We start from the raw sequence: 72,089 nt of genomic DNA, 5'->3' as shown, positions 1-72,089 counted from the left end.
TCTTACGCTATGACTTCTGTTGTTTCATCGGTCTTTCGACTTATAAATTTTCCTCATAATGGAAAGATCATAACAATAAACCAACTAACTTATTTTTCATCCGACCCAGCCTCTTCTGAAAGTATCCAACATGTCGGTAAAACAACTATCCCTTACAAGGATGTTGGGGTAGGATTGATTAAAGATTCTGGTTTACTAGGAAATTTTTCCTTTCTTCCTCCTAACGTATCGCCTTCTACTGCAACCATTCAAATGATTTCATCAAACACTATTGCTTTTGATGATCCTTGGATCGTACCTTCCGAATCTGAAATGGATTCATTCGGTGATGTGATGCCTTTGAGTCCCTATGAAATTGCATATCAGGCTGTATAGTCATTTTCCAACCCTTTTTCAACCAAAATCAATCTAATGAATTTGGTCCGTGGAGAATCACTTTCAATATCAACCTCAGATTCAACAACATTTTCTGAGTCTATTCATACGGATGAGAAGATTTGTGAAATTTTGTCTATTGATGATTTACCATGGGAAGATCTTCATCATCGATCTTCGTTTTTACCTGAGCTTGATCATTTTGAAAATGATTTTTCATCTATTTTTACTACTGATTATGTCAAACAACCACAGAATCCATTACAACATCTTGATTTTGAGTTAAATTTGGGAAATATTTCTCAAACGGTTCCTATTGACATTTCAGTTAAACTGGGAATTGTTGAAAACATTCATATATGTGCTTCTTGTATGGACAATGAACTCCAAACTTATAAAGGCCTATTTCAAGAATTTCGTGACGTGTTTACCTGGTCCTATGAAGAAATGCTAGGAATCGATCCCTCAATTGTTGTTCATGAAATTAAAACTTACCTGAATGCTAAACTTGTCCATCAATGTTTGCGTCAGATACATCCATGAAAAGCTGTTGCTATTAAAGCTGAAGTTCAGAAATTACTTCGAGCAGGTTTCATTTATCCAATTCCCTTAACGGATTGGGTATCAAATATTGTTCCTGTTAACAAAAAGTAAGGAACGATAAGAATATGTATCGATTGTAGGGATATTAATCGAGCTTGTCCTAAAGACAATTATCCAACCCCCTATATGGATCAAGTCATTGATGATTGTACCAACAGTGAAATATTCTCCTTTATGGATGGTTTTTCTGGTTACAATCAAATCAACATACTCCCTGCTAATGAACCAAAAATGGCTTTCGTTTGTCCATGGGGGACATTTGCTTATTGCAAATTACCTTTTGGGTTGAAGAACGTTGGAGCAACTTTTCAAAGAGCTATGTCTTATGCATTTCATGACATCAAGCACATTGTGCAGCCTTATCTCGATGATTTACCTGCCCATTCATTACATAGAGCCAATCATCTCACTCATTTATGAGCAATCTTTATGAGATGTAGGCATTATCGAATTAGGTTGAATCCACACAAATGTGTTTTCTGTATAGAAATGGGTCGTTTATTGGGATTCATTGTTTCAAAAGCTGGCATTCGTGTGAATCCCTCGAAGGTTGAAGCTATTGTCAAATTTCCTCCTACTTTGACTCTTTGCCAACTCCAAAGTTTGCAAGGGAAAGCAAACTTTTTATGTCGTTTCATACCTAACTACACCAAGATAACAAAAGGTTTTACCAGGTTGTTGAAACAGAATACTCCATTCTTTTGGGATGAGATAGCTGAAAAATCTTTGATGCACTTAAAGACGTGTTGACCCATGCACCGTTATTGCATCCTCCCAACTACAACTAGGATTACTTCTTGTACCTTGCCGCTTCTCATTCCACCATTGGGATGGTTTTAGATCAGGAAGATGAATTCAACAGTGAACATGTGATTTACTATCTTATTCGAACTCTGAATCCGACTGAGCTTAAATATTCGCATGTGGAGAAATTGGCCTTGGCAGCTGTTCAAGATGTCCAAAGATTTCGTCATTATATCTTATTACACAAAACTACAGTAATTTCTAACTGTAACCCTATAATCTATATTTTGAGCAAACAATTGCTAGGGGGCAAGTATTCCAAATGGATTGTTATCATGCAGGAATTTGACTTGGAATTTGAAAAATCCAAGGCAAAGAATTCTTTGGTTTTTTCGGAATTTATGTGTGATTTCCTGCGTGCTGATATTGAAACTGCGGTGGAAGAGCCCATTGCGAACGAATCCTTGTTTCTTATCAGTACTCTTGATCCATGGTATGGATATATCATTTTTTATCTCCAAACCCAATCTTTTCGGCCTGAAATTTCACGATCTCAGGGATAGAAAATACGTTTCCAACCCCAACAATACAAAATTATTGGAGATACACTCTATTGTCGTGGGGTAGATTTTGTTTTCCGACATTGTTTAACTCATGAAGAAGCTGAAAAGGTTCTAAATGACTATCACTATAGAGCATGTGGCGGTCATATGTCTGGGTATGCCACAGCCCAAAAGATATTGTGCACTAGTTATTTCTAGCCATCTTTATTTAAAGATCGTATCTATGCAGTCCGAAAATGCCACAATTGTCAAATATTTGATCGGAAGATGCATGCTCCACCTGCTCCTCTCCACCCTATAATTTCCATTGGCCCTTTTGCAAAGTGGGGTATCGACTTTATTACATGTAACCCTCACTCGGCTGGCGGGCATGCGTATATCATCCTTGCGGTAGATTATTTTACTAAGTGGGCTGAGGCGATGCCTACATTTTCGGCAGATGAAAAAACTGCTGCAATTTTCATTTTCAATCATATAATTACTAGATTTGGTGTTCCTCAAGTGATTATTACCAATCATGGGAGCCATTTTTGAAACATCATGATGACTGAACTAATAGATCAACTTGGCCTGCAGCACGATAGTTATACTCCATATTACCCATAGGATAATGGTCTGGTTGAAGCTATCAACAAAGTTCTAGTCATTATGATCCAACGAATCATTGGTATTCATAGGTCGAATTGGCATAACATGTTATTTTCAGTGCTTTGGGCATATCGAACCTCAGTGAAAACATCAACTGGTTTCACTCCTTTTCAACTGGTTTACAGTTTGGAAGCTGTGTTACCCATTGAATGCGAAACTCCGTCATTACAAATAGCCATAGAATTAATCCTAGCCACTTCCGAAGAGGAGAAAAATTTGTTGTACTTAGCTCAGCTAGAGGAGAATCAACGTAATGTTGCATTATCAATTGAAACTCATACCAAATGGATTAAAGCTCAATACAATCAAAATGTTACACCTCGTAATTTTTTAGAAGGAGACCTTGTCTTATTATACGATCAAGAAAACGATAAGCTAGGGGCTAGAAAATTTGTACCTATGTGGCATGGTCCTTATGTTGTTAAGCGAAAGCTGGCAAAAGGGGCCTATGAATTGGTAGATTTTGACGGTGTCTCTTTGGGTAAACCCAGAAATGGTCTTTATCTGAAGAGATATTATGCTTAAATCTGGGTGTGGAGATTTTAGTTAGATTACTTTCTTTCTGGCTAGTGTGTTTTAGATTAGAAAAGTGTGCTTAGTTTAGAGAGTGCTTTTATTATTATTCCTGCTTATCTTGATTTTACTATTGATATTGCAGACGTCGACGTCTCTTCAAACATACATTGGTTTTGCTGACTGTGCTTGTCGTAATACATGGAACATTTCTTCGACAGTTTGGGTTATCTATTCACCCTCTGATGAGTTGGTATATATGCATGGGGTAAGCCTCGGTCAAACAATGAACAACATTGCAGAGTATAGTGCAGTGATTGAGTTATTATCTGAATCCATCTCATTCAATATTCAGAGTTTGATTGTTAGGTTAGATTCTGAACTCGTAGTATTGCAGCTTAATAGAGTTTATGCCATTAGAAATCCAGTGTTATTAAGATTATTTTTTAGAGTTCGTCTCTTCGAATGTGAATTCGACTATATTGAATATCAGCATATTCGAAGATATTTAAATACATTAGCAGATGCAATTGCTTCTCTAATGTTAAATAGACATTTGCAATAATCAAACAGTAAATTTAAAAACATTCCATAACATGTTATACAAGATAGCCAGTAATAGTAATATAGCATAGCATAGAAGTGTGTCAAATATACATCGTCTTCGATCATATGTTGGAAAACACCTTATGATTGACAAAGATGATAGTACAAAAAGCAAAAATGTCATATGAGTCTACAAAGGCGATCATCCTATCACTGGTGATGGTTATGATAAGAAACGACTGCTCGGGCCACCCTACAAAGGAACCTCCTAAAAGGTCTTGGGACCCCAATCAAATAGTGTTGTAACCTAAGTGGAATATCATTTATGCTAGTCTTTGGAATATCTGCTGTCAAACGCTCTAGATGATTTTCCAATTCGGTCAGAGTCTTTGTAGATTCGTCCTGTGGGGCCAGTACTGTTGCAGCTGGGTGTCTCCTCTCATAGGGCTAGAGAGTGGATGGTCGCTGTGGACCCATATCTACATTTGAAACTTTTACTATCAATTTTGGATGATTTAAAAAAAAAATTAGTTAAAACTTAGAAAATGTTGAGAATGATTTTACCTGAATCATCCCACTGCTCTCCTGGTGCAAGAGTCATGTCTGGGTCACGATGATAATCCATCCCTGCATAAGGAAAATCCCAAATCATGAAAATTTGGTTCTCCAACCAATGAAAATACTCAGGAAGAAATCAAACAACCTCTGAACCCTCCTCAGGATGACAGGCCATAACTGCAACCCAACGCATCAACTTAGGCTCTCAGGGAAGTCCAACTCCAACGGAAAGATGTTGTGGGACCAACATCGGGACCCTCTCTACACCAAAGCTCACAACTAGGAAACCATATCCAAAGATTTTTAGTTGTCCGTTCTTTTCTCTAATTAGTTTGCCTTTTACATTCACCAACGTAGCTTCGCACCAGTAGAAGATGGTGCCTTGATAACAGTCTACTGCCATTCGCATTTGGGATTTGGTAGCTACATGCAGTGCTGCGCTTCTGCAAAGTCTAGTGACAGTAAATGCAATCAATTTAAGTTGAGGATGGGAGATAGTTTTGATATCAATCCCTTTGTCCTTCGTTTCGTCATTACAAAACTCTAGCCGGAGACTATCGACAGACTGGCCACCTGGCCTAGTCCCGAATCGAGAAAATCATTCACCTCTCTTGGCCAAACCAGTCAGGAAATAAATTTCTTCTAGCTCGATTTCGAGCTAGTGGCCTCCAACAATGAAACACTGGTCCTGTATATTCCACCTGTCTACTAGCCATTGCAAAAAGTCTACTTGGGCCCTCATGTCAGGTATGGCCCAAAATTTAAATAGTTCGCATGTTTTTAATTCTTGTATTGAAGATGGATGAATTAATGTGGCAAGGTCCACATCTTCGTGCTCTCGTTCCTACCAAACGAGCATTTTGTATATCCTACATTGCAAAAACGACAAATTAGAACATTTTAGTTCAAAAAATTTCGGGCAGAAATGGAAAAATTGAAGTTTTAAAACCTATTTCATGGGGTTTGCACCCTCTAGTTAGGGAAAGTGCATAGGTCCGCACTCTTCCCAAGTAGCAAGTGTGGGACCCTAGCTCTTTCCTTTGTAAGAAAAGGTCGAGGTCCACAGGTTTTTCATGTTGCACCCATGGACCCCTGCGAGCGGTTTTTTAAACTAATTTTTCACTAAAAAATTCAAAATGGAAGCCTAAAAACGAAATTCAAATGGTTGAAATGCAAGATTAAGGTGATGTGGATTACCTGGAGCTAATGGTTTTCGATTCCAACGGATGGATTTTCCGCAATATTCACAGGAATTTTCTTACCCAAAAGCTACTTTTTCTCACTCTGAAGTCAAATGGTAGAAATGAATTTACAAAAGCCCTTTTTATAAGCTTTTTTGAATAAATGAGTTTTTAATTTGTTTCTTTTTCACTTTAAAAAGGTAACTTTTTGATGCATTTTTATTTATTTTAAACATGTATGAGTAATGTTTGAGTTTTTGTGGAGAAAATTGGATTTTTAGGGAAAATTGATCGTTGTCACAATAAACATTGGAGTCCTCTTTAAGCTCTTTTCTGACTCGTAAAATATGAAAATATTGTCGAGTTTTTCTTTTTAAGCTTGTTAAAATGGAATTAAAAGGATGGTCCACTTACAACTCTTTTCTTACCGTATAAACATGAAAAGATTGTTGGGCTTTTGTCGTTTCAAGTTTGATATTGGTTATAAAACAACGTGTCATTGATCGCTTTTTTACTTTTTCGGATTAGAGACATTAATTATGAAAAGTACTCCTTGATCGTAACAGTCAAGCGGTTCCCTCAAGTATTATTTTATACTTTTTTGGGCTTGGGAGACACAAATTTATGAAAAAGGACAACCATGGAGTTTTCTTAAGTTTTTCTTCTAACTCCCTAAAATTAAAAAACACCGAGTTTCTCCTATACTGGACACGTTAAAGTTTAACAGTAAAGGACCTGTTCAATTTTAAACAGGAACGAACCACTCCTTCTTAGGGTTTGAATTTTAAACTAAGTTGGACTCATCTGAAGGATGAGCTTATAACCAAGCGAATGTTATCCTCCTCAAGCTTGTCAAAAATAAAGAGGTACTTGCTAGAAATGGTGGGGGAAAAGATAGAAAAATGAACCTGTTTGTTATACATTGTGTCTTAGAAAAGCATTTAACCACTCTTGAACACGACACTTTTTGTTCACCTGTTGGGAAATCCTTTTCCTAACAGTTAATCATACCATATTGAAAGTCTTCAGCCGGTTTCAGGGTATTAGCTTTGGGTCAACTGCCACCAAACCATCTGTAGTGTCGTTATGTGTTCAAGAGGTCAGTTCAAATAAACCATTCATCTGCAAAGTATATGTCATCCATCTTGACAATCCCTGAGTTAGTCGTTGCCAAATATATTTCTTCAAACTTGATCTATGATTTCATGTTGTGGGCTTGCCTACGACGGATCACTTTCTATCGACTTCAGCTCATTATCTAGAAAGATGATCTAGAAATCGTCAGTACCTTGGAATTTGCATGCCTCAATGGCAGGTTTCTCGCCTTCGACAATAGGTTGCATCATTGACCTTAGATCAAAGGATTCTATGACATGTTTGACATCAGCTCATCTATTCACATTTCATAGATTGTACTGAGTACTTTGAGAGCCATTGATAGTATTGGTGGTTTCTCTCACACTTGTTAACAGTTCACATCATTGACTGGTAATCAAGTGGTTTCTACCATGTTCGACTTTGACACATTCATTCACATGGATGGAATCGTACTAGTTCAGGAAGCAGAAATCAAGACCCTGGATCTAGTTTCCACCATCCAGGCTGCGAGGAATTTTGTTATTCATTATACAATAGACTATTCATAAATAGATGGCTTCATCCATACTGTGTCTACATATGTCTATACTTGTGATGTATTACAAAATCAATCCTATATTAGAGCAGTTTAGTTAGTTTTCTAGTAAGTTTTGATCTGAGTATGGGAATGCCTACCTCAGCGATGATATGTTCACATATATATATTTTGTATTGAATGTTTTTATAGGTTCCAACCAGGCTGTCCACAGGATGATCCTTGAAATGATAAAGTTCTTCACTCTTCTTAGATGACAAATATTATCCTCATCTATTACAGACTTCGCACTTTAGGGGGCAATATGTTGCACAAAATATTGTCACCATGACATTTTGCAATCAATGTGAGTCTATCACCACTCATACTTTCCTCCTTTGCAAGTAATAAACCTCAGCTCTTCATGTCAAGCCTTGAAAAATAATATAAAGCCCTTAAAAATCTCTAAAACTCTAGTTCCGCACTTTCTCTTAGCATTACTTGCGGTCCCACACCTATTGGTCTGTCCCCTGTGTACCTGACCGCTCTGTTTCTATGTAATGGGACCGGACCCTTGTAAAAGTCAAAAAGGCACAAGTACATTCTTAAAATTCACTTTGGGTTATTTCTCGAAGCTTCTAGAGGGAATATTGAGGTGGCAAGTTTGCTCCTTTAAGGTTCATGCATCCCTTACCTTAAGGAGCTAACCCCTTGATGTGAGGAACTTATCCCTTTGAAGGAGGACTCTATCCCTTCATAGGTAGACCTGTAACTTCCTTCCTCTACACTATAAAATGAGGCATTGGGATGGTTACTGAGGAGGTTGAAAGACGAATATTTTTGAGGGAAAATGTTGTTGGAATTTAGTCTTCCTAATTGAACTTGAGAGGAGAGATTACATAGCTTTTTTGATCTCATTGGGAAGAGTGTGAGGCTTGTCGAAGTAGAGGAGATTATTGCTTGGACCCTGCGAGGAGCTTGTACAACATCAAGGCACCAAAGGTTGTAAAGTTATTCTATTTTCAATGTTAATACAATCAAGTTTATTTTTCTCAGTAAGCTATGTTTATGGTTTATTTCATGGATTCCTTGATCACCATGATGAATATGATTTATTATATTAGCTATGCAGGTGTTATATGATGTGTGCTTGTTTGTGATTGCAGGTTCTCAAAAGGAAACTCTTTCAGACGGTCGAAGCGTGGCTGCCACAAACTAGCGTTGGACTGAAGGTAGGGTCTAAAACACCTCTTGGTTTTTATTAATAAATCGTAATATATTTAGAGAGAAGTAGATTTGCTTGTCCTGCTTGTCACTAGATATCTTTTGATACTAGGGAGATCATTCTTGTCCGCAAGAACGATTTATCCAGCTGAGAATAATCCCCATCTCATTCAATTTAAGAGTTTCTTTTAGCTTCTGGGCTAGACCATGTCTAACGAAATTTCCAAATTTCAACTTCTGGGCCAATCCATGTATAAATGGTTTAATTGCAAAAATACAAAACTACATATATAGATAAAGGGAGAGCTATCATGTTGTTGCATTTATTTCTACATTCATAAAAAATATCAACAAAATGTTCCACTTCTTGAAATGTGAGAGGCATTATAAGTCATAATGAGAAAATTTGACTGTGCAAGGAGTTAGGAGACTTGCAAAAGTGAAAGAATCTGTGAGCTAAAAAGGTTGGAACAAGAATTGAAACCTGCATTGTAATATCACATGAAAGTTGCAAGATACAAAGGCCTACAAGCCCTCCTCGATCATATATTGTACATTCGTAAAAAAACTTGACAAAAATATACCCATAAACTTGAAATAAGAGAGGACTAATATATGTCAAAAATGAGATAATTTTACTTTTTCAAGTTCATATAATCTCACAGAACTAAAATAATCTCCAATTGGAAAGTTGTGAGGATTAAAGGACTCAAAGCCCTCCTTATGAAATCAGAAGAAATTTGCAACGAAAGGGCTACAAAGCCTCCTCCATTTCTGGGCAATGGGAAAGTTGTGGAATAAAGAGAATTGGAACACCCCCTTATGAAATTGCAAAAAAGTTGTGGTTGGTTGAGATTTTAACCACAAGACTATAAGATTTCAAGCATGAAGTTTTGCAGAGGTGAAATCCCAGAACCCCCAACACATGAAATGTGTACAAGAGAAAAAACCCCAAAGTTGCAAGGTTATAGACACAACAACATGGTCAAGAAAATTTGAGACCTGTAATCCTAGGTTCTCAAAACCTATCTTTAGGAGGTGAAAATAATTTTACGAGAATTTCAAGACTTGCAACACATACCAGAAAAAATCAGAGTTCCAGAACAATACGAATGCCACTAAACCACATACTTGAAATATAAGAAATAATAACAACACTATTTCAAGAAAGAATTAACAAGTCAACCCTAAAATTCCAAGTTCTTTGTCCTTCCAGATTCTAACATAACGAAAAACTGTTGAGTGTGCATATATGGATGTAAGTAATTGAAGGAGTTAGGAGAAAAGTTTTAAATTCATGGTTTTCTGTAATTAAAGTTGTTGGGAACAGGTCTGGTGGGGGTCAATTTTCGGGTTAAAAAGCCAAGTTTTGGGACAGAAGGCCCGAAATTTGTATAAAGAGATGTAAATTCACTGCATTTTGTGGTCGCAGAGCATGAAGGTATCTAAAGTCAAAAAGGGTTTTCTGCCCTTAGTCTAGATAGGTTGTGTCACTTTTGGAGATCTACCCTTGTTCTGAAGACCATGGGATTGTATAAAAAGGAGGTTAGTGGGGGGAAGTATAAGTATTGGAGGAGTCTGAAAAGAGCTAAGAGTGAGAGTCTTACCGTAGGAAGAAGCTTTGCAGCTAAATGCGCAGAGGCCTCTGGTAGAAGTTTGTAGCTGAGTCCGTGGACCCATGCAGCTGTGTGCGGAGGGCAAATAGAGTCTGTATTGAGAATTTGAATCATCAATAAAGAGAAGTATTCTAAAATTATTTTGTACTTTCCATCTATTTGTATGTTATTTTATTTTTTCTATGAATGATGTGCTTATGCTATGTTGAATACTAGGGTTATGAATTAATTCTTTATTATGCATGAATCTATGTATTTCACTTTGTCATATGAAAGCAAGTAAGGATATATGTTACGCAAAGATAACCGTAATGCATGTTAAATTTAACCAATACTAGAGCTAATCTTGGTAGACACAAAAGTAAGGATAATTGAAGAGGCGCGTAGGCACATGATCTATCTATTTAGGGTCTATGAAGGATGATTAGAGACTTCTGTGGAGCTCCAAGAACGAATAACAGAACTACATTGATAATCCCTAAAGGGCTTATTGATCTACTCGAAGGTAGAGAGAAGGTCTAAAAACCAACAAGAAAACCATCTCAGGGTGCGGAAACTTGGTTCCTACTATTATATAACAAAATGACCTCCTCATCAACTCACAAGAGAAAGGAATGATGGCTATTGCTTCAGCCCTCATGTATTTCTCCTCTAAGATGATGAGGAGGTCACTTTTTTGTATAACACCTGCATCCCCCCATACTGCTTGAGGTGATACTTTAGTCCGTGCTTTGCAGATTGATGCTGAAAGGGCCAGTAGTGCAGGGATTTGCTTAGTTGCTTAATGTTGAACTTGGGTCAGGGCCCATCAAGCTAACAAATGGTTATGTTTCCGGGACTGCAATCTGCATAATGAGATGTGCGATGTCGTATCATTGGAATCCAACTAAGAAAGAGATCGAAAACTGCTTGGATAGAAAGATCCACAAATTCACCATGCAAGAGAACAAGAATCTGCAATTGACAAAAGAATAGTGGTTGAACAAATATATGTACACAGAAATACACAAAATCTTCTTTTGTTTCTTCTCGGTTGAGTTATACGAGTGGATTGTGAAGTTGGCAGATGACCAAGGAAGGTGGAGGCTTAACAATCTGATTGTTTGGACACGGGAGGTAGTGTGAATATTGGAAGCCTGTGAAGATAAGATCGCATGTGTTGTAGACCATTGGATCGACCTCATCATAGAAGGATTTGTGATAGAGTTCATAGTCGATACTTCTGTCAGTTACAATGAAGCAGAGCACTGCTTCTTCAAAGGACCATGAGGTAAGTATTTGAAATCACTACTTGGATTAAGATGCTCTTGTGTGAAACGTGGGTCATGTAGCTACCTTGATGTTTGGAGCTACAGGAAGTGGAAGGTATTTCAAGGATGGAGGGAGGAAAGGTCCTGAGTATAGGCTGCTCATTGAACCTCCTTTGAGTGATGATGAAGGAGCAGTGTAGTATTCTCCACCGAGTGTAATTTAGCTCATAAGACAAGGGTTCCCGCAAATACCTACACTGCTAACATCCTTGTCCCATCCATCCACACTGCCTCCATCCTCAATTCCACCACTCACCCCATCACCCACACCACAGCCACCTCCACCAATATTCAGCATGCTGAACTCCGTAAAGCTTCTTGTATTCAAGGGCATAGGGACTAAAGATCCGAACCATTTTTGATTCAGCACAAAGGCTGTGTGGGAAGCTCAGGGTATCACAGATGACAAAATGAAGAAAGCCACACTAATTAGTGCTTTTTAGGACTGCACACTAACATGGTACATTAGAGTACTGATAACCTAATGTCCATGTTGGCAGATATCCAAGTTGCACTGAATAGAGAATTTAGTAGACCTGTCTCAAGCACAATCACTTAAGGGGTTCAAGGAGATCATGCTAAAGCCTAGGGAGATGCCCTAGGATTTGGATCAAATATTGAAGTGTATGATCTATGAAGCCAACATGAACCTAACTGATGGGTAACACTGTGAATGGTTCATGGACTCACTCCTGCCCCACCTAAGGGTTGCGCTATCACAACAGAAGATTGGAACCCATGTAGAAGCTTTGGAAATCATGATGAGACTATTTGAGACACCAATGCAGGATGGTAATCTAGGGGTTCAGTAGATTCATGTGTAGTTGCAGAACCTTTGCCTCGAAATGAAAAGTGTGAAGAAAGATAGAACAACTCAATCGGAGGCACACAAAGAAGTTTGGTGCCTAAAATGCAAAGGTCAGGGGCCTCACAAGGATCATTGTCCAGTCTTTGCAAAGTATGTTGCAGCAAGGGGACCAATGTCCCTATGGCCTGAAGCTATGGTGGGGCCAACAGCAGGGCCTATGCTATGGTGTGCCATATGCCAAATAGTTGGGAAACATGCGACCAACAATTGCCATTCGCTGTAGAAATTCGTGCAGACACCACAACAACTCTTCTACAAATTTTGTCAATCAGTAGGTCATGACGAGCGCAATTGTCATAGCTACGAATTAATGATGGACAAGACACTTGCATACAGAGTGCAAGTAGAAACGCGACCTCTGGACCAAGGCATTGGGGGAATGCAAGGTGAGTATCAAGGGCACGGTTGAGGCCAAGGTGGAGGGGGCCTGGTAGAGACCGAGGGTAGCTTATTTATTACAATTGTGGAGGACCACGACACTATGAAAGAGAATATATGAATCCAATGTGACTGTCACGCCACTATTGTACTCAGTTTGACCATGCAATTAAGGATTGCCCAATATTGTTGGCTAAGATTTGCGGAAATCAGGTGCAACCTCCGCACCTGAAAGTAAACCTCTAGATGATGAGGGTTGAGCGACACGAGGAAGAACCTAAGGTAAACATTATGCTACGGAGTGGAACGATGACTGCAGAAGATAAAGGGAAGCATCATGTAGAAGGTGAATGGCTCTGCAGAGCACCAGAAAAGGAGACTAGGTTTGATTTGGAGTGTGCGAAATCAACATTTATGGAAGCAAAGAAAAGCTTCACTGAGGCCTCTACCTCAGGAAGTCAGGAGAAACCAGTTGAAGAAATGGACCCATCCATGACTACCACGTTCTTGGAGACTTGCATGAAACTGCTCCATGATAGTAAGGCTGTGAAAGGCTTGTAGGAACTGATCAATCAGTGCACTAGAAAGGTAGGTGCTTCTGACGAACTGTGTGTAGTTAGAAACATTGGCAAGCATAAGGCAAGGACTAGACGTGAGATGAGACTCACCACACAGATAGGGGAATACGAAATGGACCAAGTTATCTTCAATCTGGGGTCTGATGCGAATGTTTTGCCAAAAAAAACATGGGAAAGAATGGGGAAACCTATGCTCTAGTGGTGTTCGATCTAGTTAAGGATGGCAAATCAATAGAAAATCATCCCAATGGTGAGGTTGCAGGGTGTAACCATTAACATTGAAGGTGTGAGTGCACTGGTAGATTTTGAAGTAATATAGATTGTGGATGATAGCAATCCCTACCCTGTGCTCCTTGGAATCGATTGTGCGACGAACATGAATGGGGTAGTCAACCTCAAGAAGTGAAAGATGATATTCGAAAAGAAATAACTCTGGATAGTGGTGCCACTGGATCCTGCAGAAGGACTGCACTATACAGAACCAGTTCATGGTTATGAAACTAGTGATGATTTGGACCAGATTTAGAAGATAATGGCGCGAGACCAAGATTAGGTAAATCTGACAGCAAATGGACGTATTGCATGGTACTGTGAGAGCTCCTGAACATCAGATTTGGATGAAGAACTAGAGAACTCGCAGAACCGGTTACATGAAGTATGTACGCTGCATTGTAATATGATGACCAAGTCATTGCACTGCATATCATCAGAGGTAAGCAATCTGCCTCACTATGATGGGCTAACTGACATTGATCACCTTTTTGATGCATTTGAAAGAGAACTGCTGGAGAAGCATCACTTCTAGGCCTTGGATTGGGTACTGCACACTACGCCCACAAGATAGTGGGGTATGCACAAGGATAATTTCGATTGATTGGCGCGACTATAGGAGGATGATGAGAATACGTTTTGGATAGTCAAAAGTACGGATGACAAAGAAGTATGATGGAAGGGATGATCCGTGCGATCACCTAGCCAAATGGACTAAGGCTTATGGAGCGAAGCCCTAGGCTGAATGGGTGCATATGTTTTGTCATACCCTAGATGTCATACTAATGAATTGGTACTTGGAAATATAGCTCTGCCATGGCATTGAAGAATGGGACATCTTGCACCAAGTGTTTATAATGATGTTCAACTTTGAGGATGGTTTTTACTATATTGACGCTATAGTACAAGAGGTTAAAGAAGTGATCTTTGGGATACTGTAGGATAATTTGGACCTGATTCAACCTTATTGGACTACCCAGATGAGCCACGCACTGGAATGCTATAGTGTGATGCTAAATAAGAAGACGAGGATCCTAGAAAGGTTAATGTTCTAGAAACTGATGGTCACCGCGAGGTTGAAGGACCGCAAATAGAGGATCCAGACAACCGCGTTGCTAAAAACTAGACAGGTCAACATTAGCATGGAGGCAGAGTTGAAATTTATGAAGATTGGTGACTATTGGGATGATGCAATAGTAGATAAGGTTGTTGAGCTCCTCCGCGAATATCAGGATTTGTTCTCCACAAAGTTTTATGATCTGAAGGGAATAATAGGAGACTTGGGTGTCATGAAGATCACCCTGAAACCGGATGTGAAACCTGTGAAACAAAGACATTATCACCTTAATCTAAAGCATAAGGAAAGAGTCCATGCTGATTTAGATAAGATGCTTGCGGGAGGTATTATTGAGCTAGTAGAAGAATCTGATTGGGTAAGCCCAATAGTGGTTTAGGAAAAGAAACAAAAAGAAGAAATAAGGATATGCGTGTATCTCCAAAAATTGAATGATGCTTGTGCCCGTGATCCTTTCCCAACCCCATTCACTGACGAGGTCCTAGACAATGTAGGCGGCCAAGAAGCATACTCTTTCACTGATGGGTTCTCTAGGTACCATCAGATCAAAATTGCACTTGAGGATAGAAGCAAGAGGACCTTCATGACTAAATGGGGATGTTTTCAGTACACCGTAACGCCTTTTTGGCTGAAGAATATGCCAACAATCTTTTCGCGCGTAGTCATTGCGACATTCAAAGAGTTCATACCTAAATTTCTGGAGGTATACTTTGATGATTGGACAATGTTTGGATTGGTCAAGCACCATCTGGCAAGTTTGTGCTTGATGCTAGATACATATTGGATATACCAGATCGTGCTCAATTAGAAGAAGTGTCTGTTTTGTGTCCCTTTTGGATCCTGCTGGGTCATGTGGTATGCAGACAAGTATTGATGGTAGACCCCGCCAAGATTGCGGTGATAATCAACATGGAAGTGTCGAGGGATGTGAAATAGCTATGTGCAACTCTAGGGCGTACTGGATACTATAGGAATTTCATCAAGAGCTATTCCTAGATCACCGCGCCTATGGAGAAATTTTTGAAAAAGGATGCTACATTCTATTGGAATGATAAATGTCAGAGGAGCTTGGACGTGCTGAAAGAGAAAATGGTCACTACGTGGATCCTAGTCTTCCCCCACTGGAAGAAGAAATTTCAAGTGCACATGGACACATCATGTATTACATTGGGAGTCGCGCTGACATAGGCTGGTGACGGAGAATTGGATCACCCTATAGCGTTTGCAAGTAGGAAGCTATCTAAAGGAGAGAAAAATTATTGTACGAAATAGTGCGAAGAATTAGCTATGTGTACGCGCTCTAGAAGTTAAGGCACTATTTGTTGGGTGGACACTTTAAGATGTATACGGATCATTCCACGTTGAAGTACCTGGTCAACAAGTCTGTGTTGGGGGGAAAATATTTAGGTGGCTACTATTGTTCCAAGAGTACAACTTTGAAGTTCTTGTGAAGTCGGGACGACTGAATGCAGGACTTGATCATCTGTCGCGCATTGAAACATAAGAGGAACCTACTAATTTGGAGGAAGGGTTGCCTAACATGTAGCTATTTTCAGTACACATCACATATAATCACTTTGAAGATATAAGCCACTTCCTAACTGCAAGATCACCTCCTGAAGGTTATACAAGTCTACAGAAGAAGGAAATGGTAGTGTGCGTGACAATTTTTTTTATCATTGCAAGGCATTTGTAGAAAATGGGGTCAGATGAAATATTGCGATGTTATGTGCCTGAATTTGAACGAAGTAGCATATTTGCTAAGGCTCATGGAGGAGCTACAGGAGGATATTACAAAAGGAAATCAACAACCCAGAAGGTTTTTGGATAGAATGGCTTCCTTTAATGGCATCCACAATCAATTATAAATCCCCAAAATTGGTTTGAGGAGGCCTCTTGACTTCTCTAGTGGATGGCCTTCTCCCTAGAGCACCTTTCCCACTTCAGGTACTCTCTAGATGTGCCAAGCCATCCCTTGTGGACTAGACATGAATTGAATTGGGCCATTAGAGAGGACATCTACAGATTTTACATCCAGATTACTTGGACCTCACCTTTGGAAATTGGAAATCTCTTGGAATTCAAAATTCAATGTAAATAAAAAATTTCATCTTCATCCTAGAAGGTTTCTCGGATCACAACCCTATATGAAACAACAGTGGAAAGAGTACAATGTTTCACTTCAGAACAACCCAAACTTCTTGGCAATTCAAGGAGAAAAGATACCAAATCAAAGGGTTAAGTTTCAATCCATTTTAGGGAAACTCATTTGCCAATAGCCAAATCTGAAAATACCCTTTCACAATAGTAATAATGGCAGCATGGAAAAAGTAAAATAAGAAGCTTATATTCTTCACTCAGATGTCAAATAACTTCACAGTTATGCTTTTACTTGTGTCAAATCAACAAGACATATATGGCTGTAAATAACAATGCATAAAGAACATATGTAACTGAATCAAATTTGGAAATTGCACAAGTTTTTGGACAACTGCAAACTTAATTAACATGCTCAAGATGAAGTACATGTACACATCATGGATTTCTCTCAAGTCTGGTACAAATCCTCCTTATGCTCCAAACCCTAGCTAGGGTGAATCGATAAAACCCTAGCAACCAAGAAGATCCAATATGCAAGCATCACTCTAACACATCCTCCGAATCAAGAGGTCCTCTCTTCCTTCTCTTCTTCACAATTCCACCCTAGGGTTTGATCACAAAACCCTAATATCCAATCTCCAAGGGATAAAACTTAACCCTATACCTATAGGATGCTCCTTGTGTGCAATGTGCACTAGTGTGAATGAACATATTTTAATGGAAAAACTCTCCTTCCTCTATTTATATGAGAGATAAGAGAGGCCAAGAATTCAATGTGGGCCTTAGCCCTTACAAGCGCTTGTAGGCCAACACAAGAGAGATGATATGCTCTTTAAGTACTCGTGTCATGTTGGGAACTTCATCTTCTAGATTAAAGTGACCAACTATTTAATAACAAGCCCATTTACTTAAAGATCCCCTCAAAATATTTTATCCTTGTTGGCCTTGGTGAATCAATTTTCTTTTGTAAATCATATAATATAATTTATTGTTGTTTAAATACCTTCGATATTGGCAATACTCCAATTAGTTTTGTAATTTTATTTTTCCAAGGGATGGGATAATGATGGATAGGTTTCTATTTTTACTACTACTTGGATTTTTTATTATTTTATTTTTTTAAATTTAAATTTAAAATTGAAAGTTTAGATATGTCAATGTTACTACTTCTAAATGCAAGAGATTTTTCTAACCCAAATCAATATTTATTCTGTGTAGGTCAAATCTCCTCATACTATAAACCATAAAACAATATGTTGAAATGCACAATAGTGTATGCCACAATGCGACCATTTATGCCAATGCATTGATGCATGCTGGAACAACTGCAGACACTTTCCTCAGGGAAAATTTGGTGATTCAACTATGCTTTTTATATTTACAATAAGTTTGGTTTTATATTATGGTATTTTATGGTTTTGATCTGTTGTGTTACCAAGAATGGCTAAGCAGAGCCACAAACTAGGAAAAATTTAGTGCTACGGCTGGCTTGGGAGTCATTCATAGGGGTCATATTCAACAAGGATGTTCTTTGATGGCTCCTTATCTTCCTTAGAATGGTGCTAGTGGAGGTGGAAGTCCCTTTTTTGAGGGTGGAGCCCTATATGCCTTGGGACTTATACATGAAAATCATGGAGAAGGGATCAAGTAGTTTCTTCGTGAAATCTTACACAATGCAAATCTTGAAGTATCTCATTCCTTTGAAAATATGCACTATTTTATAATAAAAAAGTTGATTCACCCTATTTTTCCAGCATGTTTTTCTCTGAAGGGAGCCATTACAGATGTGTGTTGTAATTTCTACAGGTAATTCAACATGGTGCATGCTTGGGTTTGGGATTGGCAGCTTTAGGAACTGTCGATGAAGAAATTTATGAGGATATCAAGAATATTATCTATTTAGATAGTGCAATTGTTGGGGAAGCTGTAGGTATTAGCATGGGTCTCCTTATGGTTTGGACTGCAAGTGAAAAAGCTAGTGAAATTCTTGCATATGCACATGACACAACATGAGAAAATTACAGAGTATTAATTATTTTTTACGTATCAAAAAACTCTACCTTCAAATAATTTTTTCTTTGAAGTTGTTATTTTTTTTATTTTTATTTTTCCTCAATCTAGCTCAAAGATATGATTCCAATTTAGAAATGACATGCAGGGGTTTGGCACTTGGAATAGCCCTTACTGTTTATGGAAGAGAAGAGGAGGCAGATACACTTATTGAACAAATAACATGGGATCAAGATCCTATTTTGCGATATGGTGGAATGTATGCACTCATCCTAGCATACTATGGAACAACCAATAACAAGGCTATTTGACGCCTTCTCCACTTTGTTGTCTCAGATGTTAGTGATGATGTGAGAAAAACTGCAGTGTTGGCCCTTGGGTTTGTTTTATACTAAAAACCTAAGGAGGTTAAATTTTTTTCCATGTTCCTGATTCTACCCATCTATATTGAATTATCCTTTTTTAGCCAGAATCATAAGTGGAATGTTTTGCATAAATATGTCGGCAACATTACTACTGTTTCTATTTTCCTGTGTTGATTTGACAATTTTCCTTGTATTTTCACAAACACCACAGGTTGTATCTTTACTTTCTGAGTCTTACAATCCACATGTTAGGTATGGAGCAACTATAGCAGTGGGTGTTTCTTGTGTTGGTATAGGATTGAGTGAATCCATTTCACTACTAGAGCCTCTGACATCATATGTAGTTGATTTTGTTCAAGGAGCTTTAATAGCAATGGTTATGGTTCTTGTTCAGACAAATGAATCGTGTGAATCATGTGTAGGTAACTTCAGGTATGTTGTCCCCTGGACTTTACAATGGCTTAGGAGTACTTCATGGAAGTTCAAATTTTAAAAGAAAATATTTCCATCGCTTACCAAATTGTTTTCAAAATGTTGGTATATACATTTATTTCAATTTTCACCAAGCTGAAATGATTTCTTGATATTGTTTCAGGTGTCAACTGGAGAAAATAATTCTCGATAAGCATGAGGATACCATGAGTAAGATGGGTGCAATTTTGGCTTCTGGTATTTTAGATGCAGGTGGTAGGAATGTAACTATTAAAGTACTTTCTAGGTATAAGTATGATAGAATGATTGTTGTTATTGGAATGGCAGTCTTCACATAGTTTTGGTATTGGTATCGACTCATCTACTTTTTGAGCCTGTCTTTTGCACCAACTTCTTTTATTGGGCTTAACTATGACTTGAAGACCCCAAAGTTTGAATTTATATTTGATGCAAAACCTTCATTGTTCGAGTATCCTCACCCAATGGCACCTCCAACAACCACCTCAACTGCAAAGTTTCCAACCATTGTTTTTTCAACATCAGCAAGGGCTAAAACGAGAGGAAAAAAAGAAATAGATAATACAAGTATAGTTGAAACAATATCTGGTGATGATGGTAATACATTTGTATCTGCTAATGGTGTTGTGTGCTTTGGAAAGGGCCCAAACTCTAGTGATAAGGATGGTGAACCAATGCAGGTAATTAGTGTTATTATTGAGGTGCCTTTTGTGGAGAATGGTGATTTGTGTTTATTTGTTTCTCTGTTCACTATTTTTCTTGTGTTTTTTGTAAATAGTAATGTCCTTCTTGGGGTGGATCCAAATTTGGAGATTATTATTGATTGATAAAGGTCAAAAATGTGATTCATCTTATGTAGAACAGGGGTATTCATCTTATGAAGAACCCTGTTACACCTTTATCCACAATCTACCCTAATTTCTATGGAAAGTTACGGTTGTTACTATCCAATGATAATGATAATTTTGATCCCTGATTCTGTCAAAAGAGTATCATGCCTCATCATCAACTGGTGACTTATATATGGCTTCAAAATTGACCTCACCAATCTAAATTGTTGCAAAACAAGTGCAATGTTGTCTCAATGAATGTATTTTTTTTAAATGAAGTTCTGGAATCATGATTTAGAGGTCGATTACTTGGACAACTCACAAGCAACACATACAACGTATCGAATACCAGCTTTCAAGAGATGCAAGCTGATCCGGATTTAGACAGGAACGCAATATATTACAGAGATAACCATAAATACAGAGATGCGATAACCATAAATACAGAGATGCAGCAGAAATAATACTTCATTTCATTACTGTAAAATACTGAAATATGCTTACAAACAGAAATGGAAAGAAACTAGTTAGGGCGATGGTAGCTTATCTCTGAGAAGAGATGTGTGGCTACATGCCTCTGAACTGTTCTGAACTGTGTTACAATGAGGCTCGAAGGCCTATTTATTGTTGAGAAACAATGGAAAACCCTTCACATCCCGAAACCTAACCCTCGAAGATGAAATGCCAAATTGTGGGCCCCGTTTGGGTAAATTGGTACATCAATTTCCCGGGGTCGTAACTTTGGCATACGATCTCTGTTTGATGCGTTCGATAGCTCATTAGAAAGATCTATCCGAGTACTCCCACTTTGGGAGGCAACATGGGTCCATGGACCCATGTTGCCCCAGAATCCCAAAAAAACGTCGTTTAGGGCCTCAAAACGGCTCCGGAAGTTCAGGACCCGAAAAACTGCTAAAAATAGTAAACTGTGCTACAATTTAGGAAACTAAAAAGACTGAAAGAGACAGTTGTGGGGGTCCAAATGGGATAGGTGGGTGGCCACCAACATCCACCTGGATCATTCCTCCCCCCTTAGGAAGCAATGGTCCCCATTGCGTTGAGTTCCTCCATTTGCTAAACTTGTCCTGCAATCTCTGATATGTCCAGTGATGGTGGGAAGCATGGTCGACGATGGTCCACATTGAACATTTGGTGCAGGTGAAGGAATGGAGGAATGATGTGCTCCAAAGCATTGTTCCCCATAGCCTTGGTACTGCTGTAAGGACCATGTCGGAGTGGTTTGAGCTTCTGATGGGTTCTGTCGATGCAACCAGACTTTGTTGCCCACCTGAAACTTGTGTGGTACCCATGTGGGTGAGGAGAAGTTGTTCCTGTGTTTTGTCATGACCGTATCCCTTTGCTGTTGCTACTGCATGGAGGAACCCTTTGCAGGGGTCATGGATGTAGCAACGATCTTCCCCTTACTTTGGGAGTGAACCAGACATATGAATTTCCTAGTCTGTGATATGAGCTTGTTGCCTTTCTTGGTAGTGATCAAGGATGTGGCAGTAGGTGGGGCTACCTCTGGTATCCTGTATAATGAATTGTTCAAAGAAATAATGACAGCACGAGGCCTTGACTCATACACAGCATGTCGCCTCCACAAGTATGGCTGGCCTAATAGTACATCACAAACATCCAGAGGTGTAACATCACACAATACCTCGTCTGTGAAGGGTTTGATGCTGTAGGGAAGGCGGCACTGCTGGCGAACTTTCAGATCTCGTCCTTCGTGAAGCCACCCGATACTGTACGGCTGCGGATGCGGTGTAGTCGGTAGGCCCAACCGCTTCACGACCTCTACTGAAACCAGGTTCTTTTGGCTGCCACTGTCGACAATGAATTGTAGCGGCGAACCCTTCACCCACATCTGTGAGTGGAAAAGACGCTCCCCTTCCTCTGGATTTTCGGGCTCATCTTTGTGGATTTTGGCGGTGGCAACAGTGGCACTGGGATCCGCATCAACGATCTGCTTCCCTTTACCATTCCCCTTGTCAGGTTCTGGCTCAGGGTCGGAACATGCACCTGATTCGGAAGCCTTCAATTCGGCCACCAGCGACTGCTTGGTTCGGCACTCACTTGTGTTATGAGTGGGACCCTTGTGGAACTCACACTACTTCCCTGTGTCCTTCTTCGGCTTCATGGTGTTGTTCTTTTCTTGCGGCTTCGACGGGTTGTCTTGGGTCACTCCTCCTTGGCTTTGTCCTTTGGGCTTCGGATTTGCAGATCCAAAGTCTCGCTTCTTCTGTTTGAACTTTTGCTCAATTTTGACAGCGTATCGGTATGCTGTGCCGAGTGAGGGGATGTTCGAGAAGACCATCTCTTCCTGGATGTATTTGTGCAGGAAGCCACGGTATTTGAGTACCAGATGCAGCTCAAAATCTTTGATACCCAACTGTGTGCGAAGGGTATGAAAGATGTTTGTGAACTCCGGCACATCTTGGTCTCGTCCCTGCCGCAGTGTGGTCCATTTGATGTATTTGTCCTCATAGCTTCCGACAGGGTAGTACTGCTCCTTGATGGCATCCCGGAAGTCATTCCAAGTGGGTGCAGCTGAAAATAGTGAGCTTGTACTTTCATCCTTCTGCTCGCAGTAGGTTTCCCACCAGTCCTTGACGTGGGGCGCTGCTTTGAGAAGGGCGAAAACAATCTTTTCCCGATTTGAAAATTCATGAACAGAAAAATACCCATCTAGCAGATTTAACCATTTATCTACGGCATCTGCGTCTATCTGACCCTCGAAGATGGGGATTTCAAAATTAACTTGTACCTTAAACAGTGTGGCGTTTCCAGAGTAGTTGTTGGAAGCCGATGCGTCGCCTCTGGGTAGCCGCTGAAGAATCTGCGCAAAGATATCCATCATCACGTTCCTTTGCCGCTCGAGGGCTTCTTAGAGCAAGATTTTGATAGGATCTCCTGCCCCCTCGTCTTTCTTCTCATCCGCCATGGGAGGTCGTCGGGATTTGCGAGGCTGGTCTTGCAAAGGTTCGACCAGTTCAAGCCCTAACTCCTTATATCCCGACCTCGTTGGGGACATGCAAAGAAAAACAGAGAAAAAGCAGACCGCTCTGATACCACTGATCCGGATTTAGACAGGAACGCAATAGATTACAGAGATAACCATAAATACAGAGATGCGATAACCATAAATACAGAGATGCAGCAGAAATAATACTTCATTTCATTACTGTAAAATACTGAAAATATGCTTACAAACAGAAATGGAAAGAAACCAGCTAGGGCGATGGTAGCTTATCTCTGAGAAGAGATGTGCGGCTACATGCCTCTGAACTATTCTGAACTGTGTTACAATGAGGCTCGAAGGCCTATTTATTGTTGAGAAACAATGGAAAACCCTTCACATCCCGAAACCTAACCCTAGAAGATGAAACGCCAAATTGTGGGCCCCGTTTGGGTAAATTGGTACATCAATTTCCCGGGGTCGTAACTTTGGCATACGATCTCCGTTTGACGCGTTCGATAGCTCGTTAGAAAGATCTATCCGAGTACTCCCAGAATCCCAAAAAAACGTCATTTAGGGCCTCAAAACGGCTCCGGAAGTTCAGGACCTGAAAAACTGCTAAAAATAGTAAACTGTGCTACAATTTAGGAAACTAAAAAGACTGAAAGAGACAGTTGTGGGGGTCCAAATGGGATAGGTGGGTGGCCACCAACATCCACCTGGATCACAAGCAGCATTGTAGATATGAATTTTGTGGTTGTTTGAGAGAAGTGTGAAACTGTACTGACAGTCTCAAGACAACACCTTAAATTCAACAGTTTCAAGAGGTCGAATGGCACTGTCTTCGGGATCCCCATAATGTTTAGACACTAGTGGAAAAACAGAGACCATAAAAATGATATACTATCTAATTGCATGCCACCAAGGGAACATATGGCATATAATGTCCTTAAGGTTATACTCAACATGTATGATTGTAATGTTATAAAGACTCGCCTACAACATGGTTCACTTTGTCTAAAAGAGTTTGAAAAGGCTAGATAGAGCCACGCTATCAAAGAAAAGTTTTTTCCTTCTTCAACCATGGGCATATAAAGCCGATGCAAGGTTTACATGAGCTCACCCTTTCAAATCACCAACATATTTTTTTCCCCATTTCTTGGATTCTAATGAAGGAAAAGATTCAAAATTTAGGACTTATGTTGAATATATCTCACAAGAAGAAACCTTCTTGACATTACTAAGTGTATTTGGAATTTGATGCCTTGACCTAGAGAAAACGAAAGTTGTATACACTAAGGATAGATGTTAAGACAAGAGTCATTGTTTGAGTGCAAGGCTATGTGAGGTTTGATATTAACTTTTAAAATAAAAAAGCATAAGGCTATAATGAAGCAGTTGTAACAAGGGTTTACACAATTGCAAGGAAACTCTTTTAATAGACTCAAGTTAGGGAAACAAAGTTGAGATACTTTCTTAAAATTGAAAAAGTATATAGGTTAAGAGGCTGAAATTCAAGCTTTCTTACACTAGCTAAAGATGGGAGATGGGCCAACCAAAGCTTTCTTTAGATTCCTTGTATCAAAGGAAGCAATGAAACAGATCAAAGTTATTAACAACATTGAAGGGAGGGTTAATGAAGTAGATATCAAAAAAGTGTTTGAAATCATTATAAGATTACTTTTCAAACACAAGTTGATATACAAAAGAAAAGTGGCCATGCAAATGTCTATTGGTGTAGTTCCTTGATGGTTTTCTAATGAACAACAAAGGCTATGTGATCATGGTTTAATTTTAAATGAGTTAATCACTGCATTGGAAAAATGGCCAATGATAAGTCTCGAGGGATTAATGACTACTCGTGTGAATTTTAGAAGGCTACATGAGATTTTTTCAAACCTTACCCATGACAGGGGTATAACGAAGCACTTTAGTGACAATCATTTAGGAGTTCCTTCAACAAAGGTTTGATCATGTTCATTCCAACACTTGAAGATTTTGAGTTAATCACCAATGGGCACTTGATAATGTTATTCGATGTCACATTTAAAATCATAGCTGAAGCATTGGCACAAAGTTTGAGACATATTTTCCAAAGATCATTAGACATGGTCAAACAAGTTTCACTAATGGGTGTTATATTATACTCAATGTCATTGTAATTTAACATGGAATTAAAAAGGCCAATACACTAGGTTAGAAGCTATGTTCATTAATACTAACTTTGAAAAGGCACATGATATCATGTGATGGCCATTTGTTCTTTCTATGTTGAAGGCCTTGGGGTTTTTCCCTTTCTCAATTTAAAGTGACAAAAACCTTTTTCATTGATGTTATTTCCTTGTCCACTAACTAGGTTAGGTTAGAGGAAATTAGCTTGTTCAGGGCAATTTGGCAAGGTTTCTTCCTCTTTTTTTCCCTTTTTGTGATGTTAACAAAAGTGCTAGATCAACTTCTTTAGAGAAAGAGTGCTCAAGGCATTATCAAAGGCATACCCCTTTAACATGGAGATTCTTAACTTGTAAAAGGATTTGTTATAATACCATGGATCTCAATCCTCTATTTATAACTATTACTAAAAATATTTTGTAAATATAAAATACTTACCATCCACCTGTTAATTATTGATAATTAAATTAAAATTATGAAATACCCATTCCAAAATATACACCTCTAAAAAGAGTGTATAAATGTAATTATTAATATTATTGAAAAAGAATTATTATGAAACTCACTTGAACAACTTTAATGATTACCAAGTTAGGGCTACAATGGAGATAAAATTATGTTCTCCATTAATATTTAACATCATAGTCTAATGCTCAGAAAATAATGGAAATTCCGGGATGATTTTGATAAAATCCAGTGGAATTTTCGGAAATCTAGATTATGGTAGTCAAGCTTCAAGGTTTTGGGTTCCCTAGGGTTTTTGATGTTGTTGAATCCATTTCCATAATTAAAAACAAGGTTCAAGCACTATTGTCATATTTTTTGAAAAAAATTAATCGGATTTCGAAGATTTTTGGCTCTCCAGGAAAAATTGATGCCTCAATAGACAATGCCCTATTTAACACCTACATTATGTAACCAATTCTTTGTTATAGGTGGTCTAAGGAACCTCCATAAGAAGGCCTTGATTCAAGGTGGGCTCCGATGCAAGATGACCAACGCTCCAACATGTTTTGTGTGGTATAACTTTCAATAAATTACTTATTGGCAATAACCATCCCTTCTCGTCCATTTAAGCCGATATAATATTGTTGGTGGATTGTGTATTTGTGTATTGTCTCTTGATCCTATTTAATTCCATTCTTGACTTCTTAAGGCACCACAATGTGGTCAGTCTTTGGAACATTGTTTCTGCATATTGTGAATTTATTTGATTTATTTTAAATATTGTATTGAAAATGAACAATTGATTTCACTTTTCAAAGTGGTTTTTTTTGGAGTTGTTTTTGAAATTATTGTCGCTCTATTTAATATTTCTTAATCAAAATTGTCCAACCTCTAGTCTTGCAAACATATTCTATTATATAATATTTTTATTTTTGCAAGTTGTTCATTTCCATTCATGCCTTCTTATTTTTCTTTCACAGATTTGTATATGCAAAATAAATTGGAATTCTCAGCTGCCAGTTTAATATTCTAGAATCTAAACATACTCTGGCTGGAAATGTTTTGGTATTTTTCCTTCTTCTGCTTCCACCTAAAGACAAGCACCTAAGTTTGTCTTTAGTTGTTTTGATTCTCAGTTCCTTGATATATTAGGTTTTCATAATGATGATTGGTGTTAATGTTAACTGATGCCAATCTTCATTTTGTAATTCAGGCTCATAATTTTTTCTAGGAATTTAGTGGTAAGGTGTGACCTTATATGTTTGTCTCTCCCCTATATTCATAATCCCACATCTACATTTATATTTTCACACTTGTGAAAGCAATGAAATTCATGTGGCACTCCTATATTTAATGTGGGGTACTCATAGTTATGATAAAACAAATGATAAGGTACAAAATATGTAGTAGCAACTCTGTAAAAGATGTATTTCTTAGGATCATTTTGGTGGTATCATTTATACTAGTAGTTAAAGAAGACACCTTTAGACATCATGAATGAACATTGCAGCCCATAAACCCATAGGAATACCATCATCTACAACACTAAGATTGACAATTAAGACTGAGAAGCTTCAAGAAGTTAAGACAACAGGTGAAAGAAACATTTTAGTGTTTTTGTGAGTAAGATGATATGAAAATTCTAGATGCAAATTGATGACATTCTGGAGATGCAAAAGGAATTTGTATTCAAGAAGATATTGGAGTGTATTGGTAGTAGAGACGAATGATATAAAGGTTGTAAGATTTCCTATGGTCCCTCCATCCATATTCTCTAGCCTGACCACCACTGGGACACTCTATAAATACTAGCAGGTCGTTGTCATGCTTAGGAAAACAAGGAAAGTTCAACTATAGCATTACATCATCGACATATTTCTTCTTCTCTCTTATAAACAGATTTGGATTAGAACATCCTCATTATTGGTGTGTACCTTGTGCATTTCTTGATTGAATATTTTTAGATCTGTATTGACAACATCAAGACAACATTTTTCTTTGCAATTTTGCTTAATTATTAATCAACATACTCCATATTATTTACAACATTATCAGACTTGTTAAGGGGTGTATGGAAAGGGTGATTTATGCAGTCCCTATGGCTGTTGTTTTTCAAGAATTCCAGACTAATAATTGAGCATATTTAGGGAACTATGTTTAAGGAAGTTGCAGAGAAGTTTTAGAATGAGTTTGAATTGGGAAAGGTCTATTATATCCCAAATGGAGCCTTTTGAGTGGCAAACAAATAATTCAAAATAGTACCAAATGATTACAAGATGGCCTTGCATGAAAATTCAGAAGTTGAAGAAGTATGACACAGATGGAAAGAGTTGTTTCCATATCCTTATATTCTGAGCATGCATTTGTTTCTGAAATCATTAAGCCTTTTGTAGGTGAAGGAGAGCCATCCTACTTCAATGTTAGAGTACGTATGAGTAGAATGGCTCAATCCATTGAGGGTTGTATGGGAGTTTATACAAACCATGTTCATCACTTATATTCAACCTAGAATGGGGGTTTTTACACTCTTAAATGTGTTATTTTGGAGGAATTTGATCAAGGGCCAATTTCTTCCAAGAATTTCTAGGGTGGACTTATTCCTAGACCCATGTTAGGGATGACCCCTCTTCATCTTCCAAATAGAAAGCATTTATATGCTTGTTTGGGCACATTTGATGCCTCCTCAGTGCAACAATACACCACATTGATGATTCATGGCATTAATCAATCCCTAAAGTGTAGTTGGAACACAAAATTTTTAGATTTCTTTCAAGACCATGACTATAATTGAGCAACTAGTGCCTTATATTAGGTTTTCAACCTATTTTTTCCAACACAAGTTTGAAAGTACACCTGTAGCAACAACACGAATACATTGTAATGTCATTTATTCCATCAATGAGGAAAATTGATGAATGAACAAGAAGAAACAATAATGAGATCAAAATCTGTCCAAAAAATGAAACATGCTCTGTGATAGTAGGGTGAGATTAACATAAGAAAGACACTCAACAACAATATTATTCCTAGACCTTGTGAAGCAGATCAACCCTCCACCTTTTCATACTTTCAGATCCAAAATTAATTTGATAGAGGCTTTCCATTTCCTGTGTTTTCTTTTCAACTAATTGGTTGACATTTCTAGCCTACATTTAAAGGCATGAGCACCTTCTTTAAGAGGTGACCTAGTCAACTTATTGTGGATTGAATTTTTGGAAAAGAGAAGATTGCACCCCATGTTTTTAGACATTTCTTTGAGGAGGTTTGAATTTTTATTTTTTGGACTCACAAAGGAGAGGCAAGGCAAAGATGTAACCAATCAATGATTATGTTAGTAGGAGGTTTATTTCCTTTAGATGCTAAGGATCATGGCATCTTGGGGCATGTTACCCACCCACATTTATGGGTAACCATAGGAGGAATTTTTTATTCAATGATGCAAATTGCCAACAAGCTATCATACATTATTTATTATATGTTTTCTTTTTTTTCATTTGTGTTTTCACAGGTTATCTACATGTTGAGCTTTTTAGCATGTAACTTAGTTGACATGATTATGGATACGTTTTTCTTGAAGGTTGAATACTAATTTCCTAAGTTGTTCATTTTTATGCTGAAATTTTATTTACTTTGTTTATACAATTCATTTGGCCACATAGTGGCAACTATCATCCAAATGAAGAAAACATGTTTGAGTTTCTTGTTTTTTTGGGGGAAATTGGCATTGACATTGGTGATGTTGAGGTATATGTTATATAAATCCTTTATAGTCTAATTTAGTTTATAATCCAGTGTTCATCATCTTTCATGTCTTATAATCTGCATTGTATCTTGTTTCATGTTTAGAAGAGTACCTCGATATTGATTGTATGAAGCATGAATTGAAAAAAGAGCAGAATAATAATGATGGAGTGAGAAATTTAGAAAGAGAGAGAGATCTATGATATTGATGTGTATTTTTTAATGTCTCTCTCATTATTGCAGATGGTGAAACATAAGACAACTTTATTGCAGATCTGGCAGTGGGCTTGGCCATGGTAATGTTCATTTTTCAGTATTTGGCTACTTTAAAGAGTATAGAGAGATTAGTGAGTTCAAGATGTAGCAAATGTTACACCTTAGTGTGTGTAGAGTCAAGTATTCAATCCTTGTTTTGTTATATACTTGAGGATTGTAGGTTTATGGTTATCATGAAGCAATTAAGGTATAACTTCACTTCTGATCTATAAGGGTTGTATGCCTACATCATTAGGGCCAAATCAGGACAAGTGCCCCTTGCAGGTCTGAGTAACTTGCCAAATATAATCATGTTCTTTTATAATTTGGTCTTTTGATTTTTTCGGAATCAATTATTTGTTTTGCCTTTTATTTACAGTCTTTATTGTCACCTTTGTAGCTCTTACAAATTGAGGAGGAACTAGGTCGGTACCAATGTATGCAAGCGCAATTTTCTGCAAGCCTATAGAGACATACTAAAGAAAACGTTTTGGCATGTTCAAGAATGTTTTTGATGTTTATGATGTGGGGAAATCAACACGATGTTTTTCATTTTCGAGAATGGTTATCTCTATTTTTTTGGGAGAGAGCCTCGATTGAAGTGGAGCTAGAAGTAATAAAGGCTATATGTATGTACCAACAATAAAGTCAAAATACCCTTTTCTTCTTGGATCCCTTGATTATTAAATTTATATTTTTAAAATGTTGAAGACAACCATTCGAACATAGACTACATAACACTTGGAACTTACTTTCGACCAAATGATAAGCATGTTTTGAATTTAACTCATATTATATTTAGATCAAATAATGAATCCTATGATACTAGAGATAGATAACTTACAGGGAACAATATCATTACTTGATATGCACATACCACTCTTGTACATATTTTAAAAGGTTATTTTTCTTCTAATAAATTCATTTATTGAAAATTGTCCCAACATTGTGCCATATGAAAAACACCTAAAAGTTCACACATAAGCTTATGCAATTATTGCACAATAAACAAAACCCACCTGGTGACAATGTGAAAACAAAACAAGAGCAATGACATTTCCACCATGTGGCTCTTGTTTCCTTTATGATGTAATTTTCTAGCCAATTGTCTTACATTATTTATTATATGTTGTCTTTTTCTTTCCATTTATTTTCATAAGTTATCTGCAACCTGAAATTTTTAGCATATAACTTAGTTAGCACGAATGTGGCTAATATTTTCCTGAAGGCTAAATTCTAAGTTTTTAAGGTGTTCTTTTCTATGGTGACATTTTCTTTGCTTTGTTTATATAGGTCATCTAGCCACATGGTGGCCATTATTGCACCACTCAAGAAAAAATGTTCGAGTTTGTTGCTTTTCTAGAGAAAAATGGTAGAAATTGCTGATGTTGAGGTATATGTTGTATAAATATTTCATAGTTTAATTTATTTTATATTCTAGTGTTCATCGTCTTTCATGCCTTATACTCTGCATTGTTCCTTCCTTCACTTCTAGAAGAGGAAATCAATGTTATTGGTAAGAAGCAAAAATTGAAGAAAGAGGAGAACAATAACACTAGAGCGACAAATTAAGAATGATATAGAGAAGAGAACCGGTCTAGTGATACCCTTAAAGCCAATATCCTACATGAGACACACACATACAAATTCATGGTAAAATCTTTAGAGTTTTTGAATTCACATGCAATGCCTTGGCAATGTTTTGGAGTTATGAAACAATAATATTTCATGTGTAAATTGTAGTCCAACCAATATTAAGTTGGAAACTCCTATTGTAATACTTGACATTTCATATAATATAATCTGTGTGGTTCAAAATTATTTACAGTTGCACCTTATGTTATTTAGTATTGTAATTAACATATGCAACTTTGCCTTTTCTTGTTAGATGAACATGCACATTGTATGACATTTTTTTTTTTAAATTTAGTTGCAAAATCATACTAATTAATTTATATTCATAAATAATTAACACATAAAATCAATCTAAAACTATTAAATTAGTAGTTTATATTGATTAATGATGAACAAAAATAAAATGAATATACGACTAAATTATCTATTTATAATGATTTTTAGTGAAAGTAAATGAAATTAATATAAACTACTATATTAGTCATTTATATAATGAATATGAAAATAACAAAAATAAATAGATGACTATTGAAAATGATATTTTGTTATTACAAATAATGACAAAAGTTTTCATATATACAAATATTAGTAGTTAATTTATAGTGTTTATAACACGAATGAAATTTAGTCATATTTCTTTCATCATTAATTGGTTTTTTTAGGTGATCATATAGTAATATATTTAGTTGTATATTTGTTCATTAATTATGGCAATTAATGACTAAATCAATGACTAAATTAATGACTAAATATATGATATAATATACTACTAGATGATAAAATTGAGACAACCAATTAATGACTAAAAGTTGGTCACATTATAAGATATTTTAAATTAGCTACTATTGGTCATCGACTGAAAAATGGTTGTTTATATGCAAATTTTAGCCATTTTTTTAGTAACTAACTAGCCATTTTATACTAGTGATCTCAATCCACCTCTAAATACAGAATTGCAGGATTCTCCCTAATATCTACTCTATGTTGTGGTACCTCTTTCTACACTTATTCCTCCTCTTATGGATGTCCCAACATTCTACTCGCAAGACCCCACTCTCTAGAATGCTGCCTACCATTATTCCATTAACTATCACAGCCTACATTCAGTTCTTTGGTGCTCTCCCTTCTTCCACTACCCTTTTCTATCATACCTATTTGAATTATTTTGTTTTTTGTCACTTGTCAGTATTTTTGTTCCTCAATGTTCAACTGCAAAACCTTGTTTCTTAGTGTGCAGCTTTTGCCAGTCTAGGACATCTGAAACGTGGTGTGCCAACTAGTTTGTGCAATACTAGCTAGTAGAACCTATGAGGGTCTTAATGAATACTACCCATATACTATGTCCCATGCTTGATTAATTTCTCTTAGTTTTTCTTGTGTGAAATGAGCTAACTTTTGTCATAGAGGAAAACATGATAATAAAATTAAAAAAAACCTAAATAGGTTGCCGAAACAAAATTTATGGGTTATTTATGTTCTTAGTTATGGATTCCCTAACATAATTTGTTTCCTCAATTCCAAACAGGAGAACTCCTACACTTTTCATACATGTATAAAAGTGCACTTCCCAGAGACATCACACATGAACCCACTTCATTGAATACACTACAATTAGATGAATTCCATTTATTCAATAAGTTGCAATCATGGTAGTTTGTGAAACCACATTTTTCTCCATGATTTCCCTCTAGACTCTATAATTGTCCACCATACTGGCACACTTAACATATCATTAAAAATAATTATGCAAATAATCCATGATCGGTTAGATATGGAGCACCTCTTTTAGTTGGCCTTGCTTACACTAGGTTCTTAGCTTGCTGATAGAAGCAGTGTAGCTGGTGAAATATAGTTGATCTGTAGGTGAGGATGTTAGCATGGGTGTATTAATTGGATTGAAATTATGAATCATTAATTGTAGGGGGCACACTCATGGTTAGCCTTGTTGCACTCTCTTCCCCTACGCAGTAATGGCTAACACATCACGCTCCTTATTACTGTGCAATCTCATGGAGAAAGTGTCCATCCACTTGCGTAACATATTTTTTCCTTTGCGCTTCTCTCCAAACTCTTCTTTCATGGGCAACTATAAAAGTTGGTTTCCCATGGTAAACATATCCAATTGTTAAAATATTAATATTTCGTTTCATGTGACTAAAGGTTGACATGGACCTTGACCATGTTCAAGTCTCATTCTACAGTGGGCAAATAGAAACAAGAGCATCTACTTGAATTCTATAACAATAAGATAGAGGCTTTAGAATTTGAAATAGAGACCTGGAGTTTCTATGAAAAGCAACTTCATTGCTTCAACAAGGACTTGGATTTCTTCAATTGGTACTTCTCTTAGAGAATCCAAATAACATTTGTTGCCAACCAACATTGTAACAACTTTCATGTCAGAATGGATTGTGATATCATGAAGCCAATGGCCCACACTTTCAAATGTGTACCTCCTACTAAAAATAATGAGGGAACTAATAAGTCCATTGTAGTAAGCAAAAGTGACAACTTGAAACCTCTTCTAGCCTATGGTATCCCATAGTTTTTACTTGATATACTTACCATCAAACTCCGTACTATGAGTCTCAAACTCCATACCTATTTTGGTCTTGGAATTCATGTGAGAATCATTCCTGCCATATATGAATAATAGATTTGACTTTCCCACTACAAAATCCCAATCAACACCACCTTGAGCAAGTAATATTCACATGTATTTCCCTCCATTGCTTCTAGAAATGCACATAAGGGACTTTCAAAAGCACATAAATGAAATGGGTAGAACTTAAAGTGAAATGTAAATAACTTTTAGCTACTGAATGCCTTAACGGAGTATAGAAACAAAAAAATCCATTACACACATGAGGTAAACCCTATCACATCCATTACAAGTGTGTTATAGCTCCATAACCCCTTTTGAAAATCCAAGGCATCACGAAAATCAATAGTGAAAATCAACATAGTCGTTATGCTCTCTTGTGGGCTTAGAAAACACTATAAGAACCCTGAAAATGAGGAGAAACCTATAGTAACATAGAAGAGGCCACCAAACTAACAAGGAGCCACCCAAGCAATACGAGTCTAGAAAATTTCGAGCCAAGAAATCATTGATTTTATGTTCTTCCCAAAGCGACACGATGTTCAACCCTACAAGCTTTGTCTGACCAGAAACTCAACCACTTGGGCTTCTCTCTACTTCTAATGCCACCCAGATAAACAAGGACGTAGGCCTTTTCTACCTGGTGCTAATTTCTAAAAATGTTTTTTACCCTCTAGCCAGTGGGCCAAAAAAAGAAAATGAAATTACATGGGAAAGATAGTTGAAAAAATTATACATAAAACATGTTAGCGTTTGAAATTTCACCTCAGGCTGAGAAGGCAAATCTCAAAGCTACATCAAACCATTTCACCTCGTAGCTAGCCCTACGGGGTATGAGAAGGCTCTCTCCGGTCTATCTCGGCAAATTTTCAATGGGATGAGATGACCAATCAAAGGTAACACTGATATTAGGCTAGTAAACTGATTAAAAGGTTGATTTGGGGGTTTTTGGTGGCAATTTGAGGAAGTGCAATTCAGGGTGCGGGGATTGAGCTCAGGTTTTGCAGGTGGGTCTTTGGGGAAGGGTAGGAGTTTGTGCTGATGCCTTTAGCTGAGATGGATGATCAAGGAAGAAAAAAGAGAAGCGCGCGGGGTGAGACCCGTCAAATGGCCAAAACCTGTAAAATTCCCAAAAATGCCAAAAATGCTTCAAAACTCTCAAAATTTCTTGGGTTTGCTGCTAGGAGGATGCTAATGAGTATCATGGTGAGTGAGAGAGGCCTCAGCCAAGATACGGAGCGGGTTGGTCTTCTTCTTCCTCTTGCGGGCCTCGGACAACCTCCTCTGGAATATCTTCATCTTTGCTTTGCAAACATGCATCCTCGCCCAGTAATGATTCTTCATGTTCCATAGCAGTCTCTTGTCCTGGTTGGCCTTCTCCAACAGCCTCTCCAAGTGTGCATTCACACGGATAAGCATGGATTCCCTCTCCTTGGGCAACAAGTCACCGGGCCTCCTACGGTTGATGACTCGGTCACTTCGAATCCGCCACAGCTCATCCAACTCTTTCTCATCCTCAAGTTGCTTGTTGCGCTGCTCAAGATAGTTTATTGTTCATTGGGCCATGTCGAGCTTCTCCTGTAACAAGCGGTTTTTCGCCTCTCTATGTCGGATGATCTCATGCAAATCTGAAGTGGGGGAGCGAGCATCAAGATCAATGATGTCAACCTGTGTGTCACCGGCTCTCTCCTCCTCTGTCATGGGCTGTTTGCCCTCCCGTACTGCTGATGGAGAACGCGAGGCCCCTTCCACCTAGTGTGGAGATAACACTCGCTGACCTGTAGATGATGATGGCGAGACCCCTTCCACCTGCTGTGGAGATAGTACTCGCCGAGCTGCTTCAAACAAGGCCCTCGGGCCTTTCTGATAAGTGAGCTGAGGTGAGGAAGCAACATGTCTCGGAACAGTGATCTCAGGCTGGTGTGACGGACCTCCCTCCTCATAAATGGCCTCTGGCTCTGGCTCTGGCTGTGGTTGCATTGTAAAGAACTCATGAGAAATGAAGTCTGCCCATGGAATGCCCTGCTGACTCAACTGATGGGAAACAATGAGCTGGATGAGACCATGATGGCACAAACTCCTATACTGCTGAGCTGGGGACCGCCTCTGAAACACGGACACCATCCTCTGAATGTCCTGGAAGAAGAAATCCGGGATGTTCATCATCCTCACTCGGGTAAAGTGCATCAACAGGCGAATATGATAAGAGAAGACCTGTGAAAATCTCCCCTCACATGTGAAGTAATGCATGATAAGCCACATGATCGGAGCATACTCCCCCCGGAGGAATCTGAAAGGAAAGACGCCCGACAAGTGGCTCACGAATGCTGGCCTGACATATGGCTCAAAATAAACATAATCCAGCATTTTGCGCTTGGGCCACACCTCACCCACATTTGGTATCCCGGTAGCCTCTGAAATCACCTCCGGAGATAGCACAAAATTCACCCCTGCAAGAGTGACCTGCCCATCCTGAAGGTGCAAAACAAATAAGCGGGCCAACTCCCTATGGTGCTGAATCTGGGCAAGCCTCTCACAGAACTGAAAACATGACATATAACGGAAACAATTCACTGCCATAGGACAGGCCTGCAACTCTGCCAAAGAGGTGGGCTCCTCTCTTTTATGATGACCACCTTTGCCACCCCTACGAGGCCTCCGCTGTACCTCAACCTCTGTGGAAGAAGACCGGTCATCACCTTGCTCATAGGTTTCAGTGGTTGACATGGTGCTTTTGGGCAAAGTGGAGAAAATAGACAAAGTAGACTGCTGCCCTTGCCTGCAAAAATGCTGAGTTGTATGCTCGATTGATTTGGAAAGCACGAGGGCGATTGAGCAAATTTTGAAGCAGTTTTGTGAGTGACAGGTTGACGGGTCGCGCACAGGCTTTGACAGGTCGCTCACGGGCTGACAGGTCGCACCCGTTATGTTTTTACACTGCGGAGAGGCACCTGACAGGTCGCGCACCGCCCAACAAGTCGCGCACAGTCCCTGACAGGTCACGCACCTGAAAAACGACCAATTTCTCTGCACTTCGCCTTCGTTCGCCTCTTCGCCCCATCTCTTTGCCTTGCAAGCTCTTAGATGCACAATGAGGGTGTTTTAGAGGGAATTTGACTCTTTATAGGCCCAATTTGAAAAAATTTACTTACCAAACCCACTTTCTAATGTTTTGTTTTGGCATTCACTTTTAACACTGATTTGAGTTTTCTTTGTCCTGAATTTGGCTCTTTGAGTGCTTTAACTCTGTTCTTTTTGCAGGTAGACCATATGATGGACTCTGGCGAGAAGACCAGGGCTATTGCCGACATTTTGAAGAATTTTTGAAATTTCCTTATTTTTTTGCAAAATTGACATGACCTTGGCTTTAAAAATAGAGTTTTTAAATCCAAGGTATAAATGAGTTGTACCTGATGAAAATATCAATGAAACATATTTACATACCTCCTTCTGGCTTGCTGGGGACTCATGGACCTCTAACTCATGATCTTGCAATGACATTTGACTGAAACCCTAGACCTAAGACTTTGGACTTCAAGACAAAACAAAACAAAGTGTGACAGAAGCTCATTAGCTGATATGACCTGATCCAGCAAAGCCAAGAAGGGAACAAGGACCAGCTCCTCCATCAGTTTTATGGCATGCCTAATGGGATGCAAAACTGACATTGATGAGACACCTACTTATGCATATGCAAAGAGTTTTTTTATCACTGATGGAGGGCATCATGTCCGACACTAACATTGGCTCCAATGGGGATGGTAGCTCCTTGGAGGTGCCAAGAACCTTAGACCTCTGGGAGAGCAGACCAGTGCCTTACAATCATTGGGCAATGGAGTCATTATTTGACAAACAATACAAGACTGACTCATTTATTGAATGAAACTTGACTGAGAACTAACTGAAACTTAACTGGAACTTGACTCAAACCGACTCGATGGCAAACTGAAAGAACTTGAAAAACTCACTCAACAGACCAAACACAAATGACTCATGACTGACTTAACTAAAACAAGAACTTACAAAGCTTATTAAAGGGCAGCAGTCCATCAAGATTTGAAATCATGATGACAACCACCTGCATACTAATGAAATATGTACAATCATGTATAATGAGCTTTCCAATGTAACCAATCCAGCAGATGGCTACATACCAAATTTCTGCTCTCGCTTATCTCGAGCAGGCGAAACGATGAACCTGTAGGCAACTCAAAATAACCACTGAAACCAAAGCTTATGATAATGAACCAGGCAACATTTATCTTTTCTAATGCTTGCAGAAGAATGCCAAAGGGATCTTGATAATCCTGAAGCACTACCTTGTTTGGAGATCCAGCTGCAAAAATATAAGTACTCGCTTCATTCTGATCTGAAAGAACAGTGGGTTGCTGATTGATAGGAAGGCACAGAGAAGTATAAGCTTCTACCATATGAGTGTTGGCTGTAAATTCCTTGACTGTGAGAAATTTTGACATATTGTCTCTCTCAAGCTTATATTCCTCAATTTCATGGTCTAGGTCATTCTTAAACAGAAAACAATCCTCAAGATCATCAAACATGATAGCCTCATCATCTTCATGAAAGAAAATATTATCTGTTTGCTGATCTATAAAACTAATTACAACACTGTCATCATTTTCAAAAGAGGAAGAAGTTTCACCAACACTTTCGTGACCATGTGCACACTGCTGATTTGCTTTAGCTTGGGTTGTAGAATGACCTTTCAAAAGCTGATCCATCTCCTCTTCAGACAAAGGAGAAAAGACTTTCTGTTTCCCTTTGCTCAAACAAGTCTTGTCTTCTTGAAATAACATTTCAAAACATGAAAAATCTGAATGACAATCCTGATCTTTTGAAACTTGGAAACATTGTTGATCATCTTCATATGACATGGCAATCAAACTATCCAAATTATGATTGAAAGAAGAGTTTTCACTTACTTGAACAAAGATCTCATCTTGTTGTTCATGAGCTGGCTGAATTACCTCCTCATGCAGGCTCTATTCTGATGGCATAAGGACATTTGGATCAAGAACTTTGTCCATGATCTCAACAACAAAACTCTCCTTTTAAGGATTCAACACAAGGTATTCTTGGTCACCATGATCTGAATTTTGATCTGAAGTAGCTGTCCTGTCTTCTTCAATCTGCATGTTGTCTTCTTCTGTGGGCAGATCTGAAACAAGCTCTTCTCTTTCATCAATTACAGCCATATGGCCATCTTCAACCTGCTGATCTTGTCAAGTATCCTCTAAGATTTCTATGTGTTGCTGAAACGGCTTTTCATACAGGGCTTCCATGATCTCTTCATCCATAAAATTATCATCTTCATAAAACTTCTCAAGGCTTTCAATAAAACTATAGGCATGCTTGCAACAGTCTTGAACTAAATTCAATGATGGATAAGAGTCCTTATATCTTTCAATGAACATAGCATGAAAATCCTTTAAACAATAAATACAAGCAGGCGGCAAACTTTCATACCATGATTGGGCTTTACCTTCCAGAGTGGCCAAGAATATCTTCATCAAGCAATCTTCAGGAAAATCCACCTTCAACTTGCGAATATGCATATGAAATCTAACTAGATGTAAAGCAGCATCCTTCTTACCATCATCATTAAATGTAGGCAAATTCCTTGACCAACCTACCTTCGGAATTTTATTCGGAAAACCTGGAATGTGATCTCGGCTCAAGGGAGCATATCTTCTTGCAATCCGATCCATCTTGAGAAATCTCAAAGCTACTGATCTCTCTGCAGTGAAGTCACCATGAAGCATTGGTTGCTGGAGTTTTCAGTGAAAGGAGTCGCCAGTGAATGATTTCAGCCTTTCAAGTGTCTGATCGTTGTCCACTATCAACAATCAAATCTGAACTTGATACATGTACTGGGGTAAAATGCAAATGAGGTGCTGTATTCACAAGCTCACTTCATTTGTTTAATAAGCTGCAGTAAAGAAAGAGATGGAACACATAAACACACTTACAATTACAATAAGAGAACACACCATCAACACAAGAGTCCACAAGAATCCCAATGATGTCTGCAAAACCCTGGTCTTCCTTTTCCTCAAATTGCAAAGATACAAGTAAAATATACAATAGGAGCTTCTCCCTCAAGAGTCCAACCATGAAAATGAGCAAGAGAAGGCATAATATAGATGATCTAACTCCTTTCCCCACCTCTAGGGGTCGAGCTCAGCTTCCTAGGAGCTATTTCAACTAATTCTAAACTGAGCACTAGATAATAGGCAGTCAAAACAACTTGCCTCTAAAACTTAGGAAACCTATCCATGCATTAAATTTTCACCATTTACATTCAAGAATCTTCTAGAAGTGATCAAGGAGAGTAAAATTATCTAAGTGCCATGAGAATTACACAAAAATCCATCATTTACATGCCTCAAAAGTCAACCAAGGTGAAAACAGTGTTTTGCTGGCCGAACTGGTCAAAACAGGCAAATTTCACTGACAGGTCGCGCACATTCACAGCTCTGTTTGAGGGCCTTCCCGGTGTCCAAATCAGGTCCAAGATAGCGCGTTGGAAAGGCCTGCGAGTCTACTTTCCAACCCCACCGGAATGTTTGAATTTAGAGTTGATTTGACCCCTCAAAAGTCATTTCTCCCAAGACAGATTTCTGCAACTCAAAATAGGGGCAGAAAGTCAAAATTTGCATGTATTTTGAGCTTTTGGAAGCCCAAATCTCCATAAAATCTGAAACCCATCCATAGGCAAGTGTATTTTTGCATGAAAATTCCAAAAATGCAAAGTTTTCCCCGTTCTGAGTTTCCCCCATGTAGGGTCGCGTGCGGGGTGAGACCCGTCAAATGGCCAAAACCTGTAAAATTCCCAAAAATGCCAAAAATGCTTCAAAACTCTCAAAATTTCTTGGGTTTGCTGCTAGGAGGATGGTAATGAGTATCATGGTGAGTGAGACAGGCCTCAGCCAAGATACGGAGCGGGTTGGTCTTCTTCTTCCTCTTGCGGGCCTCGGACAACCTCCTCTGGAATATCTTCATCTTTGCTTTGCAAACATGCATCCTCGCCCAGTAATGATTCTTCATGTTTCGTAGCAGTCTCTTGTCCTGGTTGGCCTTCTCCAACAGCCTCTCCAAGTGTGAATTCACACGGATAAGCATGGATTCCCTCTCCTTGGGCAGCAAGTCACCGGGCCTCCTACGGTTGATGACTCAGTCACTTCGAATCCTCCACAGCTCATCCAACTCTTTCTCATCCTCAAGTTGCTTGTTGTGCTACTCAAGATAGTTTATTGTCCATTGGGCCATGTCGAGCTTCTGCTGTAACAAGCGGTTTTCCGCCTCTCTCTGTCGGATGATCTCATGCAAATCTGAAGTGGGGGAGCGAGCATCAAGATCAATGATGTCAACCTGTGTGTCACCGGCTCTCTCCTCCTCTATCATGGGCTGTTTGCCCTCCCGTACTGCTGATGGAGAATGCGAGGCCCCTTCCACCTGGTGTGGAGATAACACTCGCTGACCTGTAGATGATGATGGCGAGACCCCTTCCACCTGCTGTGGAGATAGTACTCGCCGAGCTGCTGCAAACAAGGCCCTCGGGCCTTTCTGATAAGTGAGCTGAGGTGAGGAAGCAACATGTCTCGGAACAGTGATCTCAGGCTGGTGTGACGAACCTCCCGCCTCATAAATGGCCTCTGGCTCTGGCTCTGGCTGTGGTGGCACTGTAAAGAACTCATGAGAAATGAAGTCTGCCCATGGAATGCCCTGCTGACTCAACTGATGGGAAACAATGAGCTGGATGAGACTATGATGGCACAAACTCCTATACTGCTGAGCTGGGGACCGCCTCTGAAACACGGACACCATCCTCTGAATGTCCTGGAAGAAGAAAACCGGGATGTTCATCATCCTCACTCGGGTAAAGTGCATCAAAAGGCGAATGTGATAAGAGAAGACCTGTGAAAATCTCCCCTCACATGTGAAGTAATGCATGATAAGCCGCATGATCGGAGCATACTCCCCCCGGAGGAATCTGAAAGGAAAGACCCCCGACAAGTGGCTCATGAATGTTGGCCTGACATATGGCTCAAAATAAACATAATCCAGCATTTTGCGCTTGGGCCACACCTCACCCACATTTGGTATCCCAGTAGCCTCTGAAATCACCTCCGGAGATAGCACAAAATTCACCCCTGCAAGAGTGACCTGCCCATCCTGAAGGTGCAAAACAAATAAGCGGGCCAACTCCCTGTGGTGCTGAATCTGGGCAAGCCTCTCACAGAACTGAAAAAATGACATATAACGGAAATAATTCACTGCCATAGGACAGGCCTGCAACTCTGCCAAAGAGGTCGGCTCCTCTCTTTTATGATGACCACCTTTGCCACCCCTACGAGGCCTCCGTTGTACCTCAACCTCTGTGGAAGAAGACCGGTCATCACCTTGCTCATAGGTTTCAGCGGTTGACATGGTGCTTTTGAGCAAAGTGGAGAAAAGAGACAAAGTAGACTGCTGCCCTTGCCTGCAAAAATGCTGAGTTGTATGCTCGATTGATTTGGCAAGCATGAGGGCGATTGAGCAAATTTTGAAGCGGTTTTGTGAGTGAGAGGTTGACGGGTCGCTCACAGGCTTTGACAGGTCATGCACGGGCTGACAGGTCGTGCCCGTTATGTTTTTACACTGCGGAGAGGCGCCTGACAGGTCGCGCACCGCCCAACAGGTCGCGCACAGTCCCTGACAGGTCGCGCACCGCCCAACAGGTCGCGCACAGTCCCTGACAGGTCGCGCACCTGAAAAACGACCAATTTCTCTGCACTTCACCTTCGTTCGCATCTTCGCCCCATCTCTTTGCCTTGCAAGCTCTTAGATGCACAATGAGGGTGTTTTAGAGGGAATTTGACTCTTTATAGGCCCAATTTGAAAAAATTTACTTACCAAACCCACTTTCTAATGTTTTGTTTTGGCATTCACTTTTAACACTGATTTGAGTTTTCTTTGTCCTGAATTTGGCTCTTTGAGTGCTTTAACTCCGTTCTTTTTGCAGGTAGACCATCTGATGGACTCCGGCGAGAAGACCAGGGCTATTGCCGACATTTTGAAGAATTTTTGAAATTTCCTTATTTTTTTGCAAAATTGACATGACCTTGGCTTTAAAAACAGGGTTTTTAAATCCAAGGTATAAATGAGCTGTACCTGATGAAAATATCAATGAAACATATTTACATACCTCCTTCTGGCTTGCTGGGGACTCATGGACCTCTGACTCATGATCTTGCAATGACATTTGACTGAAACCCTAGACCTAAGACTTTGGACTTCAAGACAAAACAAAACAAAGTGTGACACAAGCTCATTAGCTGATATGACCTGATCCAGCAAAGCCAAGAAGGGAACAAGGACCAGCTCCTCTATCAGTTTTATGGCATGCCTAATGGGATGCAAAACTGACATTGATGAGACACCTACTTATGCATATGCAAAGAGTTTTTTTATCACTGATGGAGGGCGTCATGTCCGACACTAACAAAACACACAACAAAAAACTAGTCTAAACAACAAACTACACATAAAATTACATTACACAGAAACTGTTGTAAATAAACTATTGAAAATAAGAACAAAACTGATGAAAATACAAGAAGCCACTCAAATCTAGATTCCTCATTAACAGAAACACAATTTACCTAATATGTAGCCTCCAAACTCTCCTTATGCACTCAAAATTCTACGCAGATCTGTACAACAAACCATAGACTCGAATTTTGACAAACCCAAACCTTAAGATCAAAAAATCTTTCATAGTCATGAGACATAATATTTTAATATTTTAATGAAAACATCTTAACTGCTTTTCGTTTCATTACAAATTCATTTTTCATTTGAATTTCATTTCATTTAATATACATGTAGATATATTTTACATTAACATTCCCATGTCCTTTAATTTATATGTACATGTCACACATGGTTCCCAATAGGTCCCTGACACAAATCACTGGTTCGTCCTAAGTCAAATTCAATTGGACAACCCTTCTCATTTATGTTTCTACTATGCGATCCCAAAACACCTCCAAATATTAAACTGTAGGCTACTCCCTAATATCAACTCTATTTTTCTCTTCATGTTTTCACACTTCTTCCTACTTCTATGGGTGTCGTAACCTTCTACTCGCAAGACCCCACTCTCTACTCCATTTCCTACTATTCTCCTGTTAACTACCATGACCTATATTTAGTTCTCTACTTCTCTCCCTTCTTCCACTACCAATGTCCATCATACCTACATAGATTATTTTCTTTGTGACACTTTCCAGTGTTATTGGACTCCTCTAATGAGTTTCGAAACTCTATCTCTCAATCTACGTGAGTCTACCATTTTGGGACATATGAAACATGGTGCGCCAATTGGTTTCTTCAATACTAGCCAAGAATACCTGTCGAGATTTTAATGAATACTTCCCATTTAGTCTATTCAAGGATTCATTTATTTCTCTTGGGTCTATTTACTTCAACTGAGATAACTTGTGTTACATAGAAAAATATAATAATAAAACTAACATGAACATGAATAGGTTGTTGTAACAAAAGTTTTGGGTTCTTGGTGTTCTTAGCCATGTCACCCTTGGCACAATTCATTGCCTTAATTCCAAAAAGGTGAACTCCTACACTTGGAATACATGTATAAAAGTGTACATCCCATGGACGTCACACATGGACCCACATTGTTGAAGAAACTGCAATTTAAAGAATTCCATTTATTAAATTATTTGTAATCATGGAAGTTCATGAAGCCACGTTATGTTATGTCCTTTCCATCAGGGCTCTATAACTATCCACCATACTCGCACACTTGGTGTACATTAATAAGAATCCTAAAAATTGTCCATGATCCACAAGACTTGTAGTGCTTCTTTTAGTTGGCCCTGCTTACATTAGGTTCTTAGCTCACCAACAAAAGTAGTGTAGTCATCGAAACATAGTTGGTGTGCACGTCAGGTTGTAATCGTGGGAGTAAGATTTGGCTTAAACTTACAAGGAATCGATTTCGGGTGTCATGCTATTGGTCACCCTTGTCACACTCTCTGACCATGCTCAGTCTTGGCTAATACGTCACACTCGTTATCATTATGTGGTTTCATCGAGCAAGTATCCATACACTTGCACAACATTGTTTTTTCACTATGATGCTTTGCACACTCTTCTTTCATGTACAATTTTTAAGATTGGTTTTCGGTGGTCAACATGTCCAATGGTCTGAATATTAACATGCGGTTTCATGATACTTAAGCTTTCCATGGACCTTGACCATGTTCCGTTCTCATTCTAGAGTAGCAAAACAAGGTCTTTCATCAATTGGTACTTCTATTGGCAACTCTAAATCACATTTTTTTGCCAACCAACATGGTAACAACGTTCATGTAAGAATTCATTTTGAGCTCATTAAGACAACGACCCACACTCCCAAATGTGTGGATCTTGCTAAAAACAATGAGGGAACCTACAACTCCCTTGTAGTAAGCATAAATTATATCTCAGAAGATCACTTGGCCTATAGTATCCTTATCTATGCCTTGACATCCTTCGCATCAAACTCCACACTTTGAGTCTAGAAATCCACACCTATTGTGGTATTGGAATTCATTTGAGACTCATTCCTAGCATATCTAGACAACAGATTTTACTTCCCCACTATAGAATCCCCTATCAACACCACCTTCAACAAGTAATCTACAGAGGGATTGTCCTCAATTGCTGCTAAAAAGACACATAGAGGTCTTTCTAAAGCACATAGATGAAATGGTTAGAGCGTAAAGTGAAATATAAGGAAATTTTGGTTATTGAAGAACTCAATATAGTCCATACAAAAAACAACGTCCAATACACACAAGATCTAAATCCCGTCACATCCATTACAAGCGTGTTATAGCTACAAAACCCCTTTTGAGAAACAATGACATCACATAAATGACTAGTGAAAATAAACATAGTGGTTATTATCTTCCTGAAATTTCAGGTTGAATAGGCCCACCACCTCTGCCTCACCACAAGTTCAACAGCCTAGGATTATCTCCACCACTACTACCACCTAGTTGAAGAGCAAACTATAATTTTCCTAGTAGGTGCAAATTGTTGGAAAAAAAAATTCTCCTCTAGCGAGGACGGGAAAAATCATAAAATAAAATTACACAAAAAAAGATAACTATGTAAATTATACATAAAAACACACAACACAAAACTAATATAAACAACAAACTACCCAACAAATGACATTAGACACAAACTACTGCAAGTACACTGCTGAAAATAAAAGCAAAGAACTGATGTAAATACAAGAAGGCATTGGAATCCAGACACAATTTACTTAATATGGAGGACTCCCGACCATAGTGGAAGGGAGGCTGCACTTTTTCCACACTCGCCATATGCACTAAAAACACTATGCATAATTGTACAACAAATGACATAATCCAAATCCAACACACCATAACCCTAAGGCCAAAAACACTTTTATAACCATGAGAGGGAATATTTTAATATTTTAATGAAAATATCTTAACCTGTTATTCCCTCGATTAAAAATTAGCTTTTGATTAGAATTTCATTTCACCTACATTTACATTTTCATCTCCTTTCATTTAAACTTACATGTAACACTCTGTTCCGAAACAGAGAGACATGGAGGAGGAGCTAATATAGGAGTGTACACAGTCCACAGACCTTGAGTTGAAACCCAGATGAAGGAACATAAGGTTGTTATATATCCAGTCAACTTGGTCAGAGGCCTTTGATAAGTCCACCTTATAGATAATGGCCTTCTTCTTTTGAAGATGGAGGGAGTGAAGGCCTTCATATGCGAGTCGTATTGCTTCATGGATTTGGCAATCCTTTAAGAACCCAAATTATTCATTGGAAATTTGTTCTAATAGAAATGGTTTTAGGTAAAGAGAAATGTTCTTTGATATGAGCTTGAACTAATGCAAATACGAGAAGGCACTAGAATCCATATTTCTCATTAACATATACACAATTTATATCATATGCAGGCCTCCCTACCATAGTGGCAGGGAGGTTGCACTGCCTCCAAACTCTCCCAATGCACTAAAAACCCGATGCATAATTGTAAAAAAAATGACATAATCCAAATCCAACACACCCCAACCCTAAAGTCCAAAACACTTTTATAACCATGAGAGGGAATATTTTAATATTTTAATGAAAATATCTTAACTGCTTTTCCCTCCATCAAAAATTAACTTTTCATTTGAATTTCATTTCATTTAATTTCATCTGCATTTAATTCTTCATGTCCTTTTATTTAAACTTACATGTCAGAATTTTTTCCCAAACATAGAGCCATGGAGGAGGAGCTAGTATAGGAGCATACACAGTCCACATACCTTGAGTTGAAACCCATATGAAGGATAATAAGATTGATATATAGCCAGTCCACTCTGTCAAAAGCCTTTGATAAGTCCACCTTATAGATAAAGGTCTTTTTCTTTTGAAGATGGAGGGACTAAATGCCTTCTTGTTCCAGTTGTATTGCTTCATAGATTTGGCAATCTTTTAAGAACCCAAATTGTTCATTGGACATTTGTTTTGATAGAAATGGTTTCATGTAAAGAGAAATATTCTTTGATATGATCTCCTATATAGATTGTAATAGAACAATAGGATGAAATTTATCAAAGGGCTGATGAGAGTCTTATTTTGTAATTAGGGATAAGAAGGTGGAGTTAAAAGGGGCAAGCATCTCGCAATTCTCGTTGGAGTATTCTATTACTCCTCTCAAATATTCCCCAATGAAATTAAAGAAGGCCAAATAGAATACAACAGTTAGGGCATCTGGACCTCGATTATTGTCTTTTTTAAAACTCTTCAATACCATTTCAAATTCCTCCTTTATGACTTCTCTCCTTAGATCCATATTCCTGTCATCATTGACAAATTTTGTGGTGAAATTTCCCAGGAAAAGGATTTATCAATATTTTCCCTCTCATTATTTTTAAAAGGCCCTTTGAAATGAGAGAAGCCTTCCTTGTAATAAATTTAAAGGTGGAAACCTTTGTACCATCTACTCTTTTGATTTCCAAAATGGTATTAATAGCTTTTCTATGATTTTCCACCCGTAGAAATACTTTGTATTTTCATCCCTAGCCTGTAACCATAAAGCTCTACCCTTTAATCACCATTCCTTTTCCTTTTCCAACAGAAAATTCCTTCTCTTCTCTTCCAAGGATTTTAAAACATGTTTTTCATCTTATAGGAAGGATGAATGATCAAAGGTTGTAAGAATATCCTATAATCCTTTTTCAATGTCGTCCAACAAAATCTCATATTAAACCCACTTCTCCTTTTCTCAAATAGATATTACCCTTTTTTTTTCATTTTCATGTTTTATAGAAATTGGAGTGGGGGTGAGGAGGCTTAATTAGGATCATAAGGCACACAATAGTCTTTGATTCTTTCCTTAAGAGTGAGGTTTTCCATCCACCCTTGATTTAGCTTGAAATTGGCCATGTGGTTTTCTAGACTAGATCCCAAGTCGAGCATGATAGGGTTGTGGTCTAACTCCCCACTAGGAATGACCCATTATCTGATTTGCATATTTTGGTCCAAGAGTCCTTTAGAAACCATAAATCTATGATTGCGTCCTTTTTCCTATATACTCATCCCCAAATCTGTTATTTGTGCAGGTATGGATTATTTTGGCAGGTAGAATGTATACCAGCCCCACCAAGTCAAAGCAATCTACAAAATAATTAACAAGAACATCCATCCTAGTTGAGGTCCCCCAAATCTCCGAATTACTCAGAGGGAAGTTTAGGTCACCTCCTACGCAGATGTGGCCATAGCCAAAATAGTGCATTCTGAACAGATTATTCCAAAAGTGTTTCCTTTTAGAGTATCGACCATAAATATTAAGCCCATAAAAAGATAGGTCATTATCCCTTCCTATGAGGGATATTTCTAGATGCAATGGGAGAGACCTTGCATCCATGCAGTGAAGAAGGGGGGATTACTAGCTAGCAATAAGTCCACTAGATTTCCTTGACACTACAAGAAAAAAGGTCATTGGTGAGGGGCATGCCTGTGACGAACCTTTAAGGTCCATCACCAATGTGACATATGGTGATGGTCTTTAAAAAAGCATTGTTGTAAGTGTATATAGCAATGCTCCTTTAAGGTTTGTCACCAAACCCATTATGAATGACACTTTTGGTGAGGGTCGTTAAAGGCTCGTCACTAATTCTCTCTTTGGTGACACTTTTGGTGAGAGTCGTTAAATTCCCGTCACTAATTATCTCTTTGGTGACACTTTTAGTGACAATATTTTATTGACCATCACCAATGGTCTTTTTAGTTACTTTTGGTTACGATCAATAAATGTTCGTCATCATTTATCATTCCAATGAGTTTTTTATGATGCTTCATGAATGTGATGGACCTTTAAGGTCCATCAACAATGTTGCATATGGTGACAGTCTTTAAAAAATCATTGTTGAAAGTGTATATAGTGATGGTCCTTTAAGTTTTGTCACCAAATCCATTTTCAATGGCGCTTTTAGTGAGGGTCATTAAAGGCCCGTTAGTAATTTTCTCTTTAGTGACACTATTGGTGAGGGTCGTTAAAGGCCCATCACTAATTCTCTTTTTGGTGACACTTCTAGTGATGATATTTTATTGAACCTCACCAATGCTCTTTTTGGTTACATTTGGTGAGCGTCAAAAAAATTTCATCATCATTGATCATTCCAATGATTTTTTGATGAATCTATGTACTTGTTACTATATTTTTTGTCAGAAGATAACGATTTAAGATCATTGTTGTGGAGACTTTTTTATTATATGTCCAAGGTCATAGTGGTTATAATAGTCAATCAATTTGTTAAGAATTAATTAGTGTGTATCATTTCCCTCAAGTCATAAGAATATAGTTTTCCTATGAGACAACACATGATTCATCTCTATTAGGTTTATTATCTAGCAAATTTCCTTTAAATAAAGTTCCACTAGTGTGTGTAGGAACTATATTATTTAATAAATAATCAAGCACTATCAATTCTATTAATGAGAGAGACCTAGCACTCCTCAACACTCATGGCACACCTTAACATGCTTTGGAAAAATACGCTAACATTCCTTGGCACCTCGAATGTCTTGGAACATATCTGTACCTAGAACATCTTTCCATGAGTAGGATGCCCAAGCACATGTTGTCATTCCCTAGCATAGCATAACACTCCCCTATAATGTGTTGGCATGCCTTGAAACACCTTGGCAAAATATTACATTGAAAAAAATTAAAACTTGGCACACATTGGCACTTGGCATGTATTGGAACATATTATAAGTGTGCCTAGCATGCCCCTTTTGAAAAAGATAAAGTTACGAATTATTAACCTTCTTATGTGTTCATTTCCTTGCATTTTATCTTGTTTATTCCTTTTACTTCCTTAAAACTCCTTGACACATATTGGCATACTATGGCACCATGCACATCCTAGCATGTCTTAGCACATGGAATTCCTTGGCACTATTTGGCACATGCTAGCACACCTCGAAAATACCTAGCACACTACATCACGTCTTGACATTCCCTGATATTACCTAGCCTGCCTTACCCATTCTTAGCATACCTTGTCACTCCCTCCTTGGCATGATAGCCAACACTCATTAACACTCCCCAATGCACCCTTATATTCATTCACTTCCATACATTTTGACCTATTGCTACCTTGTGTTGTTCTAGTACTCCCTAACACTCCTCAGCATCCATTCGCACTCTCTAGCACACCTTATCACTCCTTGATATGCTCTTCCACTTAATAGCATGCATCACACTCCCTGACACACATTGGTACTTGGCACGTGTTGGCACTTGGAAAGTATTAGCATGTTTGGCATGTGTTGAGATGAGTTGGTATGATTTGGAATGGTTTAATATTAAATTTATTTGAGATTGATTATTGGAAACTAGATGAGAAGAAACGAAGGAAGATTTGGCACTTAAAATGCATTGACATTTGGCACTTGGCACCTATTGGCACCTAGTGTTTGTTTTCCTAGCATGAACCTCATGGAAAAGGTAAATTAATGACTTATTAACCCTATTATGTGCTCATTTACTTGTAGTTTAACTTGTTCCTCCCTTTTTTTCCCTTGACAGTCCCTGGCATGCATTGTCACACCCTTGTACATCTTGGCATGCCTTCGCACTTGGCATGTCCTATCTTGTTTGACATGTCTTCGTACTATCTGGCACGTCTTAGCATGCCCTAACATTCCCCAACACACATTGGATGTTATGACCTTACAACTAGCATTACATTTTTCCATGACTTGGGAACATTACATTCAGTAGAACACCTTGGCACTTCCTTGTTTTCATGACATCCGTTATCCTCCACAATGTCCCAAGTTGATGAGGAGATTGACAGAGGTAATCACAGATAAAGCTTTTAGATTGGTAGCTAGTCCTACCAAACCATAGAGGGCTTTCTCTATGAAATCACAATAAATATATGACTGGAATGTAAAGGATTTTAGGCTAGATAGTTAGGTTCAAGTGGGTTTTGGAAAATTTATTGTTTTGTTGCTGGATTAGGGAGAAAAACCAGGTAGCTAGGTCAGAGGATCAAAGGGTTACAACAAAAAATACAAAAAGGAGAAAGGTAGCATTACTTTTTTGATGGATCTTAGGGATTTTTGGTGTAGTTTAGTGTTTAGAAGAAGTGAAAGGTATTAATGAGCATGAAACATGAATTCATTAAGCAAGAAATAAAGTAACACATAATGATTTTTCCATCAAAACAGAGCTTTATGAAAAGAATTTTGTTTATAAAATGTAAGGAAAACCATTGAATAATTGATGAATGGAAAGAGAAGATTAATATCTTTCATATAAAGATATAATAGATAAAAAATAACATCACAAACTTATTGCACATGAATTCCTAGATAATAGTTGAAAAATGTGTCCTTTGATTTCCAGAAAAATGTCCAAGTACAAGCTAAAATAGTTCTCTCCTCTGAAATCCAACCCATTTTATCATTGAGAAACTGATACATAAAGACCAAAACAACATCCCCCCACCCTTAGTGGTTGAATCAATGACTCTAGGAACTATTCCATGAGGTGTTCTAACCAAACCCTAATATCTAGGGAAGTTAAAAATGACTTCTACAATTAAATTTGACTCCAACCTATCTCATAAATGAGGTTAGATATACATCAAAACAACTTATAAATACTAAAAACCCATTATTTACATTTAATTTTACCCGTTAGATTCATATACTTCACCCTTTTGACTTCTACCAGAGTCAAACCAGGAATTACAAAAAATTACACAATGAAAATTTTACAAAAATCTCATAAATTTACAAGTGTATAGAGAGTTGTTGGAGGCCATTTTTGAGTGCCTTTCTGAAGTCCAAATCCATATCAGAAGACTTTTCTGGAAATTTGGGAGAGTGTAGATGTCTTTAGTGTATTGCTTCACTCAAAATGACCAATTTTTGGCTGAGATATGGCCATTCTCCCAAGGTGTCTGCAGGTTCACAATGAAATGGAAAGAGAGGGGTAGAAAGGTGATTTTTGGCCTCTTTCTTGCAAATTTCTCAAAACCTAAGCCCCAAACCAGGAAAGTGGGAAAATGGGGTTTGATATGGGGTCATAAGATTTCCAAAAAATGTTGATTTTACATCATTTGGAGCCCTGAGGAAGAAGCAAAGTGTGAACTCGCTGTGCTGCTAGACAAAAATTTGCAAGTCTACACCAAAACAGAAAATTTTCTCCAAACCCTCCCAAAATTTGTCCAGAGATGCCTCCTTATCACACCTAGAACTTGCTAACACTCGCTATCAAGGAAAATTTATCTTAAATTTTAGAAACCTTGGCGAGTCCCAATGGTCCGTAATATGAAATCTATAAAATTTTTGGACATATTTTCATAAAAATATTCAACCTTATAATATTTTTATATAGTCTATATGTAATCTTTTGGAGATTTTTAGGGTAAATAATTTCATTCTATAAAATTTGGGTGAATCATGTTTACAAAAAAATGGAAATTAGCAAATCTTATTTTTGGAAAAGTAAAGGAAATTAGCCCATGGGTGAATATTAGCCCCTAAAATTTTCCATGTTCCCTATGGTACACTATTATTCATTCATTTCCATGAAATTGAAACTAGCCCTTCCTTGTGTTTCCCTGAAACTACCTAACATACCTAGTCAATTCCTCCTTTGCACATCCAGAACTTGCTAACACTCCCTATCACACACTCTTACTCATTCATTTACATGCAATTGAAACTAGTCCTCCCTTATGTTTCCCTGGCACTCCCTAGCATGCTTTGGCACCAGACCCTAACACCTGACACCTCTTGGCATGCCTTAGTAATTGGCATGTCCTGGAATGACTAACATGCCTTGGAACTTTCTAGCATGTGTTATCACTTCCTGGAATTCCTTTCAGACCTTGGCACTCCCTAGTTGTCATGCCCTCATAGATAGCCTTAATTTTTTTGTGAATTTGGAACCTAAACAAGCCATTGAAAAAATAGTGTTGTCCCTAGACAAAAGTCTCCCTTTCTCTAAAATTGCTTTTTCCATGCCCTTATCATAATTGTAGGCTTACCTATTACAAGTCCTATTATGAAATTATCCTAATACACTTCATCCTTGGGACACCTGGAAGACACTCTTATTCCTTTGTTTCCATGCACTTTGACCTATTTCTCCCTTGTGATGCCCTCACACTCCCCAACACTCCTCAACATGCATTGACATTGTTTGGCATGTGTTATCATGCCTTTCCATTCCTTGGCATGCTCTTTTACTCCTTAGCTATCATGCCCTCATAACTACCTTATTGGTCTTAAGACTTGGTAACCAACCAAGTCCTACCTTGACTACAACATCTTGACCAAGTTACAATTACTACAACTATATTGTCCCTTGTTCACCTAAGAATGGCCTATAACTCATCTTAGACTACTCATGCCCTATCTTAGCTCATCTCACTTAAGAAGTTACCAAGTTAAGGCTCACGTCTAACCGTGGCCATAAAACAACTAAGAAACATAGTTTACATCTTGACATGGCATAACACCTGGCATGTCTAACAATCCCTTGGCACTATGTAGCACATGTTGGCATTCCCTGGATGCCATGGCATGCTTTAGCACTCCCTATCATACTGTACCACTCCTTGACATGTCATGGCACTCTTGCATGCCTTGGAACTACCGAGCATATAACTTTGTCACTCCCAACTCAGCAAACTTGGAATTAACTGACACTCCCTATCATACACTCTTATTCATTTATTTCCATGCATTTTGAACTAGTTTTCCTTTTTGTTTATGTCCAACTTCCTAACACTCCCCGACATGCATTGGCACACCCTGAAACACATTGGCATACCCAAGCATGTCACCCTAACACTCTAGCATTTCTTGGCACCACCTAACATACCTTGTCGTCCCCTCCTTAGCACACCTAGAACTCATTGAAACTCCTTGTCACACACTCTTAGTCATTCATTTCCATGCATTTGAAACTAGTGCTCCCTTATGTTTCCCTAGCACTCCATAATAGTATGTGGCATGCATTGGTACGCCCTAGCACCTCACACATATTGGCATGTTTCCCTGGCTTCTAATATTCCTTAACACTACCTAGCATACCTTATCACTCCCTCCTTAGCATACCCGGAACTCACTAACATTTCTTGTCACAAAATCTTAATCGTTCATTTTCATGCATTATTTTCACCTATTGCTCCCTTGTGTTCCCTTAACACTCCTTAACACTTCCTAGCACGTGTTTTTGATGGACAAAACACTATATATAGGGCTGCTCATCCTCCATTTGTGGACAAGCAAATTTGGTTAAGTCTGTAATAACAAGTGCGAACATAACCAACCAAGAGAAAGAAACAAAGAGAGAAGATTTTGGTGTTGTTTATGGGTCTGTTTTAGGGCTAATAGATCCACACGTGTGAAGGAAGCAAGAACTATCTGCTACAGAAAAGGTCGAAGATCTTGTTGTTGTCCAAGAAGTCGAATCAAGGAAGAAGATAAGCAAGGCTACATGCCGAATTATAATAAGAGTTCATACAATCCAAGCAAAGAAGATCAAGGTTCAAAAGGTTGGTCAACCACACGTTCTAGGGTTTATGCAAGAGGGCCAAGAACTACAGATCTGATCCATGGAACTGAAATTTGAAGGATAGTCGAGTTATTGAAGGAAGAAGCCTGATCATCATTGACTCAAGGAAAAATGAGGAAGTTGAATCAAGGAGGCTTGTGACTTGGTCTTGGAGAGGTCATTGTGTCAAGGGTCTAGGCCATGGTTTTGGTATTCATCAATTGAAGTCTATATAAGAAGAAGATCTCGTTTGGGTTTTCCTCTCATGTTGGAGAGGTTTTCACCCTAGTTGATCACATGTTCTATGTGTCTCTTGTCTCCTCATTGTTTATGCATTGGTAGATGTTTGATGAAGAATATTATTTTGAGAATTGTTTGTTATTGTGGATTAGTCTTGAATTTGTTTGTGTATGAAAAATTGGTTGGGTTTGTAAACTATGAGTAGAGCAGTGTTTGGTTGATGCATGCTTACCACAATAGAATGTGTCTCTTACTTAAATAATTAATTTAGTGGAAACATGGGTATTTGGACAATTATTTAGGAATTTATGCACCTTACAAGTACATCAACTTATATAATGCATAAATATAATGGAAAGTTGTAACGTGTTGCATAATAGAAAGGATGTTGATAAAATATGATAGCTTAAATGTACATGATATTTTGGAAAGGTGGGGAATAACTCTTATTTAGTAATAGGAAGCCTAATCAGTTCCTTTTTTAATATTTAAATGTCCATGATGATTTTGAAAGTAGGTGGGTAGCAATTCTTACTCATGTCATAGATAGCCTAACAAGTACTTTTCTTTATCTAGAATTATACTAGATACAAAACTTTTTGTATTGTGTGCTTCAAATTTTCTTATAATATATCATGTTATAAAAACTTTAAAATAAGCTTCTCACTTTGGTTCTTGCATTTGTGGTAAAATCTGAACCCAGCTTCTGAAAGTAGTGTTATTCTGGAGGATACCAACAATATTTTTCACTCCATAAAGGTTTTAAACTATCTTTCATCTTTGATGAGTTTTTTTGGATGATTGTACTTTAAAAATAAAGATGCATCTATAGTTTTTTCATTTTCTAATTTATAATCAATGGAAAAAATCAAAATAATTACTTGCATTTATTTGTAGAGTTTACCTTAAATTGATGGAACATGGTGATTACATCAAATGAGTGTGAAATTGAATTTTGAAATTTTATTAATGTCTTCAATGCTTGGAAAATGTAATGGGATCAGATGATAAGTTAACATGTATGGTATTTAGTGAGACATTCGTTCTCTTCTAACAAAAGTATATCTAAACCAAGTGCAATACCAGGGACAGAGAGGATTTTGTAGTGTGCAAAGCTTAGTTGTGTGGGTTTGGGGCTAAGGCATAGTTACTCCATTTAATTGAAGTAAAATGAGAGGAAATGAGGCAATTCATACTTTTTAGATATTAGCTATGAGGATATGGGGTTCAAGGCTTAGTCACTTCACAACTGAAATAAAATGAGTTCAAATGAGACAAGGACTTGCAAATTATTAGTTATATGTAATGACGTTAAAGTGAGTAAACACAAAGTATCAAAATTTGAAGTAGAATCAACCCTTAAATGCACAAACCTTTCCCCTTGGCTTCCCATTGACTTTGAGGTTGTGTCCCCCTACACTCCTATACAGTTACTAGGGATAATACACTCCAACATGATGGATTATAACATATCTTGTGATAGGGGGGATGAGGGTTTCGGAAATTCTTGTGGCCACAAGAAAGTCTTGTCATTTTTAGTTCAAAAGTAAAGAAGAAAATGCTCATGTAGAAGGATTTATGGTGCTTTTTTAATTGTGGGAAATAGAAATTGCATACATCATGGTGCTTCTTGGTACAATATTACTGATTCATGGAGAAAGATCAATGGTTCCTTGGGTGGAACTACACCAATGTGTGGGTGGGACCAGGCTCATGAGATCCATTTTTTATTACCATCACAATGAACTACAACCAAATTGACTCATGAGATTCTTTTTTTATTGCCATAACAATGAACTACATCCAAATTGGTTATAAAAGATTGCATTGTTAAAAGTTAATTTTTAGCTTTAAAGTTTGACATAATAATTATCAAACCAAGTCCCATTTGTTTAAATATCATGGAAACCCATAATATTAGTATTAGATAAGTAAACATTAATAAAAAATATTTATAGTTCTTTTGTTTAATTATATAAAATCCAAATTTGAATTTGTTTAAAATTACAACTTACAACATGGTTAATTATTTTGTAATTTTCAAAAATAAAAAAATATAATTTTTTGAAATGAGTATACAATAAGATAGGAAAATATACATTCCATACATTTTGATATATTCATAAAATATAATGTTTTTAAACTTTATAAAAAAAATAAACAATTATAATTAAAAAATTTAACGATCATCCAAATTAAAAATTTAATTTATGGCGGATTTTCTTACCCGCCTTAGTGTATTCGAATGAATTTTGAGTAGTTGAAAAAAAGGAAAGACCATTTTTCCACATTTTCTTCCCCACCTTTGTGTATTCGAATGAATGTTGAGTAGTTGAAAGAAGAGGAAATACCATTATGTGGTGTTTTGTTCCCCACCTTAGTGTATTCCAATGAATATTGAGTAGTTGAAAACAAAGGGAAAGACCATAACAAGTTTTCTTCCTAGCCTTAGTGTATTCGAGTGAAGATTGAGTAGTTCAAAGAAAAAGGAAAGATCATGGGCACAGTACAATCTGATTGTGGCTATATGGAAACAGGTATAGGGCACTCGATCAAACTTTAGGTTTTCTAGATCGACGACCATTCTTAGAATTGATTTGCAAATTTGTTTTATATTTTCACATGAAATATATGTTGAGTAGTTGAAAAAAAAGGAAAGACGATGGGCACAGGACAATCTAATCTATAGCTATATGGAAACAGGTACATGTTGTTGGATCAATTTTTAGGGTTTCTAGATCGATGGCCATTCTTAGAATTGATTTGCAATTTTTTTTTATACTTTTACATGAAATGTTGTAGTAATTCCTTGGAAGTTATTGCTTCATGGTTGAATTTGGATGCATTGGGAAATAATATTGAGGAGGATCCTGGATGGCTTGCTCACAAAACATGGATCTATTTTTGCTGGGCAAATTTGGACCACGATGGAAGGATCAGAAACCTTGGTCCTCTTTCAAGAGCCCAAGAAAATACTTGTAGAGGTACCCTTTCTCTCCTTTAATTCCTTCCCCAATTTTAATTGCTTCAAAAAATCTACCAACTTTTTCACCCGAAATTAGGTTATTTGGGTTTTGTTTTTTAATAATTTAGCTTCAAATGAACTAGCCCCACAATTACTATATTGGCAATGAAATTTATATTAAATATATGCTGAACTCTTATGGTAGTTTGGTAGTATACCACACCATAAATTACAAAAATATTAGTTTGGTAGTTTACCACACCAGGAAAACAGTGAAAGAAACAACAGGGTAACTCCCTGCCCTCCCTCATTTTAATGCAACACGGAAAGATTTTCTTGCTCTCTTTCCATTTCATGACAGTTCTTAATAAGGAATCTCAATTTCAAGCTCTGTTACCAGAAATGAAACAGAAGCCTTCGTTTCTGAAAACGAGTTTCTGAAAAATGGTAGTGTTTAATACGGTAGTTTTCATTTTTTAATGGAAGAAAATGGGTTTTCCAAAAATGGTTCGTTTCTGGAAACTGTTTTATGGAAAACGTTAATTTGATTCATTTTCAATATGGATTTCTTCCCGATTGGACATCGACATGAATCATAAAAAGCATTAGTTTTCTAGATATCTTTTGAAGGAATTTTCATAGTCTATCATTAGAAGTCAACCATATATAGCTTAGGTGCTAATGGAATATGTTTTGTTGCAAATAGGTTGGGTGTTCTCCCTAGTGACAACACTTGCAATAGTTCTTAATATATCTTTAACAACGTTGACTATTTAGGGATTTTATTAGTTAAAGTTATGTTATTTTTTTAATTGTAGCCATTGATGTGTAGTGGTGTATGGTTAAGTTTTTACATTTCTTTTTTTTTGTTATTTTTGTGTTGCTTTTATTTAAAACTGGATTTAGTTATTGTATCTAATATTTAAAATGTGTATTCTTATATAAAGTTATAAATTTAAATGTATAAGGTTTTTTTATATATTTTTTTATAAATTAGTAATGTATATAGATATTTTATATATAATTTTATTAATTAGTAGTTAAATAATTTAGTTAATTTTTCTAGTTAATTAATTATTTTATATAAACATTGGGACACAATATTTTTTTTGCCATTGGTCTGGTTTATAACCTCTCTAATTATTGGAAAACGATTTTGATAAAACCATTCTATAGAAACTTTTATCAACTATTAGACTATCTATAGTATTATTTAATATTTAAAAAATAATAATTATCTATTATCCATCCCATTAATAGTTTTATCCCATATCATTTAATAAATTTTAAATACAAAACAAATAGGAGCACTACTACAAGAAAATACTCCTCTTCATTTATAAATAACCAGCGTAGATCTATCTCTCTCGAGCATCAAGAGAAACCAAATCTCTCTCTCTCTCTCTCTCTCTCTCTCTCTCTCTCTCTCTCTCCAAACCTCTTTTAGTGAAGAGATTTGATCCTCTAAATGCTTTAAAATGGATCTAGGTTTCTCTAGTTATTAGCCTTTAAATAGGCTACATTCAAGAAAAATACCATGGACAAAAGCCATGGGTTAGGAGTACCATGCGAAAAAACCATGGGCAAGAGGAAAACTATGCACTCAATAATTTTGTGTTTTTCAATGTTTTTATTTGATTTGATTTTGTTTTATTTTGACTGAGTTAAAATGCCAAATATTATAACATCTTCCCCATGTGGAAAGGGTTTCTTGGCACAAAAATCTAACAACCAAAAATATATTAAGAGGGGCCTAGAATAAAATACCTAGATTATGACATTTCCTTTCAAGACTTCAAGGTCTCTCTGGATTGTTTTATTTTATGGAAGAAGATTGATGAGAAAAAATCAATAAATTAAATAAATATTAAATACATAACCATGGAATCTAACAAAACCATGTGCAAAAACTAGAAAATTAAATCAGTATAAAGTACAAAACCATGGAATATAACAAAACTATTGGCCATAACGTTTTTTGAGAAGTTATTTTAACATAAATAAATCTAGGGACTAAAAAAGAATGGTTTGGTAAGTTCTAACCATGAGTGATAACACTTTTTTTAATTATTTTAACATAATCATATTTAACAACTAAAAATGAATGGTTAGGTATGTTAAACCACAAGTGATATTTATATATAATATTTAACTAAGTAGAAATTAAAAAAAACACAATTTAATAATTTATTTCACTTATTTATATTGATCAAATAACTCTTAATTGGAAACATTGACTCAAATAACAAATTTTATAAAATGAAAATTAATAAAAAAAAACTAATATGAAGAAAGAATATCTAAATTTAACTATTAAAATTTAACATAAAAATAAATTTACTATACAAAACCATATATATGATGCATTAAAATAATTAATATAAAACATGACTACATATAATAATCATTTAATCAATGCAAATACAAATATGAGATAGCAATTATACACTTTAACAATAATTATGGTAAATAATATATACTAGCCTAGATCCATCTTAATTTCGGATATACCAACACCCTAAAGGGATCAAATCTCTTTTATAAATTAGAAATGTATATAGATATTTTATATATATTTCTATAAATTAGTAGTTAAATAATTTAGTTAATTTTTTTTCTCACAAACTAGCAATTTAATATCTAGTTCAACTATACTTTTAAAATATATTATTTTTATTATTATAAAGATCAGTTTTCTATTATAATGGATTAAAGATAAATTTTTTAAATTTTTCTCTTTAGATTTTGTCCTCAAACACATGTTGTAGTATTTATGGTTCTGCAAGTGGCAATAGTTTGAGACAACCCTCTAATTTTGGTTGTATATCCAATGGAGATCAACTCAATCTCCAACATATTGTTACCCAACCATGAAAACAATAACCTAATAACTGTGTGGAAAATGGTAGAATAGATCCAAAATTTAAGGGCCACTCATGTCACATCCAAGAATATATGCAATGTCCGTGGGATCATGTACTCATCTAGAAAATGAAAAGGCTAAATCAAACTTGAATTTTGTGCCAAGTATTTCTTCACTATTGTATTTGCCAGCCTAGAGGATCAAACATGGGTATTCAAGAATGGCTTATGTGGGAAATGGAAGCTTTGTTGATCACTATAAGTATTCAGGAATGGCCAATGTGAGCAACTAAAGCTTATGAGCAACTTCCTATGAACCATAGTATTTGAGAATGTTAATGATGAATGCTTGGTTTTATGTTTCATATTTTTCTTTTTTCTCTCTCTCCTCATTTCTTGAATGTGAAACAAATGCTTGGTTATATGTTTCATATTTTTCTTGTTTTTCTCTCTCCTCATTTCTTGAATGTGAAATATTCAGACTCCGTTTCTCATCTCGTTGTCATTTCTCCTTTCATTTCCCCTTTCTGGTTTCTAGTAACATAGATTTCAAGCCCTTCCTTCTAGCTTTGGTTGAATTTCTGCATTGCTCTCAACTCCAAAAGTAGGTGATAGAAGGGATGGGTAGAAAACTTGGTACCCGAGATATAGTTAAAGAGGAAGAAACATTGAGTTAGACACTGCAAGATTCCTCTCGTGGGGTAAAAGGATCACAACAAGGCCACAGTAAGCCCCCGAGAGAGAATGAAGATGCTACCGCATGCAGTGATAACAATCAGAGTATGGTGTAGTGCCGTATATTAAGGTCCACCAATGACATCATATTACCAAAAATCTAAGCATGAAAATATATTGAAGCAAAAACAAAAGGGATACCCTCACTAACGCGTCAGGTCCTTGCTCAATAATCGGGCAACATTTGGGTATGAAAAATCAAGGATCCATTCTTCAAAGTCCCTGTTTGATTTTGTAGATCTCTTCATATTGATGGATGGCTTCGACCCTCCTCAAATGGCCATTGGATGAGTGTTGGCTAGTTGCATTTTTTAAACTTCCTAGAAATGTTTGTATTTTTTTAAATTTAAAACTTTTATACAAAACTTATACTTTCGCATTTTGTAATTTAGTGCATATGTTTTTTGTTCATGCCACATTTGTTTAAATAAACTACATATTTATTTTCTTTTTATTACATTTCTCAACTATCGCCGTGGATTTATCCTGGACAAGTAATGAAAATAAGATATGTTGGAGGGAATTGAACATATGTTTTTTCATCAGTTGTATTGATATACTTTAATAGCATGGGCACGGAAACCCGAACCCATCACTTCATCGCACTATGACTGATAGAGACTTTCCTAGCTATTGATAACAACACATAGCCCATATCATTGGAAGATATACTGGTGTTATTCTTTCACCTTGAGATGGATATATATTTGTTTTATTGCAGTAGGGAAACAACCACTACATTACGATACATCAACTATACTCAAAGGCAAAAACTATTTTTCATGTACAACCATGTTGAGAGTAATAAGTATCTTCCCATGTGTCATCATAGCAATAGATTCCATTTTGCTAATTCCTTTTGTTTCTCCTTCGAGTGGCTGCCATTATTGTGCAAGTTTCTCCTGCACTTTTTGCCTCCATGAAAGTTGATAAGAAAATTCTAAGACAATGCTAAATGTCAAATTTTAGCAGACATTCTAAAAACCTTTTTGATCCATTTTCTAACATGGTCCACAATCTGCTTTGATAGTACTACGATGTATCTCTTCCAAAACTTGATTGTCTTTGATTATTGAATTAAGGCTTCTGTGATCCATATCAAATTTTTGAAGATTCTTCGGTGAAAATCACATATAGAAACATTTGTCGACGCGTTTCGAACCAACCATTGTGGTTCATCATCAGGACAAGTTGGACCACAATGGTTGGTTCGAAACGTGTCGACAAATGTTTCTATATGTGATTTTCGCCGAAGAATCTTCAAAAATTTGATTGTCTTTCATAACTGGACAACTAATTTGATAAATGATCTCTTTAAATCTGTCTTGGACTCGAACGTTATTGGATGTTCTTGAATATGGGCCAAGTGTTCACCCAAAAAGTCCAAACATATCAATAACAACACATAGTGTAACAAAAATATTCATCCTCACCCAATTATTAAATGCATAAATACTCCTCTAAAAGCCTAGATTTCCCATACAATGGGGCTATTACTTATATAACCCTTGGTTTTAGTTTCTCTTACATGTTTGACGATTCAGCTAGAATATGTCAAAATATAGAGTTCATTGATGTCTTCAATCCAACTCCTTGGATTCCATCTCAAAGAAAGGCTCAAAGGATATTCCAAATATTATCTTTAGAGGTGGCCATTTCGATTCGAAAGGCCGAGTATCCATGCCATTAGTCACACTCTTCTACGCATGTGTACATTACCAAGCAATTTATCATCAATAAACATTGTTGCAAGACAATAATTGTTCAAATAAATTTCTGAGACATTCTGGATATCTAAAGAGATTTCCTTATAAAGATCAAGTTCAACAAAGCATCCAACATATGGATCATGAAATAGTGGATCCTCACACTAATATATTCACCATGGGACTGAGAAAAAGATATAGAAATGGTAAACTCCCTCATGTAGATGAGAAAGTGGTGTTGGAAACTCTCCACCTTTTTTTTTTTGCTAATGCAAGAGTCAGACCTTCTTTATCATTAATAAAATACATAATTTACATCAGTCCACAAGAAGCTGTGGACCAAGGAGGAAACCTAAATACTAGCATGAAACAGGCCCAAGGCAAAAGCCCCTACCCCTACAAACCTAACTTCTAAACTCTTAAAAAAATGAGAAAGTTTAAGCCGGCAACAGACCCAAAGAGGAACAAAAGTACTGGTCTATACAGAAAACAAGTCCCAAAAAACCCACAAACTCATGAAACTGTAGAGCGACCAAAAACATTTTGCATCCTGCCTAGAACTTTTTGCATCCCATCAAAATTAAAAGGCAATAACATCTCCCGCCATCTCCTTGAAATGCATATTTAATCTCCATCGTCAAACCTCCTCCATTGATCCAATGGCTGTGGCGAGTTTCAGAATACTAAGAAGCATGACACTTACCCACATGGTCCACCAACAAGCTTAATCGATCTTAGTCGTAGATCTGCCTCGTTTGATCCAAAGGCTGAGGATCAAATCGCACCGGCCAACATCACCAAACAATAGTGTGCGATGAGGGCGGTATTCTAGCCGGTCCCACTACCACGTGTAGTCCACTAAATGGAATCACTTCAAATTTGGAATAACCATATCCCATGTGCAAGGCCCCCAATCACCGAAAAACCACCCTAGACCCGGTAAAGCAATCGAAGTCGGAAAACCTATGGTTTCGAGGCAGCCAAGAGTGCCCGAATTTTGACCTTTCGCTGTGCCTTTTCCTCTAGAACCTAAGAAAGAAGAAACCCCCGCCATCCTTCCACTCTTCTAAGAACCAAAGCCACCCGATCTACTATTATCTGGATCTGCAAAAAAAGTACCAACCTGGGTAACAAAGGTCTAGATTGGCCTGCTACTCATTAAAGATCTGAAATTGGAAAAACCGGTAAACATCAAACACTAGAATCAACTGGACTTCATCGCCATGGTTGTGCTTTGAAACATGATCCTATCTTCATCTGCCTGGTTATGACAATTCGCCTGCAACCTACTCTGAGGCAGCTCTTGCTAGCTCATCGCAACCTTATTCTCTATGTTGATCACTCCTTGATTGGCTAGAAAAGATCTGCCAATTTATTGGCCATTCTTTGTACATGTTTAAAACTAACTGTTCAAAGGCTCTAGAGGTGATGCTAAATCCTCTGAAAGCCCTAGATCAGCCTCCAATTCCTTGCGACTTTTTCTAGCTTTGTGCCCTAGCTGTTTCTCTTAGCCAATTTTATGATTAACTCAGAATTAGCTTCAACAATCACATTTTGGAGGTTATCCTGTTCCAGGAAATCTAAACATTGCTCCATAGCCATCAATTCGACCATGTTGTTGGTGGATCTTCCTAAATAATAGTAGAAGATGAAAAGGATACTTCCATTCTCATCCCTTAACACCCCTCCATAACCAGCAGTGCCCGGGTTTCCTTTTGAAACCCCATCAATGTTATATTTTAAAAAACCCTTAGGGGGAGGATGCCAAAAATCTTGCTCAGATTCCATGGGAATTACCCTCCTATCCAATCTCTGAGGAATAAGTTCCTGTAAACCTAACTCACTGAGAATTCTCAATTCTATTGCAGAAGGTGGGTTCTTAGGGAGATTACACAAAATAGTGCCGACCATTTCCTTGAGCTATTTAAGATCTGCTCAAAAAGACATTGGGATGGTCTCCTTTCATTCTTGAAGATTCTATTGTTCCTTTCTTTCCAGACATTCCAAATAATGAAGCTTGGCATGACAGCCCATGCTAAGCTAAGAATTTCATAATCTGAAAAGTTTCTTCTCCATTTATTTAGGGTGTTGATGATACACCCTTTGTCCCTATCAGTTTGTTGGAAAATGGTGGAAAAAGAGTCCCACAACCTGGATGTGAAGATGCAATTATTGAGAAGATGCTCCATTGTTTCCTCTTGGGCTTCACAGAGCTAACATCTAGAAGGCCCCAGGACACCCCTCTTCCTAATATTATCCTACGTCAGAATTTTCTTGTGCTGAACCAGCCACATGAAGAGTTTAATTTTTATTCGGCCTTGATGTCTCCATAGATCTTGCGAAATCATATCCGGAGCCTGGGATATCAAGTTAAGGAGGATGAGTTTTTCCTCCTTAAGATTAAAGGTACTGTCATTATTGTTTCCCCATATCAATTGGTCATGCCCTTTTGACATCAAAATCTTCCTTTGATCTAATATTTTTATTAGAGTCTCTGCTTTAGCTTTCACGGGGCTATCATCCCTAAAATTAAAGTTCCTCTAGGTTCTCCATTTTCCCATACTATTGGTTTGGTCCCAAAAGTCCTTAACTTTAGATAACCCTTTAGTATGTATCTCTTCCTTGAGGATCCTCAAGTCTTCTCTTAACAATATAAGTTCTTGTTGCCATTTATCCTCCCAGAATAGAGCTAGATCTCCCTCTTTGATTTCCCATAAGCTGTTATCTTGAACTAAGCCCCAGTTCTCCCAGGCCTTATTCCAAATGTATGACCTGTTTATATTTCCAGACATTCTAATGAGATCATTATTTTGCCAAGTGTTGGCATATTTTTCTTTCCAAATAATAGCCCATTGAGCCTCTGGGTCTTTTACCCATCGCCACCATAATATTTCTCCTAGAACTTTGCTCAGAATCTCAGGATCATCCAATACAATCCCTCCATGGTTTTTAGGTTTGAAGATTTTTTCCCAAGCTACCAAGGCCCATTTCTTTCTATCTTCCCCCTTGCCCCAAAGAAATTCTGTTTGTATGGTTCTGAATTGTTGTAGGACTCCTTTTGGTGCTGGGAGAGATGATAGCATGAAGATCGAGATTGATTGCATGACAGCCTTGGTGAGCACCAACCTACCAGCCAAGTTTAAAGATCTAATAGTCCATTTCCTGATTTTATTCTGCAATTTGTTAATCAATCACTCCCAAATGCTCTTGTGTAAAGGCTTGGCAGTTAGAGGAACTCCCAAATATTTTTAAGGGAGGATCTCCCTTTAAAAGCGCAAAATTCTAGATATATTTCTTTGAATAGCAATATGAGTATTAAAGAAAAAAATCTTGGATTTGGAGAGATTAACTTCCATACCTGAAGCCATGGCAAAGTTACTTACGACTTGTTTGTAAGCAAGAGCCTCTTTGATCATGGGGATTCCCTACAACATGCTATCATCCACAAATTGTTGATGAGTCAAGGCCTGTCCATTTTCAGAGATTTGGAGCCCTTTGACTTTACCAACTGCTTTGGTATGCTTGATAGATCGACCCAGCCCTTCCATCATGAGTATAAAGAAAAAGGGAGAGAGAGGATCTCCCTTCCTGAGGCCTCTTGAAGGAATAAAAGTCTTCGAGGGAGAACCATTAACAAGAATTGAGAAACTAGGAGAAGTAACAAGAGCCATCACCCATCTGATCTAGTTGTGATCAAACCCAAAAGCGCTGAGAACTTTCCTGATATAAGTCCAATTCAGATTATCATAAGATTTGGCTATATCCAATTGCATGAGCATTCCAGCCTTCCTGTTGATAGTTAATGAGTGCACCACTCATGAGCTTGAATAATGTTGTTGGGGATTTTCCTACTTTCCACATATCTAGATTATTCCACTGACACCAAGGTAGGAAGAAGAGGTTTGAGTCTACTGGCCACTACTTTGGATATTATCTTGTAGACCACATTATACAAGGCTATGGGTATAAATCTGTCAGGAGTTTGAGCCAATTCCTTTTTAGGGATTAGGGAGATAAAGGTGGTATTAAGCGCCTTCAAGATGTTTTTGTCCCTCCTGGAGTCTTCAACTACATTTAGAATGTCCTGTTTGACTATATTCTAGCACGCTTTAAAGAAATCTACATCGAATCCATCCAGGCCTGGTGCCTTACCATTTTTCATTTCTTTTAGGATCTCACTAACCTCCTCTTCAGTCACTAATCTATTGAGTTTCAGATTATCCTCTCTGGACACCAGTCTAGGTATATGACTTGTTAAATCCTTGATGAAATGCTCTCTGTCCGTGATGGTTTCCATTGCTATCCCACGAAAGTGCTGGACAAGCACAACTTCTATGTCTTCGTGTGAGCTAATAATTTTCCCTTCCTCACCCTTGATTGAAGAGATTCTATTGTGGGCTCTGTTTGCTAAGGTGGATCTATGGAAGAATCTGGTATTTTGCTCTCCTTCTTTTAGCCATTGCACTCTAGACTTCTGTCTCCAAAATATTTCTTCTTGTTTACAAAAGTTCTCCCATTCTTTCTGGATTTTGTTAACTTTCTCATCTCTGACTTTGTCAAAGCCATCTAAGATAAGGATTTAGTTTAGTTCCTACAATTTGTTTTCCACAACTTCCCTTCCTTCGAAAATATTACCGAAATCTTTCTTGTTCCATTCTTTTAGCTTGCATTTGATATGTTTTAATATTTTGTGAAGAAGGAACATACTTGTACCCTGAATGTGTAAATATTCAGACCACCAACCTAAAATGTTGTTGATGAAATCTGGATGGGAGATCCAGATATTTTCAAATCTCAAAGGTCTATTCCTGGGGGTTCCTATGCCTTTGACCTCTAGTTGGACCGGCCAGTGATCTTATCCTCCAAAGGGGAGAATACTTGCTGCCATTTCCTTATTCTTGAGCATAATTTCCTCTGAGATGATGAATCTGTATAACTTCGATGCTACTAGAGACTCCCCTCCTCTTTTATTGTTCCAAGTAAAGAGACAATTACTAGAAACAATGTCAACTAGCTTCATAGAATCCATGACAGTTTGAAAGGCTAAGGAGTCTTTATTTAGGGATCTGGTACCCCCTTTTTTCTCCAAAAATGATTTGATCATGTTGAAATCACCACCCAAAATCTAGGGTATATCTCCAAATCTTGCTCTGAGATCCACCAGAGAATCTATAAATGTGAGTTTATCATCCATTCTCCGAGGGCCATAAACATTCGTGACCAGATAGGTCTCCCTATCTCCCACAGGTCGAATAACCACTGATAAATAATTTCTAGAAGCCTCAGCATCAATTATCCCAATCTTTTGGGGGTTGCAAAGAGTAAGAATGCCACATGCTTCATTTTCTTCCTTGACTTCTAAAAACTCAAAACGATTGAGCCATTTGCTGTACAATTCTTTAATTTTCTAAATGGAACATTTAGTTTCCTGGATAAAAATCATATATGGAGCTTCTTTCTTCATTATATTACTAATTAATCTTTGCTTCCTTTTACTACCAAGACCCCTTATATTCCAAGAAGTGAACTTCAACACTAAAGATTTGTGAAGGAGTAACTGGTTAGGTTTTTCATATTACCTGAATCTATCATTAGCTTTCCACATTCCATCAACAACTCATTCTGCTTTTTTCTGCCCCTTTTCTTACCTGGGACTCGTGGTGCTAATCCTGGTATGTTTTTCAGAGTTTCACCCCTTCATTACCCTGTTTTGTAGTATTTTGTTGCCTGACCATCCTTGTATTTTGGGTTTTCCATAAGTACAGCTTTTGTACTCTAGTAAACACCTCTTGAGGTAACGATTCTACCCCTCCCATGGTTCCTTGTTTCAAGAACCCTTCCAATTCTAGGTTTTCTCTCACAAGAATCTCTTGTAAATCATGGTCCTCCATTTCCATCTCGCTCTGGGTTATGTCCTAGTCCATATCCAGTTCTGCATCACTCATCATAGCCTCTTTCTGTTCATTATCATCCTTTGTGTGCTGCTTGTCTTCCTCTTCCTCCTTCTCCTCTGGACTTACCTCCATGCTCTGATCTGCTTCTTTTGTCTCTTCTTCCTCTTCAAGCACTTGGTACCTATTCAGACTGACCTGAGGCCCTTTTATTTGATGTTTTTTAAGTCCCTTTTCTGCCCCTTTTCCTTTTTGGTTCACTTTTTGAAAGCTTTTTGTATTTTTCATGGTGGTAGCTTGGTTCTTATTCTCTATTTTATTGAGAAGGAAATCTCTGAAAAGATGTCCATGCTTATGGGATCTGTGAAATCTAAAAGGAATATGTTCATAATCCACTTTTTGAACCCATTCTTCATAATGAACCTCCAAAATAACCTCATCTGGTAGGGTTCCTGATAGATCCATTTCCACACAAATTTTTGCAAAGGAAGTGTATTTTCCCCTTCTGGTGGCTTCATATGCTTTGACAAAACATCCTAATTTATTTCCTATGGCTCTTAATGATCTTTGTTTGCCAATAATCAAGAGGAAGGGAATAAAGCCTTACCCAAACTGGAACTAAGGTAAATGTCTCCTGCTTCGAGACAAAGTTCATCCTCCACGGCCTCATGTAGAGGCCAACAACCATGAAGAAGTAGGGCCCCCCTTCAAACACTCTGTCTTTATCCTCAATATTTTTGAAGACCACAGTGAAGAATCCCTTTCACCCAAGATATAGGTAAATGATTCCTTTTGGTTTCCAATGATATTTAATCCATGTCTGCAATGCTTTTTTAGTGGGCCAGACTCCCATGAATTTACAGATGATAGCATATGTTTGCATGTGGTCCCTGTGTGCCTACAGAGCAGGATCATTCAGTACTACTCTAGGTCTGACTTCGGTTTGGGGTTTACATGGACCCTTCCGTGCCTTGGCTTTTACCCCCTGTTCCTTGACGTCTTCCTCCTTGTCTTTTGTGCTATTATTCTCCTTCACTATATTTCCCTCCTGCTCTTTTTCCATGAATTCTTTCCCTACTTCAGTTGTACCTTTGACCTCTTCTATTGGCTTCTTACCTCAGCTGGCCACAACCTGCTTGTAGGAGGGAGTGGAGATCCCTCCTTTCCGCCCTTCCATGGAGTTCAACGTCTGCTAGCCCCTGTAAACCCTCACACCAGAGCCCCAAAAAACCCCACTTTCACTGATTTCACCAATTGAGGAAAAAAAATTCTTCTTCAAGAATGTAGCATTCACTGAGAAATCAAGATCAGAAGCGGCTAGAAACTCTCCATGTTAGAATTGACATGATTACTATATTAAAATGGTCTCCTTCCTCAATGTAAACAATTCTTCAATAATATGGCCACTCTCCCACATGTGTCACTTCTCCCAATCCTCACGCTTAATTGGCACACTGCACCTACGCATTTCATTTGACAATGTGTATGTCTTGGGACTTTATATGCATTGTAGTGGGCCTTCATCCTTCTTCTATTACAAAGCATACTTCTCAGGGTAGGGGAAATCACAATTCCCTACCCTCCCTCATTTTAATGCAACACGAAAATCTTTTCTTGCTCTCTCTACATTTCACATCATTTCTTCAATCAGAAATCTCAATTTCAAGCCCTTCCTTCTAGATTTGGTTGAATATTTTCATTTCCATCAACTCCGAAAGCAGGTGATAAAAAGGATGGGTGGAAGGCTTGGTACCCAAGCTAGAGTTAAAGAGGAAGAAATATTGAGTCAAACACTGGAAGATTCCTCTCGTGGGGTAAAAGAATCACAATAAGGCCACAGTAAGCCCCTGAGAGAGAAAGAAGATGCTACTACATGCAGTGGTAACAATTAGAGTATGGCGCAACACTGTATATTAAGGTACCATTATCATCTCCTCAAGCCTTTGATTACTGAGGAGAGAGAAAATATTTTAATAGTAGAATCTGGCAAATTTGAGGCTATAATTAGCAAAGTGGAAAGCTTGCACAACTTTGTTTAGAGACCTTGTGAGCAAGTTACAGATGCTGATACACTCTTTGATCTCATATTGACACTCCTCACTACTATTAACAGATCACAAAACAATGATGGCGATATTCCAGTTGATTTTATTAGTAGTGATATTCTAAGAAACTATAGTGACCAGGCATATGGAAGCAAGTCTTTGGAAGGAAATGACAATAAAACTCAAATATGATGGAGAAATATTGGGCTTTTAGCTGCTTCTGTTTTCTAGCATGTGGCAGGAATTTTCACTATGCTTGGAACAATAGATAATGAACC

The 72,089-nt window shown here is 37.7% G+C and overlaps 1 pseudogene; it reads left to right on the top strand.

The window, feature by feature from the left end:
• Positions 1-15,717: 15,717 nt before the first annotated feature.
• On the top strand, positions 15,718-43,316 carry LOC149238372 (26S proteasome non-ATPase regulatory subunit 1 homolog A-like; annotated as a pseudogene).
• Positions 43,317-72,089: the final 28,773 nt, after the last annotated feature.

Source organism: Pinus tabuliformis, chromosome 8, assembly GCF_031772625.1.
Source record: "Pinus tabuliformis cultivar Carrire ecotype Pingquan chromosome 8, CPIR1, whole genome shotgun sequence".
Classification (NCBI taxonomy): Eukaryota; Viridiplantae; Streptophyta; class Pinopsida; order Pinales; family Pinaceae; genus Pinus; species Pinus tabuliformis.
Note: the sequence above shows the minus strand (reverse complement) of the source record. Positions and strands in the feature narration are given on the sequence as shown.